Consider the following 62,500-nt stretch of genomic DNA (forward strand, 5'->3'; position numbering starts at 1 on the left):
ACACACACACACACACACACAGACACACACTCTGATGAGAGAGGCTTTACAGAATGGAATGTAACATATTCACAACAATGTTAAATCAGGATTTGGATGCATTTAAGACTTTTTGAGACACCGATGACAACTTGCTTGGTTGGTTTAAGCGAACAGGAGAGGGCTTATGAGCATTTTATCAGATTCAGTTCACCGTTCACAGTTATTTTTTTAACGCGTCTGCGTAACTGATTAAGACTAACCCGAGTTCTTCTACCCATTTCTCCCTGCAGCGGACAGCGTGAACATTAAGATCCTGAACGCCGGCGCGTGGTCACGAAGCAGTGAGAAGGTTTTTGTCTCGCTGCCCACGGAGCTGGAGGACCTGATCCCTGAGGTGGAAGACTTCTACAAGAGGAATCACAGCGGACGCAAACTCCACTGGCACCACCTCATGTCCAACGGCATTGTGAGTGAGCTGTAGACGATGCGGGGTTCCCTCTGCCAACAGTCAGAATCTCATGGAGTTAAAATACACTTTTTTTTCACTCCTGGGATCTGGAATTATTATCGCTGTTCAATGTTCCTTTTGTTTCTGCAGTCTCTCCTTCGCTTCTCCCTGAACTTCATCTTCCTCATCTTCTTCTTCCTAAACTAAAGTAATAAGTAGGGTTAAGTACATGCATGCACATGCATGCATCGTTTGAAAGAATCTGTGTGAGAAGGTAGTTCTTAAATACCTTGCGGGAATGGCGGACTTTGCCATTAACAACGAAAAACTACTACATAGAGAGGCAATTACTGAATGTAATGAGTCTTTTTCCTTGCCTTTGTTGGCACATTGCTGAATTAATTGGTGTGTTAATGCCACCAACTGTCGTTCAGTGGAATAGCAAGAAACTATTGGCAGGACTGCACATGTCAAACATTGCTCCTTAGCGCCATTGGTGGTCAGGAACTCCACAGGGTACCTTTTTTAAAGAATCTGTCTGGGCGGGCAGCTTGTCTGACGTTACTCTGCGGTTGAAAATCATGGATGTATAAGTTTAAAATACACAAAGTACTTTGGATAAAGAACAACAATGGCGGAAAGTAGTGATGGCCGAATGAAGGTTCGTGAAGCATTTTCTTTATTTTCTGAGCCCACTAGATGGCGCTCTTGGTTTTAAGAGAAAGGCCTAAGGCATTGCAATTCAGTGTATTCTCAACCCCTTTGTTGACAGAGAGCGCCATCTAGTGGGCTCAGAAAATAAAAGAAAATGCTTCACGAACCTTCATTTGGCCATCACTAGCGAAAAGTAAGACCAGGGATTTATTAGCTTGGACCGACGCCAAGGCGGAACGGTTACTGAGAGGTCTGTAAGCCGACCTAACCGATAGATAAGACTGACTGACGTGCGTCATCGTCATCAATCCAAAACGGGGGCCACGGCGTTTTCAAATGTCTCCGTATTAGCGGCTCGGAAACGTCGGAGTAGTGTGGACGTGAGTCGTAAACGTAGCAAAAAATATTAGTTTTTTTTTAACCAAAACGTAGTAGTGTAGATGTAGCCTCACAGATCTGCACCGTGTCGCCACACTTAACCTTCTCCTTTTGTTTTCTCCTCCCCTCCGCTCAGATCACCTTTAAAAACGAGGTGGGCCAATACGACCTGGAGGTGACGACGTTCCAGCTGGCCGTGTTGTTTGCGTGGAACCAGCGACCCAGAGAGAGAATCACCTTCGAGAACCTCAAACTGGCCACAGAGCTGCCGGACGCAGAGCTACGCCGCACTCTCTGGGTCAGACCAAGGAAAACAGCATAAATGCTTAATTTCATCCCACCAATTCAAGAACAATATACAGTATTGAGATATTTACTGAGGGTTAGGTACATTCTTTGCCACTCATGGGTAACAAAATACTGCCTGCACCCCACAGCCAGCCAGGCTGCCTGTTACAGCTCAGATTTAACAAAAAATGTACAGCCATTTCTGTGTTAAGTCTGCCAATCATAACCCACCAACAGTCAGGTTGTAAACATACCCGAGGCTGCCAAAATATCAGTATCTAATAATCTACATTCATGTCCTAGCTCACTGATATTTGCAAGCAGGGACTGGTACTGGATCAGTTCATCAGACAAAGCGTCCTCTATGTATGGGTAAAAAAAAAAACACGTTATGTCTAGAATCACATCTTTTCATCTACAAAAACAACAGCACAAGGGTTGGAGAAGTTACCGGGCACATCATGAAAGATATGAAAGCATGCTGGCATCACACAGGAAACATAATTTAGATTTTAGCCGTCATCTCTGCTCTCTTCAAAGCCACCAGACTCCTTTGACCAAAACAAGTCATTTTACCTTTTAGAAACACGGGAGTTGCTGATCTACCGCTTCTTTGATCGGTTAGTTTCTTTGTCAGTTTTATTAGTTCCTAACCCTTTTAAAAAAAAAAAAAATTATAAAATATATTAAATATTATTTATGAACCCATGCTAAAGTTGACTAAAAAGAGGAATAAAAAATGATCTTTTGGGAATTGATCTTAATGCCTTAATTTAAAAAAAAAAAAGAGTAAAAATCCAACCTTTAAGGACACCAATTTTCTTTGTGAATGAATAATGTATCGTAAATAAATAAATGTTCTTCCTTAAAATACAGGGGGCATAAGTCAGTACACCCCTATGTTAAATTCCCATAGAGGAAGGCAGATTTTTATTTTTAAAGGCCAGTTATTTCATGGATCCAGGATACTATGCATCCTGATAAAGTTCCCTTGGCCTTTGGAATTAAAATAGCCCCACATCATCACATCCCCTTCACCATACCTAGAGATTGGCATGGTTTTATTTCAGTTATCCTAATAGCTGGTTTGATTTGCATTGAGAGATGATTTTATGGAAAGTACCCCATGCCAATCTCTAAAGAAAATTGATGTCCTTAAAGGTGGATTTTTCCTCATTTTTTAATTAAGGCATTAAGATCAATTTGCAAAAGATGATTTTTTTTTTAATTCCTCTTTTTAGTCAACTTTAGCATGGGTTCATAAACTTATGAGGACCACTGTATGACTTTGGTGTTTTAAAGGGTTAGTCACACTCTAATACAAACAAGCTGACCGATTGAGGCAGCGGTAGACCAGCAACTCTGAGGTAAAATGACTTGTTTTTGTCAAAGGAGTCTGGTGGCTTTGAAGAGAGCAGAGATGACGGCTTCAGTTCCCCCGTCGTAAAGGGCCGTCTGACAGCATGTAAAGCTGTGAAAATATTCTAAATACAGCGTGGACTTAAAGTGACATAGATTTGTTTTTAGGTGGGCCTTTTTGTAGTTTTCTAAAATGCGTTTAGCTGCTGCCCCCGTCCACAGCAGGACATCGCTTAGCTTGCCTGTCGGTACTCCTGCCTGCTACTCCAAACTGGGGCTGTGCCGACCGCCATCTACTGTAGCTAACACACTGACTATGGAGGAGTAGCTCATACAACCACACATCTGAACTATCCCTTTACTGACTGTTGATTTGTGTCTATCCTACTGTCTACTTTATTCCCTTACAATGCCCATATTTAATGCTGTCTTTTTTTTAACTTTATCCTTGCACTGCTATAGTTTTTATATTACTATATGTCTACTTTATTCTCTTATATTGTCCATATTTAATGCTGGTCTCTAGACTTTATCCTTGCACTATTGGACTTATTTTCACTATACCACCATGACACCCACTCTCATAGAGCACCTTACCATGCAGACTGAATCACAGGGTCAGTCCCTGCCCTGTCACTGCAAGCCTGTCATGCTTATACATCCCTTAGTACATTCATGTGGATTTGTTATTTTATCATCCTGTTTATGATGTATGTTGTGTGTGATGTCTTTAAGCTACTGGGACCTTCAATTTCCCCTTGGGGATCAATAAAGTCTCGCTTTCGCTCTCGCTCTCGCTCTTGCTCTCGCTCTTTCTCTCTCTCTCTCTCTCGCTCTCTCTCTCCCCCCTCATGATGTTAAATATCCAAAGATTGACTTGTTCCTCTCTGTCTTCTCTGTGCAGTCTCTAGTGGCCTTCCCCAAGCTGAAGAGACAGGTGTTGTCTTATGAGGCTCCAGTTAGCTCGCCCAAGGACTTCACAGACAGCACGCTCTTCTACGTCAACCAGGAGTTCTCACTCATGTATGTCACGGTGTTTTTAATAATGAGGAAAAAAAGAAATGATGAAAAAACGAGCTGTTTTTTAAACCCAGAGTAAATATTAACTTTTGATCTGATTTTCAGCTAAAAGACGTATTTTAAACAAGTGTATCTGCAAAGGGTGTTGTTACAAATCCACTGCTTTTATAAAGTAATATTATTAAAAATAAAATATTATTTCTGTACTAAATATGTATATTCTTCTTAAATAAATAAACCAGCAAGTTTAGGTCTGCTCCACACCATGTTGTTAACTGCCACTTCACCAGAAATGACTTGTTAGAACTTTTTTGTTGACGTATTTGTTGATATTGATCGTCGGATGTGTCTTTGTGTGTGTGTTATTTTCAGCAAAAACTCCAAAGTCCAGAAGCGGGGAAAGATCAATCTGATTGGTCGGCTGCAGCTGACCACAGAGCGAATGAGAGAAGAGGAGAATGAAGGAATCGTTCAGCTCAGAATACTCAGAACTCAGGTACAAATATATATATATATATATATATACACTTCAAAATACACATCAAAACACTCCGATTGTCCTCGAGGATTTTAACTGTAAAGAGAAGGTGACTTGTAGCGGAAGTCTCGAGTTAAATTAAGCTTATCATCCCCCCTAGCTCATATTTTTTGTCTGTCAAGTTTGTATCTTTGCTGCTAAAGATTAAATCTGGAAGTTTGGACTTAAAACAAACAGACAGACTGTAGCCTCAAAACAGAAAACATGTTCTTCATTCTGTGTTTTGCTCTCTGGAGACTAACGACGCTTTTTCAACAACCCATGCAAGCAGCACTCAACAGTTAGTGTTGTCGTCTGTGTTTGGAGATTTGTAAACCAGGACAGTAAAGCAGTGGTGTAGTCTAATGTATTTTTGCGGGTATACTGCTCTACATAAATATATGGACCAGAATGGACATTCTTGGCGTCTGGGTGACCTCCCCCAGGGAAATTTTCAGCGTCAAAGACTTAATTTTCTGCATTTTGATACACTTTTATGCACCAATTTACAGTGGAAATACCTTTTATTTAGCCTATGCGAAGGGAAACACAGATGACAATTCAAAAATATAATGGAAAGTATGTTGTTAGGTGCCATTGCACATTTTTAAGTGGGTATATGGAAATCCTGAAGCTTTCCTAGTGGGTATACTGCGTATACCTGCGTATCACGTAGACTACACCACTGCAGTAAAACCAGGACAGGAGGGATGAGCTTGTCTTCTTAGTCTATAATACAGTTTGTAGAGCTTTTGAAGCTGTAACGAATATTTCGGTATCCCAAGATTTAATTTAGATTCTTCTCTATTTAGTACATAGGGGTGCTAATTTAATTTGATCTACTCCAGTCCGCTGTTGAAGAAAAGTTGGTGTGGCATATTTATGGCATGAAAGCAGAGTAAAGTGTGTATACAATTATTATGGCGTTTTTATATTTGAAAAAGTTATATCAACTGAAATCAAATGAAGTAAACACACAAAGGCAAACATAAGGCAAAAGATAAGATGTATTCATGCTAAAATTAGTATTTCTTAAATCTCAGAGACTTCAAGAGTAAGGCCTCCTGCACACTGGCTGTGTGGCGTGAGCTTGGCGTTTGATGCGTGTCAGTTGTGTGGCGGCTGCGTGGCGTTTTCTGTCTTTGCACACCAGAAAGGTGTCTGACGCGGCGCTGCTGCTGTTAGCCTTGTCTGTACACATGTATGTTTCCCATTGATAAAATGAAATAATAGCGTCAATATTTTTGTTTGTACATTTGTTTGCACATATTGACAGCAAAATAGGCTACAGAATATTTGGTTCTGTACTGACCGGTGCAGTATTTGAAAATCAATAATTATTATTTTTTTTTAAATTACATTTATATCTGCATATATGGAGACTTTCAAACATCAAAATGTCATTTATTAAATGTATTCGTGTCAAAATGACATATAAACATCTTTTTCGTATTCTATTTTGCCTGGAAACGCTTCCAGCGCGCTTGCGTGTCGCGTGAAAAATAGGCATCCGGTCCTGTTTCTCAGAAACGTGCCAACTTTACAAACGCTTGCCTTCAACGAAAGACGGGACTGGCTGAATTTCTTGCTGCTCCGTTGTCCATTTTAGATACCGACTCCGCGAGCTAACATTAGCAGCGACTGACTAGCCAGTAGCTACATTGCTCGCTGCAACTCTGGCTTCCTTAGATTCTACGTGATTTATGGCTACGTTATCTACGTAAACTACCACGGAAGCCGGGAAGGACGCGTGGCAATTCAACATTGCCAGATGAAAAAAAAAAAAAAACACTTTGGGAAATGTTTCCGGAAGTTCTGAATCGATTCAGAATCGTTGGAAATTAGAATCGAGATTCTTACGTGAATTGATTTTTTTTTTTTTTCCCCCCATCACCCCTAGTAACATTGGCTCCTTTTTTGTTTCTCGTCCAGGAGGCCATCATCCAAATCATGAAGATGAGGAAGAGAATCAGCAACGCCCAGCTGCAGACGGAGCTGGTGGAGATCCTGAAGAACATGTTTCTGCCTCAGAAGAAGATGATCAAGGAGCAGATCGAGTGGCTCATCGAGCACAAGTACATAAAGAGGGACGAGACAGACCTCAACACCTTCATCTACATGGCCTAGGCACAGGCAGCGAGGGAGGGAGCGCTTTCTTGCTCCGTTTTTTTTTAAAATTCATGGCCTGCAACGGGCGCTTTAAAACCCCGCGAGAGGAGAAGGATCAAAAGGATGTGTGAAGACGAGAAGACGGTTAATGATACGTAGGGAGTGCGTTGAAGGACGAGCCTTTTCAACAAAAGTGTGGATATGTGTTTGTGTTTGTGAGACGCCACGTGTGTTATTGACAGGAGAGTGGAGTCGTCGGACTGTCTGTGTGTCTCCGCTGCCCTCGAGTGTCGATCAGAGGCGAGGGACGGCCGTCTGCCAGCAGCCGAGATGAGGAAAAGAAATAATGACATAATTAAATTCTATACTTCCTGCCTTACTTTGTCAGCGACGGACTGCAGAGGAGGAACTGCGAGCAGGGAAAGGGAGGACAAATGTTACAAGCCGATATCAATCCTTTGCTTTCACTTAATGCCACAGCTTCCGTCTTAGCGGCAGCCGTTTTGCATCCCTCCTATTCTACATTTGAACTGGGAATGCAAAAAAAAAAAAAAAAAAAAAAAGCCGCGAGTGAAAGCTGCCATTGAGGAGGAGCGCACACGGATGGAAAGATCAGTTGAAACTACCGAGGAGTATTTTGCCAAATTGTCGGTGTGTGTGTGTGTGTGTGTTTGGGTGTGCATCCGGTCTTTTTAGACGTGTGTATGTGTGTGTGCACTTTCGACAGCATGCTGCTCTATGATTTTTGTTTTGGAGGATCTGTCACATGATTTTGGTTGTGTCTGAGAAGGTTGGGAAATCAAGACCAGCCACCATTTTAAATGCTGTTTTTCTTTCTATTATCGCCTGGCAGCAGGTAAACACGTATTGTCTGGAGAGCTCTCTTAGTCTGCGGAAATGATCACACTGCAAACTGTTTATTTGGTGTGTAAAGACCCGTGCTCTAAACATGGTGAGGTTAAATACCAGCTGAACGCATCAATGAGGGACTTACAGTAAAATAGAAACACAGATACTTACATAGACTAGATTGGAGCTCCATTTACTCAACTTTCACCTCATTAATCCCTTAAGAGGGTCAGTCTTCGCACAATGTCAGCACCAGGACAATGCTGTTTAACTTTAACAACAGAAATTTAGTTCATTAAAGGGATAGTTCAGATGTTTAGAAGTGTGGTTGTGTGAGCTACTTCTCCACAGTCATTGTGTTAGCTACAGTAGACGGCGGCCGGCACAGTCCCAGTTTGGAGAAGCAGGCACAAGTACGGACATGGATTTTAAACAGATTTTAGACACCTAAATAATCAATATCAGTTTAATTCTACGCTGTATTTGAAATATTTTCACAGCTTTACCTTGCTGTCAGACAGCCCTTTACGACGGGGAACTGAAGCCGTTCTATCTCTGCTCTCTTCAAAGCCACCAGAACCCCTTGTGACAAAAACACACATTTTTTTAGTTCCTAGCCCTTTCAAACACCAAAGTCGCACAAAAACACAAACTAACTAACCGAGTGAGGCAGCGGTAGAGTCTGGTGGCTTTGACGAAAGCGTAGAACAGCTTCACTTTCCCACCGTGTAACCTTAAACGGGGCTTCCTGACGTCAAAGTATTCTAAATATAGCATACCCTCAAACTGATACAGATGTTTTTACTTTTCTAAAGGCTCTGACACACCAACAGAGCAGAAAAGGCAGTCGGACCGATCAGTCGGCTCCGCGAGGTCTCGGAACGCACCGAAGCGACGCCGACTTGAGCGTACGCGAGACGTAATACGTCTCCATAACAGCAGGCGGCGCTAATCTGTATTGTCGCCCCAATAAAATGAAAACCGGAAACGACGGAACATCTCTCCAGACCTCGTAAACACAGAGCACGCGGTCGTCAGTCGTCGTTTTCATCAGAGAGCGTCGACAGCAGTCAAGAAGGATCGTTGTTGTCATTACTCGCTGAACGGAAGAAAACACGATGGCTAGTAACGAGAAGCTACTGGCGTTGTCAGCTCCGGTTTTCTCGTGCACTGATTGGCTAGTCAAGGGCTAGCTCATACAACCACACTTCAAAACATCTGAACTATCCCTTTAATGTTTAAAATGAATGTGCTGCTGTTTTGGGGAGTATTTTTTTCCCGCCAAGGAGAACACTGTCTGAGCTATTGTAGAGTTCATAAAGTGTGTGTGTGTGTGTGTGTGTGTGTGTGTGTGTGTGTGTGTGTGTGTGTGTGTGTGTGTGTGTGTGTGTGTGTGTGTGCGCCTCTCCACCACACTTTTCAACAGAAATGTCACTCATTGTCAAAGTGAATGTGCAAAGCAGCCGTTTGGTAACCTACCAGCCGTGTCTTGATTGTCTTTATGATGATGATAACGATATGGTGGCTGTTTGAGATCCCCCTTAAGTTTGTATTTGTACAGTCCCAGTGGAGAAGCTATACACTACGATCTAGATTTTCCTCTGAAGAATCAGTTCTGTCTCAGTGCAAGTTATTCTCGATGGCCATACGTGCGCGTTGTGGAGTCCGATCCGCTGTAAGAAAAAACATTGATGCTGCGGAAGTCAGTCTGCCTCTTTAGTACTTAATTCCATCTGTGTGTGTTTTCTGCCTGTGTTACACTATATTTTTGTTACCCGTCAGATTCTGTTGAGTTTCAGCTATTAGCAATTAGCACTTTTCTACCTCTTCTACAACTCGGACAACAGCTGCCCAGGGTCATACGTGTTGTTAGCCGCTAACTAGGCCTAGTCCACATGTACACCGGTATTTTTCAAACATAGCTTTATCTATGCGTTTTTGGCCTTTCGTCCACACACAAACAGCGTTTTAGGTCACTGTTAGTCTATATCCTTCGCGTTCCACTTCCGGGATTGCTCCGGTGCTGCAGGAAATTCCACCGGATGCATGTCTTTTCCGTCACCTTCCTCTTTCTTTGTGTTGGCGTTCTAAACTCTGGTAAATTTCTGAGGACTATGGTTAACTGCTCCTCAGATCTCTGCAGGGTAAATCCAGACAGCTAGCTAGACTATCTGTCCAATCTGAGTTTCCTCTCGCACGGCGATTTTGCAGCGGCTCTGTGCGGAGTTTAGCACCGCCCAAGACGATTGTGATTGGTTTAAAGAAATGCCATTAAATCAGAGCACGTTTTCCTCCCATCCCCGAATGCTGTGTGGAGTAGCCAGACCCTCCTTCGGCGCGCTTTGGAGGAGGGTCTCCAAAAAACGCTCCACCGTCGCAAACGCAAAAGTCTGCTCCACACCAGCCTCTGTTGTTATGGTGGCTGGCGACCCACCCCGTATCGTTGCATAAATCCAAATCTAGAGTGATTACTCGCCCATGGCCGGTCCACCGTTGGGTGGCCACAGCCTGCCTGTACTTGGTCCGGATGGCTTTCAGCTTTGATGATATCTGACTTCTACAGATAGCGTCTTTCTCGTGTGGATATGACGTCCCTCCTGGTACAGGATACCGCTAAAGACATTCGGTCCATATGGCTATATAGTTTGACTGGCAGGACTCCCAGTCCACGCCCTGTTGTGCCACCTCCTCGTCTGTCCGGACGAAATTGTCAACTTTCATGTTTTGGTTTGGCGCTACTAGGGAGAGAAGTAGAAGGAAGGTTCTACGCAGGCGCGTTGACTTGGTGGTGTTGTGTGGCAGCGCTTCACACTACCACCAAAGCCCGTCTACGGAAAGCCGTTCCACTCCCTATTAAGCCCCATTGTACCTACTTTGGTTGCAGTTCCACCAGAGTTCCACTGGGGGTGATCACGGTCCAGTGCAAAATGAATGGGACCCTATGGAGCTAGACGGCTAAATTTGTCTCTTTCGCCTGATTGTCGTTGAGAAATCTCAGATTTGATTGTAGTTTTTGCAAGTTCAACATGGATTATAGGTCAAAAGTTGAATGAACGAGTACTTATGCCCTTTCGATTTCTTACAGGTTGAGTCGTTGTTGCCCATAACACGCTAGCATTCTGCTAATGAATGCTGATTGGTCAGTGAAGGACTGATTACGATCGGAGATCCCGTTTGACGGCATCCGAAGCAGAACCAGAATGCCAGAGTGAATATTTCGGCGTGGTCTTTAAAACATTAGCAAACCTCTTTCTAGCACGTGTATTGACAGGGAGAGTCTAACCTGTCAGCCGTGTATTAACAGGGAGAGCCTAACCTGTCAGCTGTGTTGTCGATGCCTCGAGAGAAAAAAGGAAGCGACTCAGAGCTCGCCGTAAAGCAGAGTCTCTGGCCGTATATGTGTATGACGTCATTGACATTTTAAAAGGCTTTTTAGAACAAAAAAGCCACTTTAAAAAATCTAACACCCAGCAGTGTGTATTTTCTTAGCCTCCCCTTTCAAATGCAACATTCAAATTACTAGACAAAAAATTATATCCTGAGAAAAGTGGATTTTGAGGGGTATAGCTCCATAGAGTCCCATTCATTCTGCACTGGCCTGTGAGCGCCCCCTATATGGAACTCTGGTGGAACTGCAACCAGTTCAGAAGCCGGAAGTAACGAGAGAGTGGAACTTCTTCCCTTATTAGAAATTCTTTGCTACCACCTAGCCGACCGGCGCGCGTACTACATCGAATTTCACACACTTTTGCGTCACCATATGCGCGCAGATTTCCCCCCCAAAAACGCTCGTCTAAACGCGGAATAAAAAGTGAGAACGCAACTCCACTTTTGCGTTTTCTCTTCAGATCGTTTCCGTCTAAACATAGCCTTAGAAACGCCATTTGTGTGTCGTGTAGGCGGGGAAAGACGGGGAGTTTTGGGCTTGTAACGTCAGTAAGTAAGCGTGCGCTGTTCTCTCCTTCGTGAGGCGTCACAAATGAGGAAACTTCTTCTGTAATGGCACACGTGGCCAAAATAGTGCTGGCTTTTACATGTTTACACACACATGTACAGTTACTCGTGTTGTGTTGTGGAAAGGAGGCATCAGAATCAGACTTGTAGTCGGCGGGGAGTCTTCCGGTAACGGGTTTTTATTTCAGTCTTCTGATTAGCCAACGTTTTCTTCTTTGCGTCGTGGGGGTTGTGGTCGCCGCCGGTTGTCTTGGCATGCTCTGGACAGTGCTTCAGTTGCGTGTGCGGACAGGATTGTATTTGAGAGCGAACAAAAGGAAAACCCCTGTTTTTACATGTGGACTAGGCCGTCGTCTGGCTTAAAGGTCCCGTGGCATGAAAATGTCACTTTATGAGGTTTTTTAACATTAATATGAGTTCCCCCAGCCTGCCTATGGTCCCCCAGTGGCTAGAAATGGCGATAGGTGTAAACCGAGCCCTGGGTGTCCTGCTCTGCCTTTGAGAAACTGAAAGCTCAGATGGGCCGATCTGGAATCTTCCCTTTATGACGTCATAAGGGGAAAGGTTACCTCCCCTTTCTCTGCTTTGCCCGCCCAGAGAATTTGCATGGCAGTTGGTGAAGGCCACACCCCCACCCTCCACCTTGCCCCCCCCCCCGCCTGCACCAAGGCTGAATTTCAGGAAAAAGACTTCAGATACAGTATTAGGGGACCACTAAGGTCTATATAAAAGAGACTTCAGATACAGTATTAGGGGACCACTATATAAAAGCATCCAAAGAGCAGCATGTCATAGGACCTTTAAGGGATGTCCAGTGCGGGTAGCAAGCTGCTCATCGCTGGTTACAGTACATCTTCCCTGTTTAACCGGTGGCGTTTGTGATGTGATGAGGTTTATCCAACCTTGCAACGTGAAGCTTGACACCCCTCCCCCTCCCCCCACACACACTATTTTTTTTTTAATCGTAAATCTGTGACTTTATAATCTCAGAGAATATCCAAGTTTTTTTTTATCGTAAGTGAAGTGTGACCACTTTAATCTCAGAATATCAAATTTTTTTTTTCATAGATTTACAACTTTAATCTCTTTGGAATATCACCCCCCCCCCTGGCTCTGTATCTTTTAATTTATTCTTCTACCATGGCCCTAATACGTCATACACATACATACTCATAAGTCATAGAATTCTCCACGGAAAGAATTCAAGCATTAAAGTCACGTTTGTTTGTTTGTTTGTTTGTTCGTTTGTTCGTATTTTTGTTTGTTTTTCAGAGGCAGTTCTAGGGAGCTGACGAGGCGTTGTTTGTGTGTGTCCTCCAGCGGCTGAATGGCTCTTAAAACATATTTGAAAGTGTAAAAGCAACTAAAATACTGTAGTCACACCCACATAATGAGTATAGGATCCCACATTCTGAAAGAAGAAAAGGAAAAAAAGTTGCCGGGTCACAACAAGATAATCAGTTGCACTGAAATCAGAAGAGTGCTTTACTCTATAAATGTGCATGTCCTTTCATAATGAGGATATGTCCATTTCAAATCATTTGTCACCCAAGGACAGCTATGATTGAACTCTGTGACATTACTGTGTTAATGTTCTAAGTATAAGAGATGGGGGGTTTTTTTGTCCCAAAGCTAGCATAATGCCGTGCGTCCAGAAAAATCTATACCACACAAATGAAGTGCTATTCCCTTTCATTTTGAAGAATATAAGCAAACAGTGCTCTTGGCTGCAGGAGTCACACAGTTGCATAGTAAATGTAGTGTACTGTGTACTACAAAAAGTAGCTTATGTCCATCTCTCGATGTTATCTGGGAGTTGTACCTCAACATGCTGGGCTAAAGTATAGGAGGCATTTTGTGCAACAGTGCTGAGGAAAAATCTTATTTTTACCAGGCAGAAACCTCACAGAGAACCTGGCTCTCTGTGGGCGACTATCAGTCCTGATAACCTGATGTTTCAAAGCTGTCTTCAGTTTCTGGCTGTTTGACATTTAGTGGTCAAGAAGCCTATTGTTTGCTTATATAACACCCATGTAGGGCTGCACGATTTGAGGAAAATATCTAATTGCAATTATTTTTGACTGATATTGCGATTTGATTCACCATATTGGAGGGAATGCTCATTTTTGTCCCATTATTCTCATTTTCATTGAAAAATATTAAATTGAAAATGATTATAGTGTGGTTTTTGCGAGGATCTGTACCAAAACGTGATCAAAGATGATTTTTTTTGGGGGCTTTTCCCTTTTATTCGATAGTGACAGTGGATAGACAGGAAAGGGAGATGGGGGATGACACGCAGCAAAGGGCCGCGGGTCGGATTCGAACCTGGGCCGCTGCAAAGGACTCAGCCTGCATGGGGCGCACGCTCTTTAAGGCCCGGACACACCGAGCCGATAATCGGCCGTCGGACAGTCTGGCGAGGTCGGTGACTCGTGTCTGTTCGGTGGGTTCCGTGCCGTCGTCTGTCCGAGGAGCCGTTGTCCTTCATTTTGGCTGATTTGACATGTATAATCAGCGGGGCGGGCACCTCCGGCAGTCGGACTCAAACGACCCATCTGATTGGTGGAGAGCTAACCCGGAAACAGGGAGCGGGATGAGCGTGACCAGAGCCTCTCAAAATCTGACGAAAATCTTTTAAACTGACCTTTGTCGATCTGAAATGAAGACAGATTCAGCAACTGCACGGCCTATTTCTCTCTTAAAATGTTTTCAGAAACACGTTTCGGTGAACTATTTTAGTACAATATGAGATCGTATTCTGAACGAGCCGTCATGACAGTCTGGCTGTGAATTTCTGGAGAAACCAGACCCACGTGACGCGTTCGTCCAATCAGCTGCCGGTTTTCATTTTTGGACGACAATACAGATTAGCGCCGCCTGCTGCTATGGAGACGTATTACGTCTCGTCGCTTTGGTGTGTTCTGGGGCACTTTTTTGACCAACTCAGGGAGACTGATCAGTCCAACTGCCTTTTCTGCCGAGGGTTGGCTGTCTGGTCGGTGTGTCTGGGCCTTTACTGGGGGAGCTAGAGGCCGCCCCACGAAGATTATTTTCTTTAGTCTGTAGGATACGATTTGTAGGCCGGGACGTCTCTGCAGCACCACAATACTTCATTCAGAACGGTTTGACACATATTTTGCCTTTAACAAATATTGCGCCCCCCTCTTAACCTGACTCCGCCAGATGGATTGCTTCGCATTTGCTCGGCATATCCATCTGGAAACTTTCTGTTGGAGAACTTTTGGGAAGGGGCGAGAAATACTGGTTAGCTGATTGAATAAACAATCTGTCTATCACCACCTATGTTGGTGATAGATGGGAGAAGAGCAAAAACATCTTTTCCTCGGAGAAAAGCCTCCAGTGCCGTTTTTTTGCTCTTCTTTCAATGAAGGAATACTTTCTAATTCGGATGAAACTTGCGCGATAGCTACGCTCATCTCATCAGTGGAAGCTGCCACGTTGTTTAGACTGAACAGTCGCTTCTCGTTGCGTCACACCTAAACCCGCCTCAAAACCAACGCTGATTGGTCGGTCGTTTGGCGAACGGCTCCAAATTTTCTCTGTCTCAAGATGCCAGACTGATGCCGACATCAGGACGGTCTCACGAGGCTACCCCCCTCTGCGATTTGGATATTGCACTATAGTCCATAGTGCGATTACGATAAAATTGCGATTAATTGTGCAGCCCTACACCCATGTCTCTCCGAGTTCTGAAACAAAAGCATTTCCTGTTGAAGGGAACGTGAGATCCTGTGAGCAGCGAGGAAGAGGAAAGACAACAGTGAATGTGTGGGATTGGATTTTTTTTTCATATTTATTCTATATTTATGAAGAATGGTACTTTCTTCTGAAATGTTGTTGGGTTTTTTTCCATGTTTTTTTTTTTGTTTTTTTTGGGACATACCGGGATATTTCCTCAGTGTAGAGCTGCCTAAATTTAATCCACCTTCCACTTTAATGATTTGATTCCTACCTGCAGTTTGTCCAAATTATGAAATATATAGTTTTTCACTTCCTGTGACTACACGAGCAGGTCGTCGGTAATAATCACATTTTACACATTTAAAAGAGTTGTCTTGTTATTATCAACTATTTTCTGAATGCGGTGAAGCTTTTTAATGTCACGAGTTGTTGAACCTGAGATGAAACCAAGCCCTTGTGTCGCTCCCAGAATGCAGTTGTTATTCTTCTCTATGCACGGACCTGGCTCAGTTAGGATTTTGCAGATGATCTCCTGTTTTTTTTTTTTTTTAACTTTCAAACTTTCCTCGAGTACACAGAGTGCAGAGAATGTAGGACTTTGTGATTGTCAATCATCTTTCTTTTTGTCGTCAACAAACTTATGCTGCGTTCCAGACACAATTTTTAGCCCGTAAGTTACGACTTCAAGTCACGACTCACGACTTGGTAGCGTTCCAGGCAACGTCACGACGACAAACCCTTCTAGCTAGCGTTACTTAGCGTTAGCTAGCGGCTACCTAATGTCGACGTTAGCTAGCGGCTACCTAATGTCAACGTTAGGGGGTCATCCCTATGTTCCCCTGTAGAAAAAAGGTCCTATGTTCCCCGTTTTTCCGAAAAAGGGTCCTATGTTCCCCGCAATCTATCAATATTTACGGTAGGGTTAGGGTTAGCCATGGAATTTGGCAGTAATGGTGGAAAAAGTAAGAAAAAGTAAAAAAAGGGTCCTGTGTTCCCCGGTCTCATACAAAGAGGGGAACATAGGACCCGGGGAACATAGACACGCTCCCCGACATTAGCTAGCGGCTACCTAATGTCGACGTTAGCTAGCGGCTACCTAATGTTGACGTTAGCAAGCGGCTATCTAATGTTGACATTAGCTAGCGCTAGCTGATACTAGCGATTTCTACTCGGCGACATATTTTGGGCTTCATTTAATAAACATAACCTGTAGTAGTACACAATCGTATGTGTATTGTTTTGATTACAATGTGCGGAATTACTTTACGTTGCCTATTTATGTCTATTTCTTTCCGTTAATCAACTGTACAGCATTAACAGGGGTCGCCATTGTAGTTTATGTGTGTGTGACGTCAAAAACTGTAACGATACGAGTTCACGGTAGTAAGTTACGGGTTTGACTGCCGTTCCAGGGCACTTTCACGGGCAGAAGGTCGTGAAAACACGAGTTACGAGTTGCCTGGAACGCGCCATTATTTAAGAGCTCTGATGCAGTGAGCTCCACTCATTTGGTCTTCCCCAACATATTTAACCCTTGTGTTGTCTCGACAACCATGAAAAAAAACACGTTAGTTGTCCCTATCTCAATGTTTCAGTCACTTTTTTCAAAGTTTTGTATTTTGATGTTTTTTTTCCATGTTTTGGTCACTTTTTCCAACATTTGAATCGCTTTTTCTGACGGGTTTTTTCCGCTTTCTTTCCATGTTTTTGTCACTTTTTCAATGTTTGAGGTGCTTATTTGTGATGTTTTTCGCGCTTTTTTTTGGGGTTTTGCCATTTTTTTTCATCGTTATTTTATTTTTGCTTTTTGAACATTTTGTGGTGGAGGTTTTTTTGTTTGTTTTTTACATTTTCAGTGCTTTATCGACTATATATATATATATATATATCGACCTATATTTTTCTGATATATAAAAAGACTTTGAAATCGGGTCAAATTTGACCAAAGGACAACATGAGGGTTAAAGGAATGCTTGAAATAATTTGCGTGTATACTATCTCAGCCACCCCGCCCAAAAAAAACATGTGGAAAAGCCACCCAAAACAGTGACTGATATGCTGATTGATGCCCTAGTCAACAACTTGTCTTCTTTAGCAAAACTGTAATCAACCAATATTAAAAAAAACAGTATGTGATTCCAAGCCATACTGTAAACAAACGGCACAGAAAATATAATTTCACTTTTTCTAACTTAAGTATTTACAGCTTACAACGATATCCTTTCCCTCCATTGTAACTTTTTATTTAAATACAGATACTGGTCTTGTTTTACTGCCCTTTTTTATTAGACTTTCTGTATTTTCAAGCCATAATATTATTTATTAAACTATAATGAAAAAGAGAGATTCTTGGAACTAGTCTTTGTGAAAATAAGACGGTGGTCTTTGTTTGGGGTGCATGAACAAATCCAGCAGGCATCAAGAAAATATCCAAGGCACTCGTCTTTAGAAAAAAAGGTCAAATGCCTTTAGATTCAACTTTGTAACATCTGGCACGTTCTAACTAGAATAAGATTAAAAACATCAGCACGTAACCCTTCCGGTAACTTCCTTAAAGAAGGCTGGACACCAAAACGCGTTGCAGTGATGTTTTTAAACCGTGCCAGATGTTTATGAAGGCATTTTACCTTCTTTTTTTTTCAAAAAGATGAGTGCCCTGGATTTTTTTTTCTTAGTGCTCTATGTTAAACTATAGCTGAATGTGTCAGATTTTGTCCAATCAATAATCAGTATTAGCTGGTGAAGCTTTCTGTCTGTTTTTCAGTCATCTAATCAGAGACATCTGGAGGAGTTGGAAGTGGCTTTAAGCGTGATTTATGGCCTGAAGTTTATACTTGTGCGTTAGTGTGTGCGTCGATTTCTTTCAGAGAATAGCAGGTCCGGCGTGCATGTGTGTGTGTGTGGGGGGGGGTAGAGCGAGTGAGAGAGTGATGGCGATTAGCTTTGCAGCAAGTACAGAGTCTTGAGAGAAACAAAGTGTCTCCCCTGTGCTTTCTGACCACGGTGGGGAATCTGTAGCAGGAAAAGTTATGGTCCCACAGCCCAATGGTCCCACAGCCCTATGGTCCCACAGCCCAATGGTCCCACAGCCCAATGGTCCCACAGCCCAATGGTCCCACAGCCCTATGGTCCCACAGCCCAATGGTCCCACAGCCCAATGGTCCCACAGCCCAATGGTCCCACAGCCCAATGGTCCCACAGCCCTATGGTCCCACAGCCCTATGGTCCCACAGCCCCATGGTCCCACAGCCCTATGGTCCCACAGCCCAATGGTCCCACAGCCCTATGGTCCCACAGCCCAATGGTCCCACAGCCCAATGGTCCCACAGCCCAATGGTCCCACAGCCCTATGGTCCCACAGCCCCATGGTCCCAACAGCCCTATGGTCCCACAGCCCTATGGTCCCACAGCCCAATGGTCCCACAGCCCCATGGTCCCAGAGCCCCATGTTTCCACAGCCCAATGGTCCCACAGCCCTATGTTCCCACCTGCCCTATGTTCCCACCTGCCCAATGGTCCCACAGCCCAATGGTCCCACAGCCCCATGTTCCCACAGCCCTATGGTCCCACAGCCCTATGTTCCCACAGCCCCATGTTCCCACAGCCCTATGGTCCCACAGCCCTATGTTCCCACCTGCCCAATGGTCCCACAGCCCAATGGTCCCACAGCCCAATGGTCCCACAGCCCTATGGTCCCACAGCCCTATGGTCCCACAGCCCCATGTTCCCACAGCCCTATGGTCCCACAGCCCTATGTTCCCACAGCCCAATGGTCCCACAGCCCTATGGTCCCACAGCCCCATGTTCCCACAGCCCCATGGTCCCACAGCCCAATGGTCCCACAGCCCTATGGTCCCACAGCCCCATGGTCCCAACAGCCCTATGGTCCCACAGCCCTATGGTCCCACAGCCCAATGGTCCCACAGCCCCATGGTCCCAGAGCCCCATGTTTCCACAGCCCAATGGTCCCACAGCCCTATGTTCCCACCTGCCCTATGTTCCCACCTGCCCAATGGTCCCACAGCCCAATGGTCCCACAGCCCCATGTTCCCACAGCCCTATGGTCCCACAGCCCTATGTTCCCACAGCCCCATGTTCCCACAGCCCTATGGTCCCACAGCCCTATGTTCCCACCTGCCCAATGGTCCCACAGCCCAATGGTCCCACAGCCCAATGGTCCCACAGCCCTATGGTCCCACAGCCCTATGGTCCCACAGCCCCATGTTCCCACAGCCCTATGGTCCCACAGCCCTATGTTCCCACAGCCCAATGGTCCCACAGCCCTATGGTCCCACAGCCCCATGTTCCCACAGCCCCATGGTCCCACAGCCCCATGTTCCCACCTGCCCTATGTTCCCACCTGCCCAATGGTCCCACAGCCCAATGGTCCCACAGCCCTATGGTCCCACATTTCTGCCGAGATTTTTCTTAAAATTAGGCCCTATGTTAGGGTTAGGGTTACATTCCATCTGCAGTCCATTGCTACTGGATAATAGATTGGGTTTAATTGGCTACCAAATTGGGAGAAAGGGGGATAAAATCTGATACAAATTTATGAAAAATGAAATGTGGGAACATAGTGCCAAATTTTGGAAATGAAATCTTAGAAATGTGGGAACTGTGGGAACATAGGGCCTAATTTTGAAAAAAAAAGTCTTAGAAATGTGGGAACATAGGACTGTGGGAACTCAGGGCCACATTTTCAGTGAAAAATTCTTTGAAATGTGGGAACATAGGCACGCTCCCATGTAGCCACGGCGTAGATGTAACGCAGAAGCATAAATCACGCTTAAAGCCTGTGTGGCGGGCTGTGGTTGCCATCGTTGGCTGGGTTTTTCTCATCGTATACCCTGCACCCGCCCATCAGCCTGGCCTGCACAGGTGGGCACACTTACCTGTAGCCTTGCATAAGGACAAAACTTGAACTAATCCCAATCAGTCACAGCCTAAACCAGCTGAATGTTTGCCGCTACATCAAGTAAAGACATTAAACGTTGTGTTGTTGGAGAGTGGGTCAACTACTTTCACGTGCCGCATTGTTTTTGCTTGTTTCAGATATTATTTTTTTTTTTTTATTTGAATAATTTATTTCCTGACAAAATAAAGCTGTAAAGAACTGTATTAGATGTGTGGTGATTGTACATTTACTCACGTACTTTGTAACGTTACTCCACTACATTCATTTGTCACAGTTACTATATAGTTACATTTTACTGCACAATAAATAGTTTTTTTCTATGATAATACTTGCATACTTTTAATTAAGTATAGTTTTGAATGCAGGAATTCAACTTGTAATGTAGTATTTTCAAGTAAAGGATCTGAATACTTCCTGCACTTCTGTTATTATTATGAACAGGTACAAATAAATGAATTTGCTAAAGCAACTAGATATTATCAAAGACACATCTGACCCCAGGCTCCTTTTATAGCGAGTAGTAAACCGTCGTGTCAGATTATTATTATTATTAATTGAGTTGTGGCACTGAACAACATGTGAGAGCCAAAAATAAAGGATTGTTCCTTTAAAAAGATGCCGGTTTCACCTTTTTCGGATCGGAAGGGTGGACCTTATACATCCATGGGGTGGACGTTATTTTTAGCCTTTTTCCACTATAGTGGTTCACTATAGGCAAAAATAAAACACATTTTATAAAAAAAAAAAAAGATTACAAGTATTTTTGTTTTAGTTTTTTGTATCTCTTTTAGTAAAAACAAAAACAAAAAAAAAAACGTTTGAATGCGAAGTCTTTCCTCGACACGTTTTTTTTTTCTCTTCGCAATACACCCCCATAAAGATAAAGCAGTGGTATCGTCCTGGAGTCTCCCGGAAACACCGGCGACAGCAGCGGTAACACCAGTGTAGCAGAAGCAGGTGGAACTGATTTTTTTTGTCAGCCAACGTGTAACTAATAAGTAAAAGGAAAGGTAAGTGTTTGGGAGCATTTAAATGACTTAATCTAGTGTCGATTAGTGAAAGGAATAACTCTCTGGTACTGCGTTTGAACTGGTGGATTTGAGGAGCCTTTGACGCGTGTGTTATTTAAATTAGCTGACGTTAGCGGTGTAACGTTAGCTAGCTCTGTGCTCAGCTAACCATAGCAAAAAACAAACAAAAGAAGTCTCCTAGCAGCGAGCCCTGGGCGAATTTAAAACTAAACGTGTGTGTTTAATGTTGTATTTAAAAGTTTCCGTGACGTTTAATCGAGAACCAGATGGCTCATCTGGTCCGGTTCTGTAATATTAGTCATCCTAACCTCGTTAGCTGCGCTAAGCTAGCATCAACGTAAGCGTCCTAAAGCCGTTTTATGTAACGGTAATTTAAAACAGCCGTGAGACCCTCACAGTTCTACATTCTATATTCTACATTCTATATTCTACATTCTATATTCACTCTTATCAATGGGACGACTGTTGGCCGCCTGTATGTAAAATAATGCTAGAAATAATCTCAAACGTCTTCGTTTCTACAGATATTTCACTAAAAATATGTACCGCAATTTTACATATAACTGTTTACATATTTTATCATTTAAAAAGTGTCTTGTTAGGTCCCTGTGTATCACTGAAGGAGGTAACACAATGGTGAGTGAGCCAATGGCCCACTGGAAAGTATTGCAGTATTTAAATATTTCTGTTATTACGAACTGGGTGTGTGACGTGACGTCTCTCGGGAGGAAATACTGCATAACCGTTTGTTTTTTTTGCTCTCCATTGTATACACACAAAAAATTGGGAACTATGGACACATTCCTGTTAACGTGAAGCTTGCGTCAACAAGACTTCAGACCATAGAAATGTACAGAATGAGATTCCCTCTCAGCGCATTGCATTGTTTTCACTCAAACACAAACTCTATAAGTCACTTGTTGTTTCTACAGTTGTGAAACTTTATAGAGGTCTTGTTGACAAGGTGTAGAACAGTGGTTCTCAAACTTTTTTCAATAATGTACCCCTTTTGAGTCGTTTCTTTAAGCCAAGTACCCCCTGACCAGTGCTAATCATTTTCGGTAGGAAAAAAAAAGTCTCTATAAGGAGGAACAGTACAGCGCTGTCAGCGATAGATTTACTAAACTTGTAACTGAAAAAACACTTAAATGCTAATGACAAAAAGAGACAAAACCTTTTAAAAAAGATGGTAGAAAGAAGGAAGGCAGTAGCCAAAGGCAAGAATAGGTTGAAAATACTCCAAAAAAAACTTCAAAAACAGTGACCTAACTTGTAAACATAAACAATAACATAGTTTAGTAACATAAAAAAAGCGAGAAACTTGTAAAAAGTGGAAGGAAGGAAGGTGACACAAATGCCACATTTTTGGTAGAAAAAAAGTCTACATAAAGAGGAACAATGTTCTGGACAACAGCCTTGTAACTATTAAACATTTTGTTAAATATCTCACGTCCTCCAGAGTACCCCTAGGGGTACACGGACCCCCATTTGAGAAACACTGGTGTAGAAGGTATGTGTTCTGCATAGTGTGGCGCAAAGTATGTTTTTAGTTTGTTTTTAAATTACGTTTTTCTTTTAGACTGGACCAAAAATAACCATTTTGAACTGCTGAACTGTAGTGTATGTTGTGTTTTAATCGCATGCTAATCGAGCACGTTTTCATAAACTAGCTAGATGAATTTAGGTTTCAAAGGAAGGCCTTGTACATGCATTTTGGCCTTGCAGTTCTTCTGTTGTAAGCTTTTTTTCCCTTTTTTGGGAAAGGAAAATAGACCAAAACCAAGCAAAAGAGGTGGATTTGAGCAGGTTAAATAATTCAATTTTATTTATAGTATCAAATCATAACCGGAGTTACCTCGAGACACTTTACAGATAGAGTAGGTCTAGACCACACTCTATAGTTTACAAAGCCCCAACAATTCTAGTATTCCCCCAAGAGCAAGCATTTAGTGCGACAGTGGCGAGGAAAACTCCCTTTTTAGGGAGAAACCTCGGCCAGACCCAGACTCTTGGTGGTCTGACGGTGCCGGTTGGGGGTGTGATGAACAGTGGCAATAATAGTCACAATAAAGATAATGGAACAGTGACTAGAAATAGTAGTCGTAGTAGTTCATGTCATAGCAGGGCACAGCAGAGCATAGCAGGACGTAGCAAGATGCAGCAGGGCACTGCAGGGGGTAGCAGGACGCAGCAGGGCACCGCAGAGCATAGCAGGGGGTAGCAGGACGCAGCAGGGTACTGCAGAGCATAGCAGGGGGTAGCAGGTCACTGCAGAGCACTGCAGGGGGTAGCAGGACGCAGCAGGGCACCGCAGAGCATAGCACGGGGTAGCAGGGCACCGCAGAGCATAGCAGGGGGTAGCAGGACGCAGCAGGGCACCGCAGAGCATAGCAGGGGGTAGCAGGACGCAGCAGGGCACCGCAGAGCATAGCAGGGGGTAGCAGGACGCAGCAGGGCATTGCAGGGGGTAGCAGGACGCAGCAGGGCATTGCAGGGGGTAGCAGGACGCAGCAGGGCATTGCAGGGGGTAGCAGGACGCAGCAGGGCATTGCAGGGGGTAGCAGGACGCAGCAGGGCATTGCAGAGCATAGCAGGGGGTAGCAGGACGCAGCAGGGCACCGCAGAGCATAGCAGGGGGTAGCAGGACGCAGCAGGGTACTGCAGAGCATAGCAGGGGGTAGCAGGACGCAGCAGGGCACTGCAGGGGGTAGCAGGACGCAGCAGGGCACCGCAGAGCATAGCAGGGGGTAGCAGGACGCAGCAGGGCACCGCAGAGCATAGCAGGGGGTAGCAGGACGCAGCAGGGCACCGCAGAGCATAGCAGGGGGTAGCAGGACGCAGCAGGGCACCGCAGAGCATAGCAGGGGGTAGCAGGACGCAGCAGGGCATTGCAGGGGGTAGCAGGACGCAGCAGGGCATTGCAGGGGGTAGCAGGACGCAGCAGGGCATTGCAGGGGGTAGCAGGACGCAGCAGGGCATTGCAGGGGGTAGCAGGACGCAGCAGGGCACCGCAGAGCATAGCAGGACGCAGCAGGTCACTGCAGAGCATAGCAGGACACAGCAGGTCACTGCAGAGCGTAGCAGGACGCAGCAGGGCACTGCAGAGCGTAGCAGGACGCAGCAGGGCACTGCAGAGCGTAGCAGGGGGTAGCAGGACCACGGCGACAGCTGCAACCAAGATCTTGGTGCCACCTTAATCCAAGGAAATATGCTGGGCGGAAAAAAAAACATAAGCACTCTGGGGAGTAAACTCCCCAGAGCTAAATAAGCCGTCTGCATGACAAACATTTACAGCGTGTAGTCTTGACAAACCCAGCAGACAAACGGTGGTAGTGTTAAGTCATTTTTGTTAAAACCCCCATTCTAACTAAAGTTTTTTTTTTTTGCTTCTACGTGATGTTTGTCTACAGATTTAAGAAAAACAAATCTTTGTTTGGTACAGATCAAATCACACCTTCATTTAAATTGTTTTCAGTGAGAATAGTGATGTAAACATGAGCGTTCCTGTATATTTACAGTGGTGCTCATAAGTTTATGAACCCATGCTACAGTTGACTAAAAAGAGGAATAAAAAAATGATCTTTTGGAAACTGATCTTAATGCCTTAATTAAAAAAATAGGAAAAATCCAACCTTTTAAGGACACCAATTTTCTTTGTGAATGAATAATGTATCGTAAATAAATAAATGTTCTTCCTTAAAATACAGGGGGCATAAGTCAGTACACCCCTATGTTAAATTCCCATAGAGGCAGGCAGATTTTTATTTTTAAAGGCCAGTTATTTCATGGATCCAGGATACTATGCATCCTGATAAAGTTCCCTTGGCCTTTGGGATTAAAATAGCCCCTCATCATCACATCCCCTTCACCATAATCTCAACCGGTTGTAATCTTTACTCTTATATTGTTTATGTTGTACTAATGATATTTTGTTTGTGTTGATTCAGATCCACTCGTAAAAACAATCGGCGTCTAGCAGGCGTCGGTGAAACATCAGAAACGCTGGACGAGCTTGTAAGTACTCACTTTTTTTTATTTTTTTTTTTTTTTATTAAATGTAGCGGTCAAAGCTAATGCAGCCCAACTTCATACTTCTGCACTCTTGGTCTCTGACTGGAGTCAGGTTTGTTGAGACTTTGATTTCTTTTCTTCTAGAATATCTTAGATTTGAATGGACAAGGCAGCCAGAAATACACAGGTAAGTGTGTGTGTGTGTGTGTGTGTGTGTGTGTGTGTGTGTGTGTGAGACTATATTCATGGGGTCCAAAAACCGGGGGAATACAGTATACTTGTGGGGTCTGCACAGCCTTGTGGGGCCCAAAATGCTGGACCCCACAAGGTTAAAGGTCTGTTTGAGGGTTAAGACTTGGTTTTAGGATTAGGGTTAGAATTAGGTTATGGTTAGGGTGAGGGTAAGGGTTAAGGTTAGGCATTTAGTTGTGATGGTTAAGGTTAGGGTAAGGGGCTAGGGAATGCATTATGTCAATGACGGGTCCCCACACAGATAGTGAAACAAACATGTGTGTGTGACCGAGTAAGAGCGTGCGCCCCATGTAGGCTAAGTCCTTTGCAGCGGCCCGGGTTCGAGTCCGACCTGCGGCCCTTTGCTGCGTGTCATCCCCCATCTCTCTCCCACCTTTCGTGTCTGTCCACTGTCACTATCAGTGTGTGTAAAATATATATCTATCTATCTATCTATCTTTCTTTCTCTCTTGTGTAGCCCAGCTAGTGAGGCCCATTAAAGGTTCAGTGATGCCTGTGGTGAAGAAGAAGAGGAAGCTTCCTGACGCAGAAGATCATGGGCGCAAGTCTAAAATTACAAGGTAAACGGACATTAGAACTGTGTCTGTCGTCCGTCTGCAGTGCATGAAATCTCCCCCACTCTTAACACCCCCTGTGTGTGTGTGTGTGTGTGTGTGTGTGTGAGTGAGAGTGAGAGCAGCATGTTGTTCCAACCTCTAATGACTAGCACGTGAGTCAGAGGCTCTTTGCTGGAACTGCTCGGCCACTGGCCGAACCCTGCAGCAGCCTGGGAGAAGGACTGGCAGGGTTGTCTTTCACCTGGCAGTAGACCTACTGGACTCATCACCAGGGATGGAAATTAAATTTTTTGTCCACCAGCCACTCAATGTTTTTACCAGCCACTTTCTTGTTTTTAACCGACAATGTGTAACTGCATGTGAAAATTAATACTACAAGATCTACAATACTTAAGCAGTTTATTTAATCTCAAGTCTCAATGAAACACTGACACTTTCTCTTTCTCTCTTAAACATACACAAACCACGAACTGATATACATTTCATTAAATGAGTAGGGCAGATTAAACAAAAAACTAACATTCCTCCCCACTCCCAGTACAATTTACTCCTGCTCATCAGAATCAGATTCTGAAGTTTCAGAGGCGCTTTCCTGAGCGTTCTTCTTCCCCTCCATGAACTCTGGCCTTCTAGGCCGGATGCTAGCCTGATGCCAGAGCTGGATAGCAGGGGTGGGGTCATAATTCTCAATAGAGGGACTGGATAGCTGGACAGTCAGTAGGTCACAGAGGCTTCTTGATGTAAGACGGGACCTCCAGTCATTTTTCACTAACTTCATTTGGTTGAAGCCTCTTTCACAGTCTGCAGTAGAAGCTGGTACGGTGAGAATGAGGTCAACCAGGCTGAGGATGTCGGGGCACTGCGGTTGCAAAGACCTGTTGATTTCTGGCCAGGTCTTCATGTGGAGACTCTCTCCCGCCTCATACAGTCTGGTCTTGAGTATGGTCCACTCATGTGGGATGAGCTCAACAGCGACCCCCGAGGATGTCAGGATGCTCTGGAAGTGTGTAGTTAATTCCTCCACTTCTGATTCACCAAATTCTGAAAAAGAGACGGACATAATGAAACAACATTGAGTTATATGCTTTCATGACTTTGTGGATGAAATGTTATGTATGAACCTAAACCACATACATACCTTTAGAGCGATCTGCGTCAGGCCAACTGTTCAGATTCACTAACTTTGTAGCTTGGAGAATCCCTATGGTCATGTCGGTGAAGCGAATTTGCATACTCTGGCAGAGTTTGTCGAGCAGCTCAAACTTGGCCTTCATGACACGGTTTAGGACGCTGTCGTCATTCTCGTGCTCCTTCATACAGGCTTTCAGCTTGGGCCCAGGTCTGTGGTACATTTACATTAGTAAGTTTATTTAAGATATTCAGCTAAGCAGCAAACACATTAAAACAACTTTTCAGTTCTCTGACACTCACCTGGTTTTTTATTTTGTGAGCACTGTTTGGGTGGCTGTCAGGCAGCTGTGTACTTCAGCCACTGTGATAGCTGAGGTTTGAAGAGTCAGAGAGAGGCTGCTGAGGTGAGTCAGGCAATCATGCATGAAGTTGCAAAACATGAAAAATGCTGGATCCCGGCAGGTTTGGAAGTAGTGGCGTGCTTTGCTCTTCTGCACTGCATTCACTCCTTCAGCATCTGGTGACTGAATCTTTATACAAAATCAGTCAAATCAATAAAGAAAAGTCATTAGTCAATTTAAAATTTTGTGTAAAATAAATAAAGTGTTTTATAAGTGTAAGTTAGTTTGATTTATTAAATTACACTGAACAAATTCCTGACCGTAAACGGACCTAACCTTTTAACATAACATTCGAGTTCTCTACACTGTTATTTAGCCTACCTGGTCTAGGTGCTGGGTAAGTCCCTGGTAACCCCTCAAAAAATGGTCAATGGCCCTGAAGAGGTGAGAAACCCACCTGGTGCCTCCAACCCTAGTTGGTACAAGGGGATTCTGGCCCAGAATCTTGAAGCTGTGCTTTAGGTTTGCCCTGTTGAGAGCACTTTTACAATAGAATGTATGCAGTCCTGACAGCACATCTTCAATCTGTTTTGCCATAGGGCAGCTCTTAATGGCATCCTTGAAAGCTAGTTCCAGGCGGTGTGCCATACAGTGAATACCCAGGACGTGCATGTTACTTCCTCTCAGCCTGCTCACTACTCCTTTACGTGTCCCTGTCATCACCGACGCACCGTCAGTTGCACATGCCACCAACTTGGCCTGCCACTCTTCTCCACTGACCTCCCTCATCATGTTGTCTATTGCCTGAGCGATGTTCTCACCGTCTGCTTTCTCCACATCCTGTATCCCTACAAAGTGGACCTCCACTTTGCCTCGGTTGCACAAGCGCGTATACAGCATTTCCTGTTCATCACGGCAGTGTCAGTAGACCCGTCAGACATAATGGAGAGGAATTTCGCTGCTGCTATGTTTGACTGAAGGGTCTTCCTCTCAGCTGCAGCTATGTGCTTAATAAACACCCTGGCTTGCTTCCGATTCACATATGTGCTACCTGTGCTAATTCCCTTTTTTTCATCTAATCTATAAAATGAAAATGGAAAAATATGTATGAAAAGTACAGTTAGTGCTATGGTACGATATTTACTTCTAACGTTATAGGCTACTTTATGCATATAAACTAGCCTAGCTACCGACATTAGTTACATGGGCGCTATATTCTTCTGACCTTATTCAGCCTTTAATCTACAATTCAACATTTCATAGACAAAAAAACAAAAACAAAAAAACTTACTTGCATTGCCATTCGTAATCTTGAAATGGCCTTCCTTTTTTCGCGATTGCGTGAGCGTTCCTAAACAGTATTTTCATCTTATCCAACTGGGCCGTCTTCAGGCTGGTAAGTGCCTTCATGGCAGCCGTATTCTCCGGGGCTGCTTTTCCCTGTGCTCTCTTTTTTACCTGGATGTGGCATTTGGACGATTCGTGGTCTTTTATGGCTTCCAGTTTTAGGTTTTTAGTCCCAACAATGAAACTATTAGTTTTGGCTTCTTCTGAAGCGTGTTGACGACATACAGAGCAGTACATTATCAGATTTGTCTCGTCGTAAACTAACCAATCGCGGGACTCCCCATTGTCTGCTTTTCTCCATCGTTCTTTAAAAAAAAAGTTTTTTGACTTTCGCCTCTTTGTCCACTGGCTCCTCCTGAGATGTTTTCTCAGCGGACCTCTTAACGCCTGCGATGTAACGCCACATTTTTTTTGAAGGTGCGCCGCCTCTAAAGTGTCCGGGTGAAACAGTATGCTATTTTTATTTACCCGCCACGGTGGCCGGTAGGTGAAGCGAGTTTACCCGCCACAACACAAAATCACCCGCATTTGGCTGGTGGCGGGTGCTAATTTCCATCCCTGCTCATCACCCTCCTTATTTTTCTTTAGTGTGCGTGTGTTGAGGCAATGCGAGTCGATAAGTGTGGATGTCGACGTAGCATTCGGACAGCATCTTCGGAAGGATCTTTGTGTAGAGTTATGTTCCTTTCTGTTTGAAACGGCACTCGGCACATAGTTGTCCTGTTAATCGGTGCTGCCTCAGTCGGAGGAGGAGGAGGAGGGTGTCAAAGTTGCCAGTTTATTAGGTAAACTTAGTCTATCCATGGATGGATGGATGGTCTTTATTAATCTCAAATTGGGAAATAACTCTGTTACAGCAGCACGTTACAAGAACATACAAGAAATAGACTAGAAATTAGATAGCGTGTGTGTGTGTGTGTGTGTGTGTGTGTGTGTGTGTGTGTGTGTCTACCTCCACCTCCTCAGTTCCATGTGAGAAATATTAATGTTCAGATAAAGTGTTAAACCTGCATCACCCAAATTAGTGACCGCATTTTTCTCTTTCTTTTCGGTATGAGTCGTGTGTATGGATTTCAAACTGTCGTGAGATTCTTTTTTTTCTTGCATCTAAAGCTTGGGGGGGGGGGTCTGTGTTGTAGTTTCACCCGGCCTCAGATCCGCGGCGCGAGGCCGATCGGCGCCGAGAAGCTGTTCTCCAATAAGAAGTGCCTGGCCTGGTTCCACGGCTACGCCGGCCCCGACAAGGTGGTCGGTCCGGAGGCCATGGAGAAGTTCTGCGAAGACATTGGCGTGGAGCCAGAGAATGTGAGTTCGTCGTACTCTCCCCTGACCTGAATGTGGCGTGGTTTAAATCCAGGGAAACTGTCTGAGGAGGGAATGAAGACCCTTTGCGTATTAGGGCTGTCTACGAAGATTCCAAATTTGAATATATGTATGAATAGTAAAAAGAACCAGACATTCGAATATGAAAATGTAAATTCCAGTATTATGAGAGTTACAAAAAAGGGTTTCAGCGTCCTGTCTAATTGAGGCCAGCCGGTTGGGAAGCCACTTTTCTTTTTTTCCTACTATGGCCACGCCAAGACCCGCCCTTCAACAGCAGCGCCGTTGGTTGGGGTTAGGCATTGACCTCGAGTGGTCGAGGTTAGGATAGTCGATTGGTCAGGGGATAGGACCTGTACATGCCAGCATGGACGCCTGGCCAATGGTAGTGTGTGAATGCTATTGAAGGGCGGGTCTTGGCGTGGCCATAGTAGGAAGAAAAAAAAGTATCGGCAGTCGGGAAGAGGGAAGCCAGCGAGCGCGTGTGTTGACGACGTTTCTGTCATGCGGCTGCCGCTACCGGAAGTAAACGAGGGCGAAGAAGGAGACGGCACAAAGACGCTGACGTAAATCTTTAACTGCAGACACAACGAGAGCCGACGCCAATATCATCGGACAAAATCCTGGAACGGCAAGAGACTTGTTTATGACTTAATTACGCTGGGCTCCGTGACCGCTGGGCTCCGTCCACGCTCCAGAGAGCTGGGTTTCCTCGGGGTCTTAAAAGGTCTTAAATCATTTCAAACGGGTCTTAATTGTACTGCCTCCATGTGACGCTACCTCTGATGCTCTTTTTTTATTTTTTTATTTTATTCATTCCGTCCGTTGAGTTGTAGTTCTTTCTTTCCCTAGTCCAAATATAATTTCGCTGTACTACGACTACAAATGAGGCCAACGTGCAACTTTTATATTGCAGCCGATCAGCTTTCGTGTTATTGGCGCCTGTCTCTTGCGGATTGTACCACAGACGTAACGCGGATTTTATTCTTCAGCTACGGGGGAGTGCAAGTTCAGCGATACTTGGCTTGAAGAAACTGAATCCAGGGCTTAGTCTTAAAGGTCTTAAATTTCATTCACATAGTCTTAAAAAGGGTCTTAAATTTGACTTGGAGAAACCCTGAGAGAGAGAGAGGACTAACGTTACACAAGTAGTCAATGCCACCAAAAATGCACCAAAATAGATATTGAAATATATTCCAATGTCTGAAGAAGATGTAACCTTACATCAAAACGTTAGTCACTGTTAAAAAAAATCTTCAAGTGAAGAAAAAAACTAAATTTAAGAGGACATCTGTGTTGCACCAGCGATCTTTTCACTCTATATTCCAATGTCATTTTTGCCCTAGTGCACATGCACCTTTATGTTTATTTAAACGTGAGCGAGGATTAAAACTCATTGCCTCTCCCTCTTTTTGTCTTTTGTTGTTGCAGATTATCATGTTAGTTTTAGCCTGGCATCTAGAAGCAGCAAGCATGGGCTTCTTCACGAAAGAGGAGTGGCTCAGAGGAATGACGTTACTAGAGTAAGAACTTTTCGTTTTACGTTTTCACAAGTTTGTGTCTCTTAAAATGAATGTTACAAATGAGTTTTCTCTTGTTCTCATTGCCCACGTTTAGTTTACTTCCATCTATGTTTGTTTTCATCTCACTTTCTCTCACTTTAGCCAGAGAAACCGTAGAACTGTCACTGTGTGTGTGTGTGTGTGTGTGTGTGTGTGTGTGTGTGTGTGTGTGTGTGTAACGCTCGCTCCTTCACCTGCCCACAGGTGTGACTGCACGGAGCGGTTACAGAGCAAACTGGATTACCTGCGGAGCGAGCTCAACGACTCGGCACTCTTCAAAAACATCTACAGATATGCCTTTGACTTCGCCAGAGTGAGTTTGCTGTTCTTACGTTTGGGAATTTTTCTTTTCTTTTTAACAATTAACTTAACCCTTGTGTTGTCTCTCCCTCGACCGTGGAGGGAAAAAAAAAAACACTTGTTGTCCCTATCTCAATATTGAAGTTTAAGTTTTGTTGCTTTTTTTTTTTTTCAACATTTTATTAATTTTTTTTTTTTCTTCAAATTTTTTTATCTTTTTTTTAAATTTATTTTTTTCCCCCAATGTCTTTGTCCCTTTTTTTTTGTTGACGTTTTGTCACTTTTTCGAAGTTTTAGTCGCTTTTTGCTAAGTTTTTGACGCTTCTGGTGTTTTTGTCAGTTTATCCAATATTTCCAGTTAAAAATATATTTTTACGCTTTTTCCCCCCCCCCCCAACGTTTTGTCTCCTTGTTCGACATTTTCAACGCTTATTTTTCGACCTCCCATATTTCTGATATAAAAAGACAACTTGGAAACGGGTCCCATTTGACCCCAGGACAACGTAAGGGTTAGCACCCTGAAAATGTGTGTTCGTGCTGACCGCCGGTGGTTTGATGTCTCCCCTGCGGTGACGTACAGGTGGACGTCAGGCTGAGAACGAGTTTGAGTTTTGAGTCTTTGTTTTCCAGCAGTCGGATTGAATATTACCGGAGTGCTCTGTGGTAAAGCCAGGGGTGTTGGGACAGTTCTGTCGCACACAAGCTGTGTTCGAAACCGTTCCCTCGTTCAACGGGCTGGGTACCGAACTCTGCAACTCTGTACCGACCGAATTACGTCGGTACTACAGAGGACCGTTTTACGCTAAATCAAACGGTACCAAATTTCGGTACTTGAGAGCGAGTAAGCGCAAGCTTATCTGTCCTTTCTGCATATTGACAGAGAGCGGAGCTCCGACGCGCGCAGAGGTGCGGACGGAGCAAACTACATCAGCTCTGCCGTTTTGTTGGAGTCAGTGAGTCACGACAACGCCGATAAAGTGGTTACAACTATGGTTACAGTTTTTCAAAACTTGCAGACGGCGTTTGCTGCGACTATATTAATGGCGAAAGCGGTCGCGGTGCTGTTGACGTTACACTTCCTCTGAGACAAGCGGGCACAACGGTGGTTTCTGTGCCCTGGGGATTGACTGACAGGCTGAGGTTGTAAGGCAAGGCAGCTTTATTTCTACAGCACCTTTCAGCAACAAGGCAATTCAGAGTGCTTTAAAGAGCAGTTAAAAACGGTCACGATGAAAATAAAACGGGCTAAAATATAATGATGTACAAATACAAGAATAAAAGTTACAGAAATGAATAATTATTCAATTTAATAGGTTGTAGGGACGGGTTTGGGAGGAGAGAGGGAGGGATGTTGTTTTTATTTTTATTTAATTTCTTTAGAGTGTAAAATATTCTAAATAAATAACATAATGTTCTAAGTAAATAGGTTTGGGATTATTTTTACAACTGAAATTATTTTTTTGTAACTACAGAGGGAAAGTACTGGAAAAAAAAAGGTACCGTTGGGTACCGGAACCGAATTTCAGGTTTCAGTACAGATTTTTTTTTTAAAAAAGAAAGTGAACGGTACCCAACCCTACTCATTCACTCACTCACTATTCCCTATGTAGTGTTTATTAAATAGAGAACTAACATAGGGAACGGCCAAACCAGATTCCCGACACTCACTGAAAGTATCGTTGCATCAGTCGGCGCGTCGGTTATTTGTGTGACGGAGGCGGGCGCGCCCAGCATCACGCAAACAAACTGGCGAAAGCACTATACAGTGCACTATTTCCGTGATGGGGGAACGGTTTCCAGCACCGCTGCTGTTTGATGCCGCGTTGTCTTGTCCTCAGGATAAGGACCAGAGGAGTTTGGACATGGACACGGCTAAATCCATGCTGGCCCTGCTGCTAGGGAGGACATGGCCACTCTTCCCAGTCTTCCACCAGTTCCTGGAGGTAAATCTCGTTGCTCGGACTTGTGTGGATTGGCCAGATAAAAGTTGCCCGACTCTCTCCAGTATTTTGAATGTGTACTGCAGTAACTATTTTAAACACTAGCTGTCGGTATGACACATTGCACCTTTTAAAGGCTGCATTACAGTAAAGTACTGTTCTAGTTGTTCATTATTTGCCTTTACCCCCTTAGTCATTGTATCAGCATTATTGGTGATAATTCATCAGAACTCTCAATGTGTTGGGCGCCTGCGTAGCTCACCTGGTAGAGCAGGCGCCCATATGCAGAGGCTCAGTCCTCGACCCAGCGGCGCAGGGTTCAAGTCCGACCTGCAGCCATTTGCTGCATGTCTCTCTCTCTTTCTCTCTCTTTCTCTCTTCCCCCCTCTCTCTTTCTCTCTTCCCCCCTCTCTCTCTCTTTCTCTCTTCCCCCCTCTCTCTCTCTCTTCCTCTTCCCCTCTCTCTCTCTTCCTCTTCCCCCCTCTCTCTCTCTCTCTTTCCCTCTCTCTCTCCCTCTCTCTCTCTCTCTTTCTCTTCCCCCCCTCTTTCTCTCTCTCTTTCTCTTCCCCCCCTCTTTCTCTCTCTCTCTCTTTCTCTCTCTTTCTCTCTTCCCCCCTCTCTCTCTCTCTTTCTCTCTTCCCCCCTCTCTCTCTCTTTCTCTCTTCCCCCCTCTCTCTTTCTCTCTTCCTCTCTCTCTCTTCCTCTTCCCCCCCCTCTCTCTCTCTCTCTCTCTCTTCCTCTTCCCCCCCCTCTCTCTCTCTCTCTCTCTCTCTCTCTCTCTCTCTCTCTCTCTCTCTCTCTCCCCCCCTCTCTCTCTCTCTCTCTCTCTCTCTCTCTCTCTCTCTCTCTCTCTCTTCCTCTTCCCCCCCCTCTCTGTCTCTCTCTCTCTCCCCCCTTTCCTGTCTACAGCTGTCCTGTCTATTAAAGGCTAAAATGCCCCAAAAAATTATCTTTAAAAAAAATAAAATGAACTCGTGTTTAATATTTTGTGAAAGCACCAATAGTCAGCCCTATAGTACAGTATCGACATTGATGTATTTGGTCCAAAATATCGATTATTTTTTATTTTTTTTCCCCCATATCTCCCAGCTCTATTATGAATGCTCGTACTAGGACAGACGGTTGTCTTTGCGAAACAATTTCTTCTCGAAAAGCAAAACGAGAATTGCCGGTGAATCTTTTTTTTTTATTCTCTCTCTCTCTCTCTCTCTCTCTCTCTCTCTCTCTCTCTCTCTCTCTCTCTCTCTCTCTCTCTCAGCAGTCCAAGTACAAGGGCATGAATAAGGACCAGTGGTACAACGTCCTGGAGTTCAGCCGGACCATCAACGCAGACCTCAGTAACTATGACGAAGACGGAGCGTGTGAGTAGTTCACCGTACAAGAGACTCCCAAACAAGTTTGATTTATGTGGTGAATCCAACACTGAACTAATAAATCAGCCTTTCATTTAAGATTTTCTTTTTTGTATTATTTTTTTAGCAGTGGGGGCAGGTCTGTCCAAACAAACTCCACATGTACAATACTCACGTTTTCCTCACAAACGCACAAACCAGACAGAATGAAGAAAAGGAATGAATAACATTTCATAAACAAATGTATGTAATGCTTGAGTAAGTAGAACCCCAATTAACAAAACTGGTTAAAAAAAAATTATATAAATGTTTAAATAAGTCCGTACAGCAGTTTAAGGGGGGGGGGGGGGGGGGGAGACGCCAAACTATTCCTCTGTGGACGTCAGAGAGGACGTCTCTGGTGGTGTTTCCTCTCACTCAGCACAGCAGGCGTTATCGGACACCGCGTGATGTAACACAGCTAATGTGACCGCTTCCTCTTTTTAGACTCTCTGGCTTTCTCCGGTCCCTCAAAGGTCAGCACTGTCGAGACCCTTTACAGACCTGAACAGACTGAAACGGAAGAGTAACGAAGTCCGTGCGTTGAGATTCTCGCGCATGCGTGGCACAGCCCTGATCGAGCCCAAGTCCATTTATACATCTACCTAGATCCGGTGTGGTGTTGTAGCTTTTCTAACGTTACTAGTTGTTGCAACAGCATGTGGAAAAAAAAAACGACAAAGTTTGCTAGGCCAAAAAAAATGTACGCCGTTAAAATTGGGTTCGCGTTAACGCCGTTAATAACGCGTTTAACTAACAGCACTACTATAATGATCATGTTTCATTGGCCAGTTACAGTGCCACTTGCACGTGTTAGTGCACACCCGGGTCCACTACGTGACAAACCCTATGGAGCGTACCACGTGACGTGTGTGTGTGTGCGTATTTCGACAGAGTGACCGTGTAAGTGAAGAAGTGGGTCGAGACAAGAAAGGAAAAAAACGAACGAATCGGAGAAGGGAAAGAAAAGAGAGGACCTAAAGAGAGCGAGAGGAGTGGAGCAAAAAGAACACAAAAGTAAGAAAATGAGTGTTGCTCCGGGAGGAGACGAAATAACTGAGATTGAAGAGGAAACTTTAGTGGCCAAAAGTAATCCCGTCCCGCATCTATTTCTCACCGGTAGCTATCCCGCGACTTTATAAACAGCGTTATATGAGGCAGAGTTTAGAGTCGGAAAGATTGAATATTTTTCATCCACGGAGCCGTACGTAAGTCTCAGTGTGCACTATATTATTAATCTGTTTTGATGTGATTTCCCATAACTTTTGTAATTTTACATATGTTTAACCCTTGTGTTGACTTTGGGTCAAATTGACCCGTTTTCAATTTTTATTTTATATCAGAAAATATGGGACGTAGAAATAAGCGCTGAAAATGTGTCGAAGAAATATTTAACAATTTAAAACGTTGGAAAAAGCAAAAACAAACTGAAGAAAAGTTTTTTGTTTTTTTTTCCAAAGTTGACGGGAAGACAACACAAGGGTTAAAAATATCTAAATTGATATCGCAATATCACATTTTGACAACATCGTGCAACCCTAAAATGTACCACTGTTGGTAAAGTGATTTTTATTTTCACGTGTTGCTCTCTGAATGAGAGTCTATACCCAAAGTGCAGGATCTAAATGACTGTTTGTTTGTTTGTTTGTTTGTTTGTTTGTTTTTGTATGTCCTCTGTTTGGTGTGCAGGGCCAGTGCTGCTGGACGAGTTTGTGGAATGGCAGAAAGCGTGGTCGGCATCGTAGCAGACGACGTCACGGCACCAAAAAGAGGATAAAAGGGAGCGAGAGAAAACACAAACCACAACCACAGGAGCAATCTCCGTATCATTTAAAATGGAGAAAAAACCTGCAGTTTCAGATCCCACCTAAACACTTTGACAGACTTTAACAATTCACTCACACACACACACACACACACACACACACACACACACACACACACACACACGGACGGACGACAGAATCCTCCCTCTGTGGGGACACTGGCATCGGAGGCCTTTCTCTCACTGAGTAGACGTTTTATAGTAGTAATTTGGAGAAAAGAAAATGTTCTTAAAATAAGAAAACCCAAATGAACTGAGAGAAGAGCTGTGGAATTTATGTTTTCTTGATAATTATTATTTTTTTTCCCATTTTGTGTCTTGTTTATAGATGTTTTCACAGTAATAAAAAGGAAATGGAAGTTTACAAAGCTGCTTCTTAATAATTGGTACAACCGTTAATTTTCATTCACCAAACACTTAACTCTACATAATTACACATTGTTCACATGTATCATAGTCATTTATAGTCAGTAACATTGCATCCTGAAAAAGATATGAAGGGGTGATTTCGGTATTTTTCAACCTGGACCCTATTTTCCCGTGCATTGGTGTCTACTGTCAACACAATCTAACATATTGGTTCAGTATTGAGCGAGAAGGCTGCTCTAAAAGTGCCGTTTTTGCCACCGACAGGCTCAGGCGATTATTTTAAGTGTCTGGCAACATTTTGGAAAAGATCCCTACAGAGAGAGCCCTTTTTGTTAAAGAGTAAGATCCTTTTTTTTTTTTTTTTTTTTTTTTTTTTAAATACATGAAACAGCCCCGAAATCACCATCGCCAAACCCACCAGACTCCATTAAAATAACAAGTAATTTTATTTAACGAAAAATACACTTCATTCAAAGTCAAAAGCAACAAAACATCTTGGTTCGTCTTTCCACTTTTCCAACAATCGGCACTCTGGTTTGGTTCAAATAAACTCTTAATTTACCCATTTACATGTGAGAAGATGCTGGCTTGCTAAACGTATTTAAAGTTTTTTTTAAAGGTCCCATATTTTGCAGATTTTTTTTTTTTTAAAAGGTACATACCTATTTTGGGTTTCTACTAGAACATGTTTAATGTTGGAAAAAAAACATTCTTTTACTCATACGGTCTGTCTGAATATACCTGTATTCACCCTCTGTCTGAAACGCTACGTTTAAGCGCCTGTCTCTTTAAGCCCCCCTCCCGAAAAAGCCCAGTCTGTTCTGATTGGTCAGCGTATCCAGGTCTTGCACATCAGCGCTTACGGAGTCTCTGCACCGTCACTGCAGCCGGGGAATGACTGTAGCGGCACTGGATGGATGGATGGATGGAGTTGTGACATCACAATCGTACAGGAAGTCCTGACGGCTCGTTTATCGGCACAGTTTCTGAATATGGGCTGTGTGCATTTCTCTGGATTGGGCATTTTGATACTTTTTTTTTTATTTTTTTTTTTACAGTATTTATACATACACCTGCTTTATAATAAAAAGACATGAAATCTCACTTTTTACAATATGGGACCTTTAAATCAGTCCTTTCAGAAAAATGCGGCGTTTTTTTTGTGATTGTTGAGGGCAAAAATCCTTGATCATGTGGCATGTTTTCTTAAAAAATGCGATGGAATATGCGGGATATTTATGCGATGAAATTGCGGGAACTTGCAAAAACTGCGGTTTCATCATGGATTCATCGCGGGGTTTGCAGCTTTTCGATGTTCACTTCGCGTAATTACGTCACTTCATAACGTTCCCATGGCAACAGGGGGAAATGGCTGCTCTTGTGTGAAGTAAACGCAACATTTTTCAACTTTCTGCTAAGATATGTGTGACTTTTTTAAATATGCGGACTTTGGCTGATTATGCATTGAATTATGCGATCGCATAATCATGTTTTTCTGGAGGGACTGTTAAATGGAGTCTGAGTTTGGCGATGGCGCTCTCTGAGCTGCTTCATGTCCAACAAAAAGGATCTTACTCTTTAACAAAAAGGTCTGTAGGGATCCTTTCCATAATATCTGAACCTATCGATGGCAAATACAGCACTTTTAACAGACGGAAACTGAAGGTGCGCAATTGCCCACATAGCAGCTTTCTTCGCTGTTACCGACTGCAGCTGTCTTGCTCAATACTGGACCAGTTCAAAGACCGTTGTTCCAATCAGTCACTTGGATACAAAAATGTGGGAAAATAGGGTCCAGGTTGCAAGTGCCATGCGCTGTATTGTATCAGCTGATTGTCACTGAAACCTGAATTGAAAGGAAGCGAACACAGGCAATCTATAATAATGTAACTTTGCTTTCTATTGTTGATGTACATGCCAACATGGTATATTTAAATCAATAATATTGTAAATATGTATTGATTGCAGTGATTCAGTTTATAGCAAAGGTACAGTCATGTGAAAAAATTAGGACACCCATGGTAAAGTTGGCTAAAAAGAGGAATAAAAAAATCATCTTTAGGAAATTGATCTTAATGCCTTAATTAAAAAAATGAGGAAAAATCCAATCTTTAAGGACACCAATTTTCTTTGTGAATGAATAATGTATCGTGAATAAATAAATGTTCTTCCTTAAAATACAGGGGGCATAAGTCAGTACACCCCTATGTTAAATTCCCATAGAGGCAGGCAGATGTTTATTTTTAAAGGCCAGTTATTTCATGGATCCAGGATACTATGCATCCTGATAAAGTTCCCTTGGCCTTTGGGATTAAAATAGCCCCACATCATCACATCCCCTTCACCATACCTAGAGATTGGCATGGGGTACTTTCCATAAAATCATCTCTCAATGCAAATCAAACCAGCTATTAGGATAACTGACATAAAACCATGCCAGTCTCTAGGTATGGTGAAGGGGATGTGATGATGTGGGGCTATTTTAATCCCAAAGGCCAAGAGAACTTTATCAGGATGCATAGTATCCTGGATCCATGAAATAACTGGCCTTTAAAAATAAACATCTGCCTGCCTCTATGGGAATTTAACATAGGGGTATGTATAATTATGGCCCCTGTATTTTAAGGAAAAACATTTATTTATTTACGATACATTATTCATTCACAAAGAAAATTGGTGTCCTTAATGGTTGGATTTTCCTCATTTTTTTTTAAATTAAGGCATTAAGATCAATTTCCTAAAGATGATTTTTTTATTCCTCTTTTTAGTCAACTTTAGCATGGGTGTCCTAATTTGTTCACATGACTGTATATAGGTAATTGATTGTAAGCTAAATGACAGCAAGGCGTCAAATCCAATGATGAGTTCGAAGTACTTTGGTTTACTCCGTACTTTTTGACTTCTCTTCACATCTGTGGCCCTTTTAACTCCTCTGGCGTGTTGTCATTATTTTGTCCTCCCCCTGTTATATCTCCATGTGGAAGTGTGGCTTCTCCTCTCTCTCCTCCCTCCCCGTCTCTCCCGTCTCTCTCGTGTCCAGCGGCCCTGCAGAGGCGGCGGCCATGATGGCGTTGAGGCGCGTCAGAGAGAGCGAGCGCTGTTTGAGCCTGGGGGCGGGGCCCGGCTCATCGGGGGCGGGGTCTGGCAGGTGACCGTATCGCTGGCCGTCGTCGTCGTACTGGTACAGGCGAATGACGCGTCTGCGACGCCCGGCGGAGAACGAGGGTTCACCTCCTCCTTCTGCTTTGGCGCCATTTTTCACGGTGTCCTCACTTCCTGTCTCATGGTCTTCACTGCAACCGTCTGTCTCTTCATCCTCCTCACTTCTCCTCTGTTCTCCGTCACCTGCCTCCTCCTCCTTCCTCCTCTCATCTCTCCCTTTCTCCGTGTTACCTCCCTCCTCCCTCCTCTCATCTCTCCCTTTCTCCGTGTTTCCTCCTCCCTCCTCTTCCTCCTCATTTTTCCTCTCTCCATCCTCCTTGCTCCTATTCTCACCTGCCTCCTCCTCCTCTCTCCTCTCATCTCTCCCTTTCTCTGTGTTACCTCCCTCCTCCTCCTCCCTCCTCTCATCTCTCCCTTTCTCTGTGTTACCTCCCTCCTCCTCCCTCCTCTCATCTCTCCCTTTCTCTGTGTGACCTCCCTCCTCCTCCCTCTTCTCATCTCTCCCTTTCTCCGTGTTTCCTCCCTCCTCCTCTTCCTCCTCACTTTTCCTCTCTTCTCCATCCTCCTTGCTCCCATTCTCACCTTCTTCCTCCACCTCTCCCTGCCTCCATTCTTTCATTTCCTCCGTGCCTTCTCTCCCATCTTTCTTCTCCGCGTCCTCACTGCACTCCTTTCCATCTCTTCCGGTTGGACTCCCTCCATCCTCCCCTAATAGATAAAAACCTCTGAACTCTATTCCGTCCTCTGCCTCCACATCACACCCTTTGTTCACCTCCGTCTGCTCCTCCTCCTCTTCGTCGTCTTTCACGTGGTCACATGCCTCCAGGTAGGCCGTGGTTTCCCCCGGCTCCTCCTGTCGTTTCTGCCGGAAGCTTCTCTGAGGCTTGTTAGGGGACGATGTGGTTGTCGACGGAATCGCCGTCTCCGTTGTTGCACAATCTGCCTCGTTGTCATCGTTCTGCACCATCTCAAAGACCTGGTCGCCGTACGTGTGCGGCAGGGTTGTCGCGGTGACCTCAGTGCCGTGGTCCTGTGTGTCAGTTGGGCATAGTTTCCGTGGTGATTGTAACCTCGTAGTGACTGCCCCTAAACACCTGAAGAGGAAACGGTGCGGTGTGAACTTCTTGTATTTAGGATGTCTGCTCTACAGGTAACTCTACATTTCTGATCATTTCTGACACAAACATGAGGACACGAATACACAACACGTTACGAATACACAACACGTTACGAATACACAACACGTTACGAATACACAACACGTTACGTTACGAATACACAACACGTTACGAATACACAACACGTTACGAATACACAACACGTTACGAATACACAACACGTTATGAATACACAACACGTTACGTTACGAATACACAACACGTTACGTTACGAATACACAACACGTTACGAATACACAACACGTTACGAATACACAACACGTTATGAATACACAACACGTTACGTTACGAATACACAACACGTTACGTTACGAATACACAACACGTTACGTTACGAATACACAACACGTTACGAATACACAACACGTTATGAATACACAACACGTTACGAATACACAACACGTTACGTTACGAATACACAACACGTTACGAATACACAACACGTTACGAATACACAACACGTTACGTTACGAATACACAACACGTTACGTTACGAATACACAACACGTTACGAATACACAACACGTTACGAATACACAACACGTTTTGAATACACAACACGTTACGAATACACAACACGTTACGAATACACAACATGTTACGAATACACAACACGTTACATTACGAATACACAACACGGTACGAATACACAACACGGTACGAATACACAACACGTTACGAATACACAACACGTTAAGAATACAGAACACGGTACGAATACACAACACGTTACGAATACACAACACGTTACGTTACGAATACACAACACGTTAAGAATACACAACATGTTACGAATACACAACACGTTACGTTACGAATACACAACACGTTACGAATACACAACACGGTACGAATACACAACACGTTACGAATACACAACACGTTACGTTACGAATACACAACACGTTACGAATACACAACACGTTACGAATACACAACACGTTATGAATACACAACACGTTACGAATACACAACACGTTACGTTACGAATACACAACACGTTACGAATACACAACACATTACGAATACACAACACGTTACGTTACGAATACACAACACGTTACGAATACACAACACGTTACGAATACACAACACGTTACGAATACACAACACGTTACGTTACGAATACACAACACGTTAAGAATACACAACACGGTACGAATACACAACACGGTACGAATACACAACACGTTACGAATACACAACACGTTACGACACGTCACGTTAGTTTTATTGTCATTACTTAGAATTCCTCATGGGGGTGAGAGAAACTACGCTCTATACCTTTAAGTTGCAGTGTGTTGGCCTCTCAGGGACACCGTACTTTAAAGTGCTCATATTATGCTCATTTTCAGGTTCATAATTGTATTTAGAGGTTATAACAGAATAGGTTTACATGGTTTAATTTTCAGAAACCAGACAGTACCTGACAGTAGCTAGGTAAGGACTACTAGCCAGTCAGAAGCAGAGTATGAGGGCGTGCCCTGACAGTACCTAGGTAAGGACTACTAGCCAGTCAGAAGCAGAGTATGAGGGATTGCCACGCTAGCAGCTAGGTGAGCATTATAACGTGTGTTCCAAAGTGACCACGTGTGTCTCTGAAGTAAAGGCTGGACTACAACAGAGCTGTTTGGAGCAGTTTGTGAACAGTGTTTTCTGTTGGAGATGGTAAGTCCCTTTGGGGTGGAATTTGGGCTTTTTCACTTTGTAAACCTATAACGTGCACAACAAAGATATATAACACAATAAAGGAAAGGGAAAAAAGCCAAAAAGCATAATATGAGCACTTTAAGGGGGCTCCACAGATTCCCCAGCACAAAGGGGAATAATTTATTTTTATAATGGAGAAGAGCATGTCTTTAAACTAACAGATACTACAGATTCAAATCTGTTTAATAATTATTCTGTGTTCTCTGATGATTTCCCTCTTTTTAGCCAGGAAGCTAAAGTTTGTGAACAATAACACTTAAACTTTTCTAGTTCAACTAATACAACATCCTCAAAAAGGAAGAAGAATTATGACTAAAAAAGTCATAAAAAATCAATTTCAGGCACTCAAGGCTGGTTACAAATAAAAGGCCTTTAATAAATAGGGCAAGACATTAAAAATAGTCTTGCCCTATTTATTAAAAGTAATTTATCACTTTTTGTAACCAACCTTGAGTGCCTGGATTTGATTTTTTATGACGTTTTTGGTCATAATTCTTCTTCCTTTTTTTTCTTTTCTTTATTTTTTAGATTATGTTTTGGGCTTTTCCGTCTTTAATGGACAGGACAGCTAGGTGAGAAAGGGGAGAGACGGGGGGAAGACATGCAGGAAATCGTCACATGTCGGACTTAATCCCTGGACCTCTGCGTCGAGGTATAAACCTCTATGTAAATGTGCGCCTGCTCTACCCACTGAGCCAACCCGGCCACGATTCTTCTTCCTTTTTGTGAATTGCGTTCCCTTCCCTGAGCGCCGGTGGTTAAAGGGACACTTCTTTCTTTAACACAACATCCTGTTCGGAGTCTTCACTGACAAAAAGTCTTTCAAATAACTGAGCAGATTTTGCTCGCAGTATGGATAAAGCTGAGATGTACGGGCCCTGAACGCACCTGAGAACATGAGTCCTGCTCAGAGCTCCGGCGCTGAAGCCCAGCACAAACGTCAGCAGCACCGATGCCGCTACCGCTCCTGCAAACTGCCCGTCTGAAACACCTTCTATGGAAGCAAATGAGAGACACGAGTGTTTGAATTTTAACAGCCACTGAACACAATATTTTACTTTGAAAACCATGTATTCTAAATGTACCCGTTTTGAATTAAAATACAAAATTTCTTGATTTGCAATTTCAAAAGCTGGATTTGGAAATATATGTTTCAATTAGGGATGTCCAGATCCGATCACGTGGTTTCAGACTCGATCGGAATCGGACGTTACCTCCCGATCAGGACTCGGATATATATGTATATATATTCTCATTATTTTTTTAACACATCTATAGTTATGCGGTGGCCCAGAGTTAGACCCTTTTGACTCCACACAGAAACAGCAACGCGTGCGGCATGACATCACTTTGTTGCAGAGACGCTATTGGTTAAATGCCGGCAAAGTAGAACACGGAAGCAGCTTGAAGCGGAAAGCGCGTCTGCGGTCTGGAGGGATTATAAAGTTGAATTATTATAGAAGTATCGGATCGGGACTCGGTATCGGTAGATAGTCAAAATGAAATGACTCGGACTCGAGGGCAAAAGAACCTGATCGGGACATCCAGTGCTTAATTTGTAAAGTGCGAGGTCCCGGAGCGCAGAGGGGGGGTGGATCCGGCGACTCAAAACGGGGGTTGGAGGTAACGGAACCAAAACAAAAATTACACCTGCCTACGTATGCTTCTCTGACTCTGACTTAAAAAAGCCTAAACAACGCTGTGTGTACATCAGGGCAATGTTTATTTTTATTTCAGAACGTGCACTGATGCACTGCATCGGTGCGAAATGTAAAAAAAATTAAAAATACACTGCAACGATCGTTTTCAAAAGCAGCAACTATCCATCGGACAATTAAAACATAAAACCCACCGTGGTCTCCACGTTATTGATCGGCAGAAACGATTTCTGCTTGTTTGGGATCCGACTGGCCAGCGTATTTGAAAAAGTTAAGCAAACTTTGTTGTCTTTTTGACATTTTTATCCTCAACCAGCACAAGCGCTTGTGTCACTTGGAGTGCAGCGCGGCGCTGTTGAAGTGCCGATCCCCTCCCTCCGTCCCTCTCCCCCCTCTGTCTCCCCTCCCTCCGTCCCTCTCCCCCCTCTGTCTCCCCTCCCTCCGTCCCTCTCCCCCCTCTGTCTTACCCTGAAAATTCACCTCAAAACGCATTGAAAATGCAAACACAAGACTTTTGTGGAACTCCAATGGGGAATCAAGACTAACAAGACAGATAACAACATTGAACACTACACAAACAGTAGTTTATTTTTTTCATTTAGGCGACAAATTTTTCATAGTGACACAGGAGGTGCCGGATCCAATAAAAAAGGTTCCTGATCCAACGTCGGAGGTGCCGGAACATGTTCCGGCGTGTTCCGGCTCAAATTAAGCCCTGGGGACATCCCTAGTTTCAATGGTCACAAAGTTTCAGAATATTTAAAAATAAATAGATTCAGGTTGCTTAAATGCAATTAGTCAAATTCAAATCTACAAATTCAATGTTCCAAACGTACTCCTCGGCCACCACCGTGCCTTCAACAACTCCAAATGATGCAGTAAGAGCTTTGAATGTAACGTTATACCGTCACTAGTCCATCTTTGCCAGACCCTCCTCCAAAGCGTGGCTACTCCACATAGCACTCGGGATGGGAGGAAAACGTGCTCTGCTTTACTGGAATTTCTTCAAACCAATCAGAATCGTCTTGGTCAGTGCTAAGCACCGGAGAAAAGCCACAGAGCCGCTGCAAAATAGTCTCGGGAAGGAACTTGTTTTGGTGGAACACGTGTACGTTCAAAAGTAGTTTTAGTCGTGCAACAGGAAACTCAGATAGGACAGATAGTCTAGCTAGCTGTCTGGATTTACCCTGCAGAGATCTGAGGAGCAGTTATCCATAGTCCTCAGAAATCCACCAGAGGTTAGAATTACAACACAAAGGAAGCCCAAAGCAACGGATATCCGGCCTAAATGAGTAAAATCTGGCGGCAATGGAGCAATCCCGGAAATGGAACGTCGAGGATATAGACTATACCATCTGTGCATTGCCCAAACGTTCTTACTGCTTTCTCTCATCAAAGTCACTTTTGTGACTTCGTTAAACGTCTAAATGTCCATTTACATGTACACAAAGACCCTTCGATGTGTAAAAATGACTTCCTTTTGCACTTTGGGGTAGGGGTGTAAGAAAAAATCAATATACTTAAGTATCACGATATTTTATTTAGCAATACTATATTGATTTTCAAAAACGCAATATTGATTTTCTTTTATATATATATAATTTTTTTTTAGTTTACCTGCAAAGATATTCTGCCTAGCAGGGCCTAACAGTGCCTAACAGTGCCTAGCAGTGCCTAACAGTGCCTAACAGTGCCTAACAGTGCCTAACAGTGCCTAACAGTGCCTGACTTTTTGCTAGAAGCTAACAATGTAGCTATGGCTGAACTTTGGCCTACTTTAGCATATAAACATTAGCTCACTAAGAACCTGTGAACCACTATCCCAAACTGGCAGTTTGATTTTCTGTGTACTGAATTGTTTCCCTAAGGTAAACTTCTTTGACTTTTATGCACATCATGTCTTTTTCTAAAATTATACTTTAAGAGAAATCCCAATATTTCGCCTTATGCACAGTATCGAAATATATTGCAATATATTGAATCGTGACCCATAGGGGTGCTAATTTAATTTGATCTACTCCAGTCCGCTGTGCGCTAAGAAAAGTTGGTGTGGCATATTTATGGCATGAAAGCAGAGTAAAGTGTGTATAAAATTATTATGGCGTTTTTATATTTGAAAAAGTTATATCAACTGAATCTAATGAAGTAAACACACAAAGGCAAACATAAGGCAAAAGGTAAGATGTATTCATGCTAAAATTAGTATTTCTTAAATCTCAGAGACTTCAAGAGTAAGGCCTGTTTCACACTGGCTGCGTGGCGTGAGCGTGGCGTTTCTGTTGCGTGGCAGCTGCGTGGATTTTTCTGTCTTTACACATCAGAAACGTGTCTGACGCGGCGCTGCTGCTGCTGCTGCTAGCCTTGTCTGAACACATGTACGTTTCCCATTGATAATCTAGTATACTTCATGTTAAACATAAATATAGACTGATCTGATTACAGCAAAGACCACGTCTGCAGTATTGACGGCAAAATAGGCTACGGAATATTTCGTGCTGTATTGACAGGTGCAATATTAGAAAATCGATAATTGTTTATTATTTTTTAAATTACATTTATATCTGCATTTATGTCAAAACCTCGAGACTTTCAAACATCAACATGTCATTTATTAAATGACATATAAACATCTTTTCCTATTCTATTTTGCCTGGAAACGCTTCCAACACGCTTGTGCGTCGCGTGAAAAATAGGCGTCGTCCTATTTCTAGCATGCACGCGTTTTCGGCGCGACTCCAGCCGCTCCGGATACGTGTGTGTCACGCAGGCAGTGTGTAAGCTCTTACCTGTTAACATGGGAGCTGAAATATAAACGGACACGCCACGCAGCTGACACGCTCACGCCACGCAGGTAGTGTGAAAGCCGGCCTTACTTCATAGGCTGTGTATTTGTGTTATTACATTATCTGGATCACATAACAGTGATATAACCAAACGATGGTTATCTCTGTTTCCAGCTATGAACTAATTTTCATCTGTAGTCCCTCTACAGATGAAAATGAGTTCATAGCTAACTCTGGTACTGCTAAGAAGCTGTGCATTAGCCTGTCAAATAAAAAAAATAATCCTGGAATTCATTCAAAAATAGTATTTGTTAAAACATTTTTTTATAAATGAATGAACATTTTTAAATTTGACTGAAAGAGACAATTATATTGTTAAGATTTTTTTTTGGGGTGGGGGGGGCATTTTAGGCCTTTAATTCCACAGGACAGATGAAGACATGAAAGGGGAGAGAGAGGGGGGAATGACAGGTCAGAGTCGAACCCGCGGCCGCTGCGTTGAGGAGTAAACCTCTATATATGTGCGCCTGCTCTACCAACTGAGCTAACCCGGCCACAGACAATTATGTTGTTAATTGCAAATATCAATGATCAATGAATTGTTACAGCTCTATCCATACCTGCCTGCCTCTCCTCCACGGGCCCAACATCCCTCCTGAACCTGAACGCATCACCCTGCCTATATTCGGGGTGCTCTTGGTTCTCGGGGCCGACATGAAGCTGGTACGGCCACAGCGTAGCTCCCTCTGTGTGCTGCAGGAGGCAGTAGTACAGGCCGCTGTGTAGGACGCTGCTGTTGGGGACCACCAAGCTCCCGTCAGGGTGCATGAACACAGGGTCCAGTTTACTGTGGAACCCTGAGGACTGGACGTCTCCAAAGGGGGTGTGCCAGTACTGCACCTCACCTACACACAGCGGTGAAAGAAGTATTCAGATCCTTTACTTAAGTAAAAGTACTAATACCACACTGTAAAAATACTCTGTTAGAAGTAAAAGTCCTGCATTGAAAATGTTACTTAACCCTTGTCAGTAGTTTTTTTTTTAACTAAATTGCCCAAAAATAACATGGATGTTTTCCATACAACGATCTTCGCAGGTAAAATCAATGATTACTTTCATTGAATTTTGGGGGTTTCAATTTTATAGCATTTGAAAAACAAGTTTCAATGGTTTCAGAACAGTCTCCTGACTAAACTTTGACAAATAGCAGTCTGTGATTCAGAACGTTTGGTAAAAGTTCTAGCTGTTTTGGGAAATTATTTTGCTTTTTTTGTATATTTTTAATAGTAACTACATATTTGTGAGACATTTTACAGATGCGAGTAGGAACCAAACTGCTGATATTCATGCTGCGTTCCAGGTAACTCGTAACTCGTGTTTTCACGACCTTCTACCCGTGAAAGTGCCCTGGAACGGCAGTTAACTTACTACTCGTGAACTCGTACCAGATCGTTGTTCTCCCAGTTCAACCCGGTCTCACGGCAGTTCGTGTAAATGTCACGTTATTTTTAATCTATTGATACGTGTTCACGGGCACGTTTTTCTCGTTTTTTACGTGTAAATGTCAATTTATTTTTACGTGTTCACGTTTTTTCTTGTTTATTACCGGGAGACGGCCGCTGGGGACGCGCCACAATAACGGGATGCCGTAGGTTGGGTTTAGGAAAGACACTACAGGGAAAGGGCGCCTCACACGCCGGGAGACGGCCGCTGGGGACGCGCGACAATAACGGGACGGTTGTGATAAGACTACGGGAAACAAAACGCCACACGCGGGACGCGATCCCCGCTCGCCTGGGTGAAGGTCCTGAGTTGTTTGACCCATCCACCCCCCCGACCAACCTTTTTTGGCTATTTATACTACTGCCTACCATTTTCGTGCTGGCCACCACGTAAAAAACGAGAAAAACGTGCCCGTCAACACATATCAATAGATTAAAAATAACGTGACATTTACACGAACTGCCGTGAGACCGGGCTGCCCAGTTACAGTTTTTGACGTCACACACACATAAACAACAATGGCGACCCCTGTTGATGCTGTACAGACGCCGGTGATTAACGGTGAGAAATAGACATAAATAGACAACGTAAAGTAATTCCGCACATTGTAATCAAAACAATACACGTACGATTGTGTACTAGTACAGGTTATGTTTATTAAATGAAGCCCAAAATATGTTGTAGACTAGAAATCGCTAGTATCAGCTAGCGCTAGCTAACGTCAACATTAGGTAGCCGCTAGCTAACGTTAGCTAACGCTAGCTAGAAGGGTTTGTCGTAAAGTGAAGTCGTAACTTACAGGCTAAACATTGTGTCTGGAACGCAGCATTAGTCAAATGTAAATAGGATGACAGTTGTAATGTTAGAGATGTAATTCAAATTAAATAAACTTTCCTGGACAACCATGCTTAGCAACAGAGGACGGCTTTCTCCGGACTCCTTCTGATTTCAGAAGAAATACAGTAAATGGAATTGCTCAGGTGTGTTGATCCTCTTTACACACCTGCGTTGGTTCTGTCTCCACAGTTTAACGTCAGCTCTTCCCCTGGATGACCTTTGACCCTGCGGGTCGGTGCGACGGCCGGAGTGGCCCGGCCAATAGCTGCTCTGTCTGGATTCGCTGAAGCAGCCAAAAGAGCTGTGAAAGTTAACCAGCTGGTTAACATTTTGAACCTGCACAGGAAACAAGAGTCAGGAGTGTTTTTATGGTGCGAGTGCAGTAAAATGACGCTGTGACAGCTTCACAGCTTTTTACCCTCGTCTTATCACCTGTTCATTTCATTTGTGGTTTTTATTGTCCTTTAAAGGTGTCCCATAGCCTGCCGTGGTCATACTCAGATTCTAGTCAGAATATGAGTCTGAGGCCACGTCCACACGTACCAAAATGATCTCTTTTTTTACCCGTCTTCCCTGGATTCGTTTCAAGAATATTAGCGTCCAAACGGATCCATTTGTAAATGACTCAACGCGCTACTTCATATTACAGGCCTATAGGCGGCGCTGTTTCTGCTATAGAAATTCACCAAAAAACGGAGAAGAAGAGCATCGTCACTTCCACTTCCCATCATAACATGACTAGCTAGACTAACGTTCTCTTAATACATCCGTGGACTATAATAACGTTCACCACTGCTCATTTTATAAAGGCCTCCACAAGAAAATGTGTCTTTGTTTACATTTTATAATGTGCTGTTGGATTGCTTTTTATTTTGCAATTCTGTCTGCCATCGGACATGATTGCAGCGCGCTAGCTGGCAGAGCTAACGTTAGCTCTGCTAACTAGCTAACATTGTCAGTCAAACAAACATCAATGATCCAAAGTCTTTTTGATAATCTACACGTTTTTCTTGCAGTAGCCTTTCTACAATAAGCCGTGCTAAAAGTTACTATAATCTGTTCAAGGAGATGATAAGCAGACAGATTAGCTGTTCATAAATTGTCTACTTCCACTTTATAAACAGATAACCATAGCAGCTAATGTTAACGTAACGTAGCTGCTTTAGCGATGTTTAACGTTAGCTACATAACGTTAGCAATATATCTTGTGTAGAATCCAGGACCGGCAGAGCAGAGGGAAGTGTCAGGGAGCAGAGACATTTATTTAGATGAAGTGAGCTTGTTTGACCATGAAGATAAGCTCGCTTACAGCTTCACCGCGGTCGTGTGTGTCAGTGGCCGCGGGTAAGAGGTCGAGGGGTGTGGCGATGACATCATCGATACGATAAGTATGTGGCTTCGCTGTCCAAACGAAGCCAAAAGGGAGCCGTTTTCAAATTTTTTCACCCTGGGACCAGGTTTCAAAAAAGTGCGTTTTCAGGCAGTGCGTTTACTGGATTCGTGTGGACGATCGGCCCAAACGATGCTAAACATGAGCATTTGCACCAAACGCGTCTCCGTGTGGATGGCCCCTGATACTGCTCCATTGGGCTGTGATTAAGGGGCATGTTTCAATTCCCATGAAAGAAAATGCCTCTGCACTCAATTGGATGGACCTACAACCAATCAGAGCGCCCCATCTTCTTAGCGACCATCGAGGCCAGCTGATAAATTAAACTTTTGCTGAATCCCGTAGGAAAGACGGCAAAAACATCTTTCCCATCGACAAATGCCATGATCGCGGTTCTCTATTCCTCTTTTAAAATGAATGTGCTGTCGATATCTTCTATAACAGACGCGATGGCGGAATCTACACATCTCAATTCTCCAGCGGCAGCCATCTTTGTTGTAAACAAATTCAACCCAAGCGCTCTTTGGTGACGTGGTTGATTACGTTACTGTTGATCATCTGTCCATCATCGTATAAAGCCCGCCTTGACAATCTGATTGGTCCAAACAGCTCTGGTTGGAGCGGATCAAGTCCAGACCGAACTTCCCGACCTCAAATGTTGTGGGCGGGGCTAAGCTCGGCTGGCATCCAGGCTAGGTGTCCCATCCTCTTTATTTCACTTACTACAATGATGTATATATATATATATATATATATATATAAGGGTATGTGTAAGAAAGTGGAACATTGAACAGCTAAAGAGCCAGAGGGACCAAAACAGAGACAAAGGGAGAGCGAATGTTGGACTAACTTTCATCAGATGGATGCAAAAACACAACTCCAATAGATGTTCATCTGTAGCTGTTGGATGTGAACATAGACAGTTTTTGTTTACCAACTTTTTTTGGCCTTAATATGTACGATTTTGACTTGTTCAGCTGCCCTCAGGTGGCCAAAAACATCAGTTAGTGCAGCTTTAAGTGAAATGGTGGATCAGGTGACGGTACAATGCTTAAACTGTATATACATTAAGGGCAGAGCCAAAGTCCTTGTATGTGTTCACACTGGCTTGACCCTTGAAGCTGATTCTGATTTAAAATTCACCTTAAACATATACTGTTTAACCCTTGTGTTGTCGTCCCGTCAACCATGAACAGGTCAAAATTGAAGACGTTTTTTGGGGGTTTTTTTCCGCCAGTGTTTTTGTCTTTGTCTTCAATTCTTTTGATTCTTTTTTTTAAACATTTTTGTGACTTTTTTCAATATTTTATTTTTATTTTTTTTATTTTTTTATCAATGGTCAATAAGCCTAGCATGTATGATATTATACCTATTTTTTTGTTAAAAAAGAAAAAGCAGAAACTATGAATTATGTTCACTAATTAAATTAATTAGTTAAAGGTGCTCTAAGCGATGTTGGGTGACGTCACTTCTTGTTGACGTTCAAAGTATTGTCAAACCAGACGGAGGCTAGCTCGCCCCTCCCTCCTCCTCATCCCGTCCCCTCCCCCTCCCTTCCGTGCACTACCCCCCCCCACCCAACCCCAAATCCTTCTTGTTGGTTATTGGCTGGAAGACTGTTTGTTATGTTTGGTGGTGCAGGTCGGCGCAGTTTGTTTTTTTGGCCGTTTGTGGAGCCTAGGCTGTCTACAGAGACCACGTTTTTTTACAGTGTGTTCAGGGGACAGGCAGCTAGCAGATAGTGAGGAGATGTTTTTTACAGTGTGTTCAGGGGACAGGCAGCTAGCAGATAGTGAGGAGATGTTTTTTACAGTGTGTTCAGGGGACAGGCAGCTAGCAGATAGTGAGGAGATGTTTGCTGTATGTGACAAAAAAATGTTGTAGCCTAAAAAACACGTGACATCACTTAGAGCTACTTTAAGCTCAGAGGATGTTGAGTGGATCAAAGACTGGTATATGTCAAAGTTTAGAAGGATGCTGTTTTGAAACTATTTAAACATTTTTTTTGCAAATGCTATAAAATCGAATAAAACACCCACTATTTCTAAATTCCATGAAAGTAATCATTGATTTCCCCTGCTTTTCCCCATGTTGTTTTGGGGGCAAGGGTTAAACTTCTACTGTTTAAATGTACAATACAGAATTTGGACTTCGAGAAAGCGTGAAACCAGCAGAGTCTCCTCCTGAGTCCGGCTCACACAGAACAGCACTGACGTACACAAGGCAGCGTGAGGCTTTACATGGACAAAGTCGGAGCAAATATGTCACATAAAGAGCAGAGACCATTATAGTTCATAACATATTGGCCTTTCAGTAAATATCTGTTGACCGTAATATGATGTTTTTTTTAGTTAGCAACCCCTAAACTCAACAATACAAGTTTAAAATGAAATGTAAAGTATAGCAGTCAAAATATGATCCACATATAATAATAATAATGCAGCGTCTGTCATACGGTCTGAGTCGGTGATATTTACCTGTGTATGATTTCCTCTCAATGCAGCCGTGTTCTCCTTTCCGTGTGTGAAGAACGCACGTCATCTGATGGACGTGTCGGTGTTACAGTCTGCTCTGCAGAGTAAAGTGCAGTTTCTCACATGACACCGTGGATGTCTTCTCCTCTGATGATGTTAAAGATTAATAGCATCACGCAGAGGCACTGGCATTGTTTTTATGAAGCCACCCGACCCGCTTTCTGTCCAACAGCAACCTAAAGTTAAACTGTGAACAGTAAAGCTCTGTCTTTGTGCAGGAGTTGCATTAGTATTAATTGTGACTTACTTTTTTGTATTGACAACAAGAACTTATTTGTCTTTTTGTTGTTAATGCTTATAGATGTTATGATATTTTCATGTTGCTGATTTGCAGAGGGGTGAAATATGAATACCTGTACTTGTGTTTTATTATTATAGATGTTGTACTTAAAGGTGCTGTAGGTAGGATTGGGAAGATCCAGGACTTAGCCAAACAATTTGAACATCAACAACTTCTCAGTCCCTCCCCCCTTTCTGCTAAAGCCCAAAACGGTCTCCTAAGCAACCCCCCCCCCCCACAAGGGAGAATGAATGCATGTGCATGAGCAGTGATTGACACGCAGTTAGACACCCCTCCTGGCCCTGATTGGTGCATCTGAACAGTTAGACACGCCCCCCTGGCCCTGATTGGTGCATCTGAACAGGGAGCGGTGGATTTTTGTAAATCTCACTACAGGCTGTAGGTGGTGCCAGAGGAGCCGGATTTTTATTTAAATGACCTGCTTCATGTAGTTCTACTGGAACATAGGGTCAGTTTCAGCAAATATGACAGAAAGTTAGTTTTATAAGTCTTACCTACTGCACCTTTAAGGCGGAGACAGATGTTGTAAACATTCAGGCTTCAGCCCAAACCTACAGGGGTCTGGGGGTACGCTCCATATACGGCAGCAGCTATTTGCATGTATTTTTTTTTAACCCTCCTGTTGCCCTCGGGTCAAATTTGACCCATTTTTCAAAAGTTTCTACATCAGACATTTGGGTTTTCTTTCAACCTAATAGTCAAAAAATAAAAAAATAACGCTCTTTACAAGTAAAATAAATGATCAGTTCACTACTTTTATTGAATTTGGGTGTTTTATTTTAATTTTATAGCATTTGAAAAAAATTATAAAAATGTCAGGAAAAAAACAACAAAAACTTCAAGAAAGTGTAAAAAAAAAAAATTCAACAAATACAGACAAAAGTGACAAAATAAAAAAAAAAAAAACTTTAAAAAGCCCCAAAAACGTCAGGGGAAAAAAAAACTAAAAATGTTGAAAAAAATTGCAGAAAAAAATCAACAAAAGTGACAAAAAGCTTATAAAATATCAATTTTTTTTCTTCAAATTTTGAAGCCAACACAAGGGTTAAGTCATTTGATAATCGAATGCCTAACAATTCAGAGGAAATCATTTGGAAAACATGAGAACTGCCCAAAAGACAAACAATCATCCTGTAGAGCCGGCATCCTGTCTTGTAATTGTTCTCCAGTTGTCTTCATCGTTCTGAAACCACAACACATAACATTTTTCCAGTCAAGTTCCCAGAATGAATGACAGCTTCTTCTGTTGGAAGGATAAACGTGGTATTCCTCACCTACTCTAATGAGATCCTGACTGGGAGCATTTTAAACTTGATCTGAAACTGTTTTTGAAGAGGAAGTGCCTCCTGATTTAGGGGGATTTATCACATCAGTCTGTGTCTTGTTGAGTTTGGAGTTTTGCATTTGAGTTATGTATCTATTGTTGGGTTTGTGCAGGTCTTTTGTGTAAGTGTTGAGTTTATTGTATACTAAAGTGCTCATATTATGCTCATTTTCAGGTTCATAATTGTATTTAGAGGTTATATCAGAATAGGTTTACATTATGGTTTAATTCCCAAAAAACACCATGTTTTTGTTGTACAGCTCCTCTTTTCACCCTGTGTGTTGAGCTCTCTGTTTTAGCTACAGAGTGAGACCTCTCACTGCTGTAACATCTTTGTTGGGAGTCGCACATGCGTAGTACCTAGGTAAGGACTACTAGCCAGTCAGAAGCAGAGTATGAAGGCGTGCCCTGACAGTAGCTAGGTAAGGACTACTAGCCAGTCAGAAGCAGAGTATGAGGGCGTGTCCTGACAGTACCTAGGTAGGGACTACTAGCCAGTCAGAAGCAGAGTATGAGGGCCCTGACAGTAGCTAGGTAAGGACTACTAGCCAGTCAGAAGCAGAGTATGAGGGCGTGCCCTGACAGTAGCTAGGTAAGGACTACTAGCCAGTCAGAAGCAGAGTATGAGGGCGTGTCCTGACAGTACCTAGGTAAGGACTACTAGCCAGTCAGAAGCAGAGTATGAGGGCGTGCCACGCTAGCAGCTAGGCGAGCATTATAACGTGTGTTCCAAAGTGACCACGTGTGTCTCTGAAGTAAAGGCTGGACTACAACAGAGCTGTTTGGAGCAGTTTGTGAACAGTGTTTTCTGTTGGAGATGGTAAGTCCCTTTGGGGTGGAATTTGGGCTTTTTCACTTTGTAAACCTATAACGTGCACAACAAAGATATATAACACAATAAAAGAAAGGGAAAAAGCCAAAAAGCATAATATGAGCACTTTAAAGGCCCATCTAGGGACGGGTATTGCAAATTAGCTTAGGCTATAAATGCTGTGGTGTGTGGCATAAGTCTATTCCACAGATCTTCAACAAGGGGTCCGTGACGTTGAAGACCCCTGGTCTATGCTTGTCCCTATACATATTAAACATAAGATTAAATGAAAAATGGTGATATTTCCCCAGTAAAAGACATTGTTTTTGTTAGGGAGGTTCAGTTAGAGAGACTGAGGGGAAATGACACAAAGTTGAAGTTAATTAAAAACAATGTAAGATTATTTTTGGGGCCTTTATTTGATAGGACAGACGAAGACAGGAAAGGGGGTAGAGAGATGGGGGGTGACATGCCGCTGCGGTAAGGACTGAGCCTTGGTAAAGAGGGCGCTTGCTCTACAGGGTGAGTAGTCTGTATCCACGACGTTCCATTTCCGGGATTGCTCCGTTGCCGACGGAAATTCTGCCGGATTTCACTCATTTAGGCCAGTTGCCTTGGGCTTCCTTTGTGTTGGGGTTCTAACCTCCGGTGGATTTCTGAGGACTATGGTTAACTGCTCCTCAGATCTCTGCAGGGTAAATCCAGACAGCTAGCTAGACTATCTGTCCAATCTGAGTTTTCTGTTGCACGACTTAACTTTCGAACGTACACGTTCCACCAAAACAAGTTCCTTCCAGAGGCTATTTTGCGGCGGCACCGTGCGGAGCTTAGCGCCGCCCAAGACGATTGTGATTGGTTTAAAGAAATGCCAATAAACCAGAGCACGTTTTTCTCCCATCCAGGAATGCTGTGTGGACTAGCCAGACCCTCCTCCGCAGCACTGTGGAGGAAGGTCTGGCAATGCCAGATTACCAGGTGAGCTACCAGGGCACCCCCATTTAGAAATTATTGTAAAACCCTAAAAGATTTGGGGCTTTTGAGAAAACATCCGAGGTCAGAGTCCCAGAAGCCACCCCTTCGCTCTGCCTCTGTTGTGTACAGAAACCCTAACGTCAGAACCAACCGAGCAAAAAAACTCATTCATTCCCATGGCAATAACCCAATTAAATAAGATGTGAGGAGGAGTATGACTGGAGGAAGAATATATGTGAAGTACTGTGCAGTAGGTACATTTATTTATGACATTAGGCCTTTTAGGGAAGTGCAACATACTCCTTTTTACTGTATTCTATGTATTGATGTGTGTATGTTATGTGTTAGATAAATAGTGCCCAAGATGTCTAGTTCAATGTTTGTGTTGCGGATTATGTGTCAATATGCCTGTACTGCAGCCTACAACACATTATTATGTTATTCCTGTAATTACTACAGCACCCACCAGAGGTCAGTGGTGGAAAACAAAAGCCTTGAGGGAAACTTTCCAACACTCCCTTATATAGTGAATTCCTTCCAACTGTCATAAAATGTTAAAGGTGCTCCTTTATTCCTGAGTTTACAGTTACATGGGTGCTGTATTTCTTACATTTTGATTCTTTGGAGTCAGTGTACGTTTGAACACACATGATCCGGTCTGTGGTTTCCTTTCTTAAGGAGCTTGCACACTGCTCCAAAAAATGCCAACAAACTCCAACAGTTGGGTCAGTGTGGGCCGGCCATCTGTGTTTGTTGGCGTTTGTTGGATGGAGTTGGTAGAGTTTGACATGTCCAGTCTGGTCTGGTGGAGTTGGAGAACGTCGGACCAATGGAGCCCATTTTCCAACATACAGCAACATTCTAACAGCTTGAAATGCTGTCTCTAAAATGGGTGTTTTTTCTGGCAATTAGTGGAGTAACCATACTGAGTAATTCTTCAAAAGCTTGAGGAGCAAAATGGGCAAAATTCGCAAACGCTGGAGTATCTTCTGAGCGAAGTTGTTGACACAAGTTAGGATAGACACCCTGTTTTGCATGTCCAATATCCAAGGTTTACACCACAGTCTCCTCCTGGCTTGTCTTGATTGCCGTCTCTCCTGTACACGGCTAGCAGCTTTACAGGCCAGGTAGACCATGACTACTTTGGCCACATTCAACAAGGTCTCCACTTCATCCATGATGTTATATTAAACCAAAACTCAAATAAGAAAAGGTAGGACTAGGTGACAAAAGTCAGTCTTGTCTGTTACTGTCTGGGCAGTGTGGACTGCCGGTTGGTTTTATGAACATCCTTTACAGTAAATGCTTTACAGATGTGGTTTACTACTCCTCAAACTCAAGAGTTGAACCACTTTTCTAAAGCACTGTGAGCAGGGGCGTAGCACAACATTCTGGGCCCTGTAGAAAGGCATTTTCTATGGGCCCCTCCCCGCATCCACAGCTATTCATTCTAGCATCTTTTTGGGCCCTCCTCACATGACGGCCCTGGGTACTCACTCCTTTCTTTCCCCTGTCACTGCCCGATGTGAGTCGCGCATGCGTCACTTTGCGACAAGTAGCCTACAAGATGCTAATGGCTTTTTGAGCTAACGCACAGTCTATGAATTAACGTTAGCAATCAAACAATCATAGATAGCTAAAACGTTTTTGAAATGACTGCTGCAGCTGGCTACAAGTTAGCAATCAAACACAATAAAGGCTGTCACTTGAATGGCGTTTTGAGCTAACGTTAGCAATCAAACAGTCATAGATAGCTACAACGTTTTTGAAATGACTGCTAGCTAAAAGTTAGCAATCAAACACAACAAAGGCTGTCACTTGAATGGCATTTTGAGCTAACGTTAGCAACCAAACAGTCATAGATAGCTACAACGTTTTTGAAATGATTACCATCTTCTGTTATTGTATGTAAAGAGAAACGTTTATTATTTTATAGATTTCACAAATTTCAGTATGACATGTTATGCCGTAAACAGTTTAAATCTGAGCATGCGCAATTTACATCTGCACTCGACTCACATCGGGCAGTGATACCCCCCCAGTCCGACGCTGTACCACTCAGCATATTTCACATTGATAAAGTTAACGCTGAATCTGCATCAAAAATCTGAATCTGATTTTCACAAATTAACAAGCTACCCGCCAGTATCAAGTCATTAAAATGTCCTTTACCAGCTGCAACATCAAAGTGATACACACATTAATACATCATTGACCGTACATTATTCAGATTATTCTGAATAACCATTTTGCATAACGACTACTTTTTGTTACTTTTAGTAGCATGTATTTTGGTGCTGTTTGCTACTTTTACTGAGAACTTCTTCGACCACTTTAAATGACACAACAACTACACAAAAATGAACACAATTTGCTCTAATTTCTGTAATAAATACACATAGAAACACATGTTGATGCAGTAGCCTAGGAAACGCCGCTGGGTTGGATAAAGCAGTGTTTCTCAAATGGGGGTACGTGTACCCCTAGGGGTACTTTGGAGGACTGCAGGGGGTACGTGACATTTTTTGCAAAATGTTTTTCAGTTACAAGGCTGTAGTTACTTCTACTGTCCAAGTTTGTCGCATTTTTCAAAGATTTTGTCACCTTTTTTTGAAGGTTTTGTTGCTTGTTTTTACCTATTCTTGACTTAATTCCTTATGTTTGCCTATTGTCTCATTTTCTTCAAAGTTTGTCGCTTATTTGAATTTGTTGTCACTTTTGTCGCCCTAGAGTTGCCTTCCTTTCTTTCTACTGCCTTTTTCCAAGGTTTTTTCGCCTTTTTTCATCAGCATTTAAATGTTTTCCAAGTACAAGGCCGTTGTTTAGTAACTATCGCTGACATCGCTGTACTGTTCCTCTTTATACAAAAATTATTCACGCTGTGTAGGGGGTACATGGCTTAAAAAAACTGTTCAAAGGGGGTACATTATTGAAAAAAGCTTGAGAACCACTGGGATAAAGTGATCATAAAATGCTAATGAAAGAGTATAATCGGATTAATAACAGGCGTATTCCTTTACGTGTAAACAACAGTGGTGGAATTAAAACATTAAAGGTACATTTAGCCTACTTGTGTACTTTTACTTAATTTAAATTTGGAATGCAGGACTTCAACTTGTAACAGAGTATTAAGAAATTAGTATTGCTATTTTTAAACGTAAAAGATCTGAATACTTCTTCCACCACTTTAAAACAATACAGAATTGAGCAGTTATGTCATATCCGATCCGCACTTGAAGGCATCATAGAGTGATATGAAGGCGGGGAGCTCCTCCTGTGTGTGTGTGTGTGTGTGTGTGTGTGTGTGCTGCTTTGACGGTTGTAAACTAACTAAACTTCGGCAGAAAAGCTCCTCACATCACCGACCTGACAACAGAGAGAGAGAGAGGGAGAGAGAGAGGGAATTAAAACACAGAAATCCTCCCGGGAGAAGAGAGAGAGAGAGAGGGAGCAGCACCGTGAGCCACCCGGGGACCAACTGACATTTAAACAGACATTTCTCCAGGTAACGTTAACGTCTAGCTAATTAACGCGTTAGTTAGTTAGTCAGTGTAAAGCTAATTTAGCATTGAAAAGTCTTTCAGTCATTTGAAGTATGCTTGGAAACCTCACTCCCAACTGTAAATAAACGGTCTGTTTTGTACGTCGGGAAAGTTTGAAGATTATTTTAACGTTAACTGCCGTTCAGTTACATTTTGTATGCACGTTAAGTTTGATAAATTGCTCGTGGAAACGATTTATTAAACTTGTGTTGGTAGCGTTAGATAAGAAAGCTGAACAGAAAAGAAGTACTAAAGTACTACACGGCATTAATTGTCCACGGTTTCGCTTTCCGCCTTCACATAAGATAAAAAATCTAAAAAAAAAAAAATAACTCGCCATCTTTCAAGCTAGCTTAAACAAATACACTTCCGGCAAGAACCTTCAAAATAAAATGGCGTTTTTTTTAAGCGGTATGTTGGAGACGGATGTTTTTGTGTATAATTCGTTGTTATAAGTAAAAGTCCGGTTTAAAAGTACAAATGTATTAGCATCAAAATATACTTGCATTGGGAATGCAAGTATAGAATGGACTTTTCCTTAGGTGTTGCCCGCCATTTGACAAACTTGCATTGAGTTTGATACAACAAGATAGCTACAGAAAACAGACAAAAATAAGATGGTTAACAATAAGGACAATTACATAATTTCTCAACAGATTGAATAGAGGTTCAAAATAAACATGTAAGGTTTCCATTTCCCAACAAGACATTGCACTTTTACTTTGAAGGCAAAATCTTTCCCAATTTCCGGTGTTATTTTTTTACTTACTCCGGATGGCTTTACACAGCTGAAAAACATTTGGAATTGTTGTTTCTTCATTTAACTAAGTGAGACAAGTAGGCCGATTTAAAAAGTTGCGTTCAAGTACACCAAACATGTTCATGCGGATCATTTCAAACACCATCTAAAATGTGGTATATTTTAACATCTGCATTGTTGTTGAGTTGTGAAATATCTGTGGTGACTTGTCCATTGGTGCCCACATGAAACCACACCCATGTTTGACTGGTTTTCCATAATCAAACTCTCTTTGTCAGTGGATGACGCCCATGGTCCTTAAAGGTTCAGCCTAATCCACTTGTCACTTGTTTTCACATTTAAGAAACGAAGTATTCTCACGTGAAATTAATCAGTCAATCTGTGGGGCGTTTAAGGACTGTAGGGCTGTCGATTATATTCTCGATTAATTAATTAATTAGTTGTTTGGTCTATAAAATGGCAAAAAATGGTGGG

General features: G+C 43.0%; 5 protein-coding genes across 10 annotated transcripts in view; 3 read left to right on the forward strand and 2 right to left on the reverse strand.

Annotated features, from left to right (window-relative positions):
- The window catches only part of LOC116053389 (cullin-5-like), a 24,563-nt gene extending 14,980 nt beyond the window's left edge, over positions 1 to 9,583 (forward strand). For both annotated transcript variants that reach the window (XM_031304500.2, XM_031304501.2), the window contains 5 exons: positions 273 to 448; positions 1,599 to 1,760; positions 4,014 to 4,132; positions 4,502 to 4,625; positions 6,579 to 9,583. In XM_031304500.2, coding sequence (XP_031160360.1) covers positions 273 to 448; positions 1,599 to 1,760; positions 4,014 to 4,132; positions 4,502 to 4,625; positions 6,579 to 6,773 — 776 coding nt within the window. In that variant the 3' untranslated portion in view covers positions 6,774 to 9,583. The remainder of the gene's footprint in view (positions 1 to 272; positions 449 to 1,598; positions 1,761 to 4,013; positions 4,133 to 4,501; positions 4,626 to 6,578) is intronic.
- Positions 9,584 to 21,058: 11,475 nt separating this feature from the next.
- Positions 21,059 to 37,561, forward strand: dcun1d5 (DCN1, defective in cullin neddylation 1, domain containing 5 (S. cerevisiae)). Of its 3 annotated transcripts, XM_035996141.1 has the most exons (10): positions 21,059 to 21,193; positions 25,160 to 25,226; positions 25,368 to 25,410; positions 25,933 to 26,035; positions 29,991 to 30,156; positions 31,606 to 31,697; positions 31,941 to 32,049; positions 33,875 to 33,979; positions 35,235 to 35,337; positions 37,057 to 37,561. In XM_035996141.1, exons 4-10 carry the CDS (start codon positions 25,965 to 25,967, stop codon positions 37,110 to 37,112), a joined length of 702 nt encoding a protein of 233 aa, XP_035852034.1. In that variant the 5' UTR covers positions 21,059 to 21,193; positions 25,160 to 25,226; positions 25,368 to 25,410; positions 25,933 to 25,964; the 3' UTR covers positions 37,113 to 37,561. The 3 variants fall into 3 exon arrangements, with proteins under 3 accessions (XP_035852034.1, XP_031160103.1, XP_035852035.1); XM_031304243.2 differs by lacking the exon at positions 25,368 to 25,410 and having other exon boundaries at positions 21,071 to 21,191; XM_035996142.1 differs by lacking the exon at positions 37,057 to 37,561 and having other exon boundaries at positions 21,071 to 21,191; positions 35,235 to 35,345.
- Positions 26,370 to 28,460, reverse strand: LOC116053233 (zinc finger protein 862-like). Of its 3 annotated transcripts, XM_035996139.1 has the most exons (3): positions 27,886 to 28,460; positions 27,171 to 27,693; positions 26,370 to 27,073 (listed from the first exon to the last, which is right to left on the reverse strand). In XM_035996139.1, exons 2-3 carry the CDS (start codon positions 27,382 to 27,384, stop codon positions 26,577 to 26,579), a joined length of 711 nt encoding a protein of 236 aa, XP_035852032.1. In that variant the 5' UTR covers positions 27,385 to 27,693; positions 27,886 to 28,460; the 3' UTR covers positions 26,370 to 26,576. The 3 variants fall into 3 exon arrangements, with proteins under 3 accessions (XP_035852032.1, XP_035852033.1, XP_031160100.1); XM_035996140.1 differs by lacking the exon at positions 27,886 to 28,460 and having other exon boundaries at positions 27,171 to 27,701; XM_031304240.1 differs by lacking the exon at positions 26,370 to 27,073 and having other exon boundaries at positions 27,366 to 27,693.
- A 2,965-nt stretch (positions 37,562 to 40,526) lies between the features above and the next one.
- On the reverse strand, positions 40,527 to 50,832 carry LOC118494032. Its single transcript, XM_035996383.1, has 6 exons — positions 50,825 to 50,832; positions 50,559 to 50,728; positions 48,673 to 48,957; positions 44,500 to 44,605; positions 41,267 to 41,817; positions 40,527 to 40,804 (listed from the first exon to the last, which is right to left on the reverse strand). Exons 1-6 carry the CDS (start codon positions 50,830 to 50,832, stop codon positions 40,527 to 40,529), a joined length of 1,398 nt encoding a protein of 465 aa, XP_035852276.1.
- A 10,265-nt stretch (positions 50,833 to 61,097) lies between these two features.
- The window catches only part of capn5a (calpain 5a), a 45,377-nt gene continuing 43,974 nt past the window's right edge, over positions 61,098 to 62,500 (forward strand). Inside the window, exon 1 of the mRNA XM_031304239.2 lies at positions 61,098 to 61,229. The gene's annotated coding sequence lies outside the window, so the exon portion shown is untranslated. The remainder of the gene's footprint in view (positions 61,230 to 62,500) is intronic.

This window comes from Sander lucioperca, chromosome 20, assembly GCF_008315115.2.
Source record: "Sander lucioperca isolate FBNREF2018 chromosome 20, SLUC_FBN_1.2, whole genome shotgun sequence".
In the NCBI taxonomy this organism is placed as follows: domain Eukaryota; kingdom Metazoa; phylum Chordata; class Actinopteri; order Perciformes; family Percidae; genus Sander; species Sander lucioperca.

What these genes read in the sequence shown, in the direction of transcription:
- LOC116053233 (XM_031304240.1), bottom strand. Translation starts at nt 28,404, where the DNA reads ATGCTGTATACGCGCTTGTGCAACCGAGGCAAAGTGGAGGTCCACTTT. An exon ending in TTACCCAGCACCTAGACCAG is followed by an intron (nt 27,694 to 27,885) that starts GTAGGCTAAATA and finishes TTTTGTATAAAG; the next exon opens with ATTCAGTCACCAGATGCTGA.
- dcun1d5 (XM_035996141.1), top strand. Translation starts at nt 25,965, where the DNA reads ATGCCTGTGGTGAAGAAGAAGAGGAAGCTTCCTGACGCAGAAGATCAT. An exon ending in TTGGCGTGGAGCCAGAGAAT is followed by an intron (nt 30,157 to 31,605) that starts GTGAGTTCGTCG and finishes TTGTTGTTGCAG; the next exon opens with ATTATCATGTTAGTTTTAGC. An exon ending in TCTTCCACCAGTTCCTGGAG is followed by an intron (nt 33,980 to 35,234) that starts GTAAATCTCGTT and finishes TCTCTCTCTCAG; the next exon opens with CAGTCCAAGTACAAGGGCAT.
- LOC118494032 (XM_035996383.1), bottom strand. An exon ending in TGGAGACAGAACCAACGCAG is followed by an intron (nt 48,958 to 50,558) that starts GTGTGTAAAGAG and finishes CGCTGTGTGTAG; the next exon opens with GTGAGGTGCAGTACTGGCAC. An exon ending in AGCAGGACTCATGTTCTCAG is followed by an intron (nt 41,818 to 44,499) that starts GTGCGTTCAGGG and finishes TTTCCTCTTCAG; the next exon opens with GTGTTTAGGGGCAGTCACTA.